The sequence below is a fragment of the Pseudoliparis swirei genome, chromosome 18 (assembly GCF_029220125.1).
Source record: "Pseudoliparis swirei isolate HS2019 ecotype Mariana Trench chromosome 18, NWPU_hadal_v1, whole genome shotgun sequence".
In the NCBI taxonomy this organism is placed as follows: Eukaryota; Metazoa; Chordata; class Actinopteri; order Perciformes; family Liparidae; genus Pseudoliparis; species Pseudoliparis swirei.
The window spans coordinates 9,795,123-9,850,160 of NC_079405.1; the positions used below are offsets into that span (position 1 = coordinate 9,795,123).

The following is a 55,038-nucleotide window of genomic DNA, read 5'->3' on the forward strand; positions in this document are numbered from 1 at the left end:
TCTTCCTGAAGAGTAATACAATGGAACATTCCCCGATACAAAAAATCATTAAAAAAAAGTTATATTTAAATTTTTACTTAAAATATTTATTCCTGCCGATACTATAAAAGAAATACCAGGCAAGTTGAATTACAATGTTTGAATAACAATTCAATACAATAATTAAGTGTAAATAGATAAAAGATTAGCACTTTACTGTCAACATTACAATGCTCACAAATCTTCATTATAATAAAACTCATACGACTCAGGTTTTGTGAGTTGCTTTCTCCTCAGTAGCACTGTATGCATTTGGTAATAGAGCTGTAGTGTAAGATACAAAATAATATTATTGGATTTTTTTCTTCGTCTTTGTCACTTTTAATGTAACGTAGATCAATCAATAACATTTGTACTTCAATGCAAAAATGAATGAAAATTCACAAACAATCAAAATAACGTTACTCTTACCATTTCTCAAGGCAAAGGAAAAGGTGTGCTTTTAGTTTGAAGTTAAGATGAAAGTACTTCCTGTTTCGTCCTTACTGCCACTTGACGCATCTGGAACGAAGCAGGGTCGGATCACATGATTGCCTGCAGCGTCATGAAGCAGAGGTACAGAAGGGGAGAGGCGCCCTCTTTGAAGCAATGTGGTAATCAACCTATACACCAAAAAGACATGCAGTGTGTTTACATGATGGTATAATTCGAATCTTGCTTTAGTCGGACTATGCTGTCTTTTGGGGGATCTGCTATTATCCCAATATACATGGCAGTGAGTAATTCGAATCATTGGGCGAAAGCATGTCATATCCGATACGATAGGTGGCGCTGTTTTCATTACAACTCGTGATACAGCCATTTCCGCTTGACCTCTTCACCACTACCAACAACAACATCAACATTTCGAGAAAGATGGCGAACAGAGAGCAAGGCGAAGCTACATCCCTCTACTATTCTTGCATGATGTTAATAGGAGTACAGCGAATGCAAATGGCGCTATTGGCTGATTTGATAACGGAGAGAAGACGCCGTCGCCGAAGGTACATGGAGAATTTAATTCTGACAACCAATATGTTGTTGCACTTTGCCATTGTACCGCAAAGGTCTCGGCGAGCAGTCTGGATGAAAAGCAGAAATAAAGTCTTCTGGGAGAGAAATGTGTTGACCTTATTTGATGACGAGGACTGGAAAGCGAACTTTCGTATGACTCGAAGATCTTTCCACAAGTTGTGTGGAATTATGGAAGAAGTCATGAAGCCCGCGGAGGTGACTGTTCGTGCACCGATACCGCTCGAAATGAGGGTCGCCATTGTGCTCTACAAGTTGGCCAGTTGTGCCGAATACAGAGTTGTTGCCAACCATTTCGGCGTCCACAGATCGACGGTGAAGAAGATGGTGCACCAGTTCTGTAATGGAATGGTTACGTCGGCCTTGGGACACTTAATCAAGGTGCCCACGACAGAAGAAGCCATCGGAATAGCCCAAAGATTCGAACAGAAGTTCAACATCCCCCAAATCATCGGGTGCATCGATGGAACCCACATTCCTGTTTTACCTCCAAGTGATGGCTCCAAAGACTTCGTGAATCGCAAAGGATGGCCCTCGTATGTCCTCCAAGGCGTAGTGGACGACATGTATCGGTAAGTTTGGGCCAAATACATTTAGTTGTTGCACTGTGCAACGTGAATGCTTACTAACTGATATGTTCAATTCACCGCGACCTCAGGCCTGCGTGTGCGTGTTTGTGTGTGTGTCCTGTGTCGCCTACATATATTCACGTGTGTGTTCCAGTGTGTTGTGTGTGCCATTAAAACCTGACAAATTGTTCTCTTTAAGCTTCTGGAGCATCAGCTGTAAGATGCCTGGGTGTGCTCATGACGCTAACGTGCTGAAGCAATCGACGTTGTTCAGCCAGGCACACCTGTTACCAAAAGTAAGTCCAACTGTACTCTCAAGACATATTAATGTATGGATAAAAATGACTTAAGCTACTGAAAGTTATTCATGCAGGAACTAGTGGAGCTATTGAGATTTCTAGGTATGTTACAAGCTTAAAGTAGTATGTTTTATAGAGGCTTTATTATGTTTATTATGTTTTCTTTATGATGGGCCATTTAGTAAACAAGTCCAACACTGGTAACCATTTTGTTTCTCCTCCCAGGAACCAAGAGAAATCAATGGCGTCTCAATCGGCCACTTCCTGTTGGGAGATCCAGCGTATCCTCTCATGGACTGGATCATGAAAGGCTACACCCATTCCCCTAACATCACCCCTGAGCAAGAGTCCTTCAATGTCTACTTAAGCTCTGCAAGGACCACGGTGGAGATTGCGTTTGGGAGACTGAAGTCACGCTGGAGAGTTTTGATGAAGCGCAGCGACTTCCACTTTTCATTCACCCCTAAAGTGATTGCTACCTGTTGTGCGTTGCACAATTTCTGTGAGAATGAGAAGGAAGTTGTGAATCCCAACTGGTCAGTGGAAGCGGCTCCACTTGCATCGAACCTGCCACAGCCAGGTGGCCGTGCCAACAATCACGCAGACGATACAAATGGACAGAGGATCAGAGCCGCCCTCACAGATTACCTGAGTGCAAACTTCCCCCTGCGCAGACCATACCTTTAGATGTCTTGGTATTCATTACATAATTGCCAGTTTTTTTATATGTTTGTAAATACAATTCTTGTACAGTTCATGTGTGTTTCATTCCACAAATAAAGAAACTCACAGAAGTTTTAGTTTAGTGTTTTATTTATAAGAAATATTAAGAGAAGTAAAGAAAGTATGTGTTTGGTTGAGGTTCAGGTGGTGGTGGTGAGAATGTGTTTGGTTGAGGTTGAATGTTATCCATTCTCTGCATCAGCTTCTCAACCATACTGTCAGTGCGGAGGATGCTGGCGATCAACCGCTCCTCCCGGGCCTCACTTCTTGCCATGTCCTCCTTCCATTCTCGAGTCATGATTTGCATCTGGTTCACGAGCACATCGAAGTCTCTCATTCGCCTTGATTGCTGGGTCCTTGTTCCTTTAAGAAATGGCAGGTATAAAGTCAGTTGTATCCCTACCGATTAGGCATGTGGTAGTAACCATCTTGACATCTGCTGTTTGTTAGACTACACAGGATGAGTGGATGCATCGCATGAAGATTCTTTGTGATGCCCATATGTTGATGCAGTTATAATATTGCAGAACTTACTAGGTAGATCATCTGTAATTGTAGGCCGCAGTGGAGTACTTGAAGGTGGAGGAGTTGACCGAGGCGAGGAGGATAAAGGTGAGCCTCCGAGCAGCGTCTCTTCCGGGTCCATTGTAGTATCTATAAGATGGTACAGCACAAATAATAATAAAACGTTATTTATATAGCACCTTTCATGCAAAAGAATGCAGCTCAAAGTGCTTTACAGCAAGTACGTGCGTAATTGCGTGCGTAATTACGTGCACAAAGAAATTACATGCACATAAAAATAGACATCAAAGAAACATAAAAACTCAGATATAGTGCAAAAACAAATGTAGAAAGTACACTTTATGTAATGTACACTTACGTTTGTAACTAGCCTTCATCCTAAATTGAATTCCTTGCAAGTTAGTGGGAAGGTCTACACGTTTCTCAAAGACAAAGGGCTAGCTTGCAAGTGGCACCCATGTTAGCTTCGAAAGTTACGGTTATCAAGTGGGACCCAGGTTAGCTTTACGTTTTATGATTGTACATTGTTTTCATCGTCGATTTAATTCCTCGCAAGTTATGGGAAGGTACACATGTTTCAACACATATTTAGCACTGCCAACACATCTCACAAACAGCATCAGCTAGCATCTGGTATCTACCACTTGTTTTAGTGTGATAGAACTGAAATTAACTTACCCATGGTAGTTGGCAACCGAACACCCGAATCTACGCCGTTGTGCTCTCCTAGGGGCAGAGGCCGGCTCCCAAGAAGGTCATCTAGGACATCATAGAGCGGGCACGTAGTGCGACCACGGCCACTTGCTCCACTGTCCCGTTTGGCCTGGAAGAACGCCTTCTTCACGTTCTTCCATCGAATCCTGATCTGTTCAGGGGTCCTGGGAAAGCCAGCCTCTACCATCTTCAGTGCCACCTTTTTAAACAGTTCACCATTTCGGGTCTTCCTCCCATCCATGAACTTTAGTATGTTCAACTCCTTCAATACATGAAGCATAAATTCTGTCTGCTCTTCGGTCCAGAAATGTGTGGTGGCTCTTGTGTTCTCCATCGCGTTGTTTGTTTGTTTTCTGCCGGCCAGGCTCCCGGCAGTGATAACTTATCGTCTCTTTCGACTTCCGGGTCACGACATGGGAGGGAGGGAGGGAGGAGGGCGGCGGGATCTCAAGCATGCGCAAAGACGCAAAGTCCAGTTCCTAATCCAATTCACCGTTACATGCCGCGATAGTCGAATTATCAACCGGATCGGATCGAGTTGTCCAGGGGTGTTAAACGGATCGTAGTCGGACCGCACATAGTCGAACAAAGGTGTTTACATGAAACGGATAATTCGATTTCAGTCCGACTAAGCCAGTTATTCGAATGCATGTAAACAGTAGTAAATGCCATCATATACTTTCAGGAGCACTACTAGAATTTAAATACATATGATTGGTGAAAAAGTTAAGGATAAGCTAAACAAACGGCATTTCAATTGTCATATTTATTATTTCAAGTAATTTAAAAGCGAAATTAAGCTATCTCTGTGACTAGTGTTATGATTAAAAAACACTTGTATTTTACTCTGGTTTTAAATTCTTTACAATATATTTTGTTTCCAACTTTCAACATTTAACACAAGTTGGTATTAGCTCAAACTCATTGAAGCTCACTGTATCATCTCACTTGCAAACACTGCATATAAAAACTCCCACACACAGACCATGCAGCACACACACGCACACAAAACATCACCTTCCACAATTACGTCAAAAGGAAAGGGAGAGAAGCTCAGGGCAAAACACACAAAGGTCATCAATGAATATAATGCTGTGGCTTCCTAAATGGTCAAATGACTTGTATACTGCGTTTCTACCTGTTGCTTTAACACATATTCCATTCACCCATACTGATGGGGCTGCATGCGATGTGCATCCCTGCATTTATAACCATTAACATAACATTAATCCCAACCGACAACTGAAGGAGTACAATAAGTAATTACTAAAATATTATTATAGCAGCAAGTTAATAAAGGCAATCTTGTCCTGTGTAGTTTCTACCATTCAACTCTATAAACTCGGAGCACATTTTTTTCTTTCTTAAGCCCCACTATCTGGTAAACATCCAAATAGTATCATGGTATACCTGTGATAACACTGAACCTTTGTGCACACGCTTCCTATAACGTTTGGTATCGTGTAAATAAACGTCTTCAACAAATGACAGGCATTTATTAATTATGTGACCTTTCTGTGTGAATCAGAAACACGTTTTTGCCAAGTAGGTCTTTGTAAATAATTTGCTTTGGTGTTTAAGTGCATAATTACCATTAAAAAACAAGTACTGACAAAGTCAAGAATCATAAATGAACATTAGACATTTTAAATTAATATAATATGAAAAATATATATTTCTTTCTTTTAGTTTTTTATTAAGAGCCATACAGCAATTCAAACTCAATAAACAATTCTGACTAAAATTATAATATTGAGAGTTGTCAGGGTCCTATTAAACAATAAATATCTATTTATTCAGTTTGTGGAATCAAATCCATGCAAACGTTAGCAGGATAATGTAAAATGTCAAAAATATATTTTTTGAGGAACGCTCATCTGTAATTATAAAAGACAACATTGCCGTTTAAAAATTGGGCTTAATTGTCTTATTTGTGGCTCATTTATATTCCTATATTTGATTTAATTAAAATATAACAATTTAAGAGCACATGCTGAAGCATTACATTGACAATCAGCTGCTTTATTCCCATGTAAGATCTAAAAGATTAAAAAGTGAAAAAGTGTGATCGAGTCTGAAGAAAACGCTTACATTTACAAATTAAATCAATTTGCCAATCTAAAAAACGATAGCTGCTCCTATCATGCTGTGACGGTAATCGTCCACTAGATGGTAGCATCTCACATCTCCCAACTGCTGCCCACTTTTACAAAAATATTTTACTCCGCAGATTTAGTGAATATGGAAAACTTTGTTTAATTAACATCTGGAAGGAGAATAGGTGTGCAATATCAAAGTTATGCTGTGAAAAGGCAGCACAGTGTCATACTACAATCTTCATGTATCAAATGCATGACCATTTCCTCCTTTCAGACATAAGAGCCGAATTGTTGTGTTTTTGCTTGTGCATGTGTTTGTGTGCGTGTGTGTGTGGGCATGCGTGTGTGCGTGTACACGTTATGATCATTAATGTAGTTAATCATAATGGTTTTATCTGACATTGGCCAGAGAAACAAACTATACTTCCATTCACTGAACTCTCTTCACTTCCTTCCTGCTCTTGTTCGCTGGTTAAGCTCACAGATTTAGTTCAATATCACAAAAATAAAAAGGTTTTCGGTTATTGTGCATCACTGCACCAACTGTTTTCCTCTGCAAAGGTTGATACTCCATTCATTTATGATGTATCAACAACAGAAATGTTAAAAAGTTATCTCACCATGTTTGCACAGCTTTAATCTAGGAATTATTACCAGATGCCTTTTCCATTATTTATAATTTCTTATCAATGCAATTAAAAAACTTAATTGTCAGTCATTTATTTTGTAATTTACATACAATAATTCAGTATACAATCAAACTGACACATATACAAATATACAACAAAACATAAGGTGGCATGTTGGAACACAGGGCTTTCATAAACTTCTTATATTGAGTATAAAAGTATGGCAAACCCTCCCACATGAAGAAATAATCTTTGTTTATTATCATTCTGCTAAGAGTGTTCATCGTGTATTAGGGGCCTCTCGTATACTATTGAGAGGGGTGACTCCCTGACATCACTGATGACATCATTTCGGGTGGCATATAAAAGACTGATTGGAGAGCTGAAGCCTATCTGACACCTCAGCTGCTCTGTGTACTGAAGCCCGATCATCATGCGTGAAATTGTACATTTGCAAATTGGACAATGTGGCAACCAGATCGGCTCAAAGGTAATATAATAACATTCCACTGTTAAAGTTATTATGAAGATGATAGAAGTCACCGTTTGTAAGAAAATTGTATTTCCTTTCTCACAAAACAAATTGTAAATGTTTAAATGTGAGCGATTACATTTAATAAATATATTTTAAAATATATTTAAATTCTTTTATGATGTTGCTCTGACCAGATTAAGAATACAAGGTAACATGTAAACGGTAACAATATTTTTTTCAATTATGAAGCTCATTTGGACAAGCCCTGTTTCTTTGCATGGTGCCATCAACAGTTGTGGGTGTGTGTACCCTGGTGCATTCAGGGAAAAGATAAGGCCAAAAAGCGAGGCTGAATGGGTGGGACCTTTTTGAAAAAAAGTATCATCGTCACAGCTAAAGGGACAGACACATTGTGCCGTTTGACACTGGAGAATGTGTCTGAGAATCCAGCAGTTTATATTTTCTTCATAATTTTAGCGTGTGTAGCAGAGATTCTTAATCTGATTAGAACAAGATCATGCCACAGACTAATAACAAGATGCATTTACAACAATATAAAGTCCATGCGATGAAAGGTGTAAACTAACGTGTCTCTCACTAAACACTTCAAATCGGTTGACATGATTATCTCCCTCTTTGGCGTTCTCTTGCTAGTTTTGGGAAGTGATCAGTGAAGAACATGGGATCAATGCAACAGGCCTCTATGAGGGAGACAGCAACCTCCAACTGGAGAGGGTCAACGTCTACTTCAACGAGGCACAAGGTGATTACTCTATACAGGCTATAATGTCTATTTAATACCAATATTCAGTTTATTCCACAAACACAGTTGTTTACCAATCACCTACAAATTGTGCTTTTCAATAAAACTGTTCTCCAACTTTGACACAATGTGAGGACATATGAATGCTCAGGATGCCCATTCTGACTACATTAGTCAAAAACTTCCATTCTGTTTGCAGGTGGTAAATATGTCCCCAGGGCCCTGCTGGTGGACCTGGAGCCCGGTACGATGGACAGTGTGAGAGGAAGCCGCATCGGAGCCCTTTTTAGGCCAGACAACTTCATCCATGGTGAGACAAATATTGGAAACAGTTATAGGGAATACTTGTACGACTGTCTTGCTGTTATTTGGATATAAAAAGGCAATTTTTACTATTATGTGGAGAAGGAAAGATTTCATTCAGCCATATCTGGTGCTTTGGATAGAAATGTCTCCCAACTGGCATTTTCAACCATCTAGTTCATTATTCAATGGTATTGAGAATGTTTCATACATCAGAGAGAGGGGAGGATCATTTCAACCCATAAAAGAACATGGCAACTGAATATAAAAACCTCATACTCCTAAATTGGAGTATGTATCCCCAAAAAAGTAAAAACATATATTTGTCAACATCTACATGCAATGCAGTATTCAATCTAAAGAGAAGTGGCGCAATTTGTACTTTGTCTTTTTATTACCTTCGCATTCTGAGAATGCGGAAGGTTATGTTTTGATCGCTGTGTATGTATTTATTTGTGTGCGTGTTATTCGCATAACTCAAAAAGTATTAAACCGAATCGCATGAAATTTAGTGGGATGATTGGTTATTATCCGTGGACCATTTCATTAGATTTTGGGATCGATCGGATCAAAGGTCAAGGTCAAGGTCATGAAAAGGTAACAAAAAAGTGGCTGCGGCGAAGGTATGCGCTCTACCGAGTGCCCGTTCTAGTTTGTTTACATCTTCATAACTGCAAAGTATGTTGTATGTTTTCCCTCCACTAATTCAATTGGCAAGAGAGATTATTGTATTCATTTTGGTGTTACAGGGAACTCAGGAGCTGGGAATAACTGGGCGAAGGGCCACTACACGGAGGGAGCGGAGCTGGTGGAGCAGGTGATTGACAGAGTGAGGAGAGAGAGTGAAAGCTGTGATTGCCTGCAGGGCTTTCAGCTGGTTCACTCACTGGGAGGTGGCACCGGCTCCGGCATGGGAACCCTCATCATCAACAAGATCCGAGAGGAGTACCCTGACCGCATCATGAACAGCTTCAGCATCATGCCCTCCCCTAAAGTCTCCGACACGGTGGTGGAGCCCTACAACGCCACACTGTCGATCCACCAACTCCTGGAGAACACGGACGAGACCTTCTGCATCGACAACGAGGCCCTCTACGACATCTGCTTCCGCACGCTGAAACTGAGCACGCCGACATACGGGGACCTCAACCACTTGGTCTGCATGACCATGAGCGGGGTCACGACCTCTCTGAGATTCCCTGGACAGCTCAACGCGGACCTGAGGAAGCTGGCTGTCAACATGGTGCCTTTCCCTCGTCTCCACTTCTTCATATCAGGCTTTGCCCCTCTGACGGCTCGCGGCAGCCAGCAGTACAGAGCCCTCACGGTGCCCGAGCTCACCCAGCAGATGTTCGATGCCCGAAACATGATGACGGCGTGCGACCCGAGGAGGGGGCGCTACCTCACCGTGGCCGGCATCTTCCGTGGACGGATGTCCACCAAAGAGGTGGATGAGCAGATGCTTGCAATCCATCAGAAAAACAGCCTCTACTTTGTGGACTGGATCCCCCATAACTTCAAGGTCGCCGTGTGTGACATCCCACCTCGAGGCCTCAAAATGGCCTCCACCTTCATCGGCAACAACACGGCCATTCAGGAGATATTCCGCCGTGTGGGCGAGCAGTTCTCCCTGATGTTCAGACGGAAGGCTTTCCTCCACTGGTATACAGGAGAAGGGATGGATGAAATGGAGTTCTCTGAGGCGGAGAGCAACCTCCACGACCTGGTGTCGGAGTACCAGCAGTACCAGGACGCCACCGCTGGTCTCGATTCGGAAGCAGAGGATGAAGAAGAGGAGGGTCCCTCATCAGCGGCGACAACAAATGTTCAGCCTCGAGTTGAAGTTAAACTGGAAACAGTTACTGAAACCAGCAAAGAGGCTGTGGCTGAGTAGGTCATGCAGTGTGGGGTGTAAGTTTGACACTTTGTTGGAAAGATGTATAAAACATATGGCTGGTCTGAAAAGGAACTTTTATTTTGTAGTTTAAACTTATGTTTAAGGTTAATTTAGATGGCCTCGCCTTGAGAACAAATTTGACATTTTTAAATGAAAAGTGCTTATTGTCTTTCATATATATATATATATAGATGTTTTTTTGAAAAGTTCTATCTTTTATAGTAACATTTGAAAATCATGAAAGTGTTTGTATGTACAGTATGGACAAATGTTTGTTATGCGAGCTCTATATAATCCACAGTCATAAGAATGGAGAAATTAATGAAAAAATGTTTGGCCAATATTTTTTATCTGATAAGTAAATGTTGAGTGTTTATAGGTTATCATGGTAATAAAAACAGCAACACAAAATATTGAAGATTTCTTATTAAGGGTACATTCATTACATGACTAAAAAAACACAGAAATACTTTTCCTTTTCATTTAGTTTTATCATTTTAACTGAAATTGGAGAACCAAACTTGGCTGCAGTGATGGACACGACTCTGACCGCACAGTGACAGCGTCAGCAGTCAAGGCCGTCACACAGTTTCCGCCAACTGTTACGAGTCTGGGACATAGAGATTACACATAACTTGGCCAGCGTGTCTGCACTTTGAGATAAGCACACATGACGTGGAGATGTCCGCACTACATGCACTAAAGTCCCCTCGCCTCATGTGGATAGAAGAAGATAACACTGCATGTAACCCACAAGTCAATATGGGTTAAAATGACTAAAGCAGGATTACTTTATATAGGCCAATCTGTTTAAAGTCACAAGGAGGCAATGAGAAGCTCATTATTTCAAAGAAGCCTTTATTTATTTATGCATAGATCGAATTAATGTGACCAACATATTTGATCCTGAGAAGCAGCATAATAATGGTATATCAAATATAATGGATACCCATAATTTATTAGATTAAATAAACTACTTGTTGGTGCCCTAGTTAACAGCATAATTGGGAACAAGCAATCACTCAACAGACCGCCCTCTATACCTTTATGACCAAGTCATCCCATAAAATGAATCATTTGCAGCCACTTTTCACAGATCCCAAGTCTTTTAAATGTCCTGAAGAAGTACACAAATAAATTAAGTACCTCACAAAAACACACATGCATCAATTTGTTTTTCTGCTTTTGCTATGCAGCCAATAATCTCAAGATTCACGTCCTGACCCGTCCTGGAGTTTGAAAGTCATCGGGGTGTATTTCCGAAATGTATGTTATAGAAACAACACTCTCTTTGTGCAGGTGTTAAGAGCTGAAAAGAGTCCAACCAAATAACCTGTTAAACAGTGGCAAACTAAAGCATTGCCTAGAATATGTCCTTAATCGAGCGTCACGGTTTGACCTTATGTGTTGATCTTGTCTTTCATTCATTGAAGGTTGCAGAGCATGTTGTACCTTCCCTGAGCTGAATTGTGTAACATCCAAGGTTAAATGGCCGATATGCCCATAATACTGCAGCCAAGCCAGCATCCACTTAAAAAGACACAAGCAAGACAGCCATAATTTTTTGTTTTTGCTCCGTGTTTGTGCGGTTATTCAAAATTTGTCAAATCTTCAATGCCAAACAGCTTATGCTGTTGCTATTGGTTCTTGACTGGTATTGTTTAGTTGTTTAGTTGATTGGATGATTACAGTTTATCAGTATTAAGGAAGAAATAAGACATATTGGCAATTTATTAATTTAACAAACAGTTTGGAGCCTGAGCGTATAGAAGAACCATGAACAGCCACAACAGCCTGGCACCTCCTCCTCATGCTGGTTACCAACCTGGTCATACCTCATGCAAGTCAGCCAACGTGGTTGTGTTGGTCACTCAGGCACGAACAGCACTTCCAAGCTGATCCCACACATGTTATGTTTAGTTGATGAGAGGACACCGTTTATGAGAAATAAACAGCCTTTCTAACGGTACAAAATGTATTGCCAAGAAGCATTGTTACAACAGAAGAAATCTATTAAACAAGGATTTCTAAAAAACTTTTTGTTCAATGTTTATATGATATCAGACACTGATGGCACGGTGTTGTGTATTACATCTTCTTTTCAACAGGTTAGGGAGTGCTAGACATAAATTGGTTCATGAATTGATTCAAACTCAGTGCATGAAGGAGATTTTGATGGGCTTTTATTAAACAAATTATACATCAGAATATCTTAATTGTCTCTGAGGGACATCTTGAGGTGGTCTCCTATAAATCAGAAGTGAAATTACTTTCTAACTATAGACCATTTCTGTTTTAAATATAATCTGAAATTAGACATACACTGTCTCATGGAGTGATCTGTAAACTCATGAAGCAGATTTTGAAGGTATTATATTTTGTAATTCAACATCAGAATGTCTTTATTGTATCTGATTGACATATTGAGGTAGTGTACCATTATTGTGAAGTGAAATATTCACCATTTCCTTTTAAATCTAATCCCAAATTAGAGCCATATTTGCTCATGAATGTTATTTTCGAGAGCTTTTATTTTGAAATTCATCATGAGGTTGCTTCCTATTTTGTTGGCATTCATCGTTCACAAAATTCATGACTCGTTCATTTAGTTTAATGCATTACTGGTTCTGTATTTAAAGGCGTATTACCAGACTATCACGTGCACCGGAAGTTTGCTCTTATTTTGAAGTCAGTTCTTAAACGCTTTTGCCCATAGGCGTACCGAAAACAACCCTTGAGGGCTGGTTTAACTGTCTTTCAATACTGCAGGTTACACCGGTTACTCTTAAATATCGTGCATGCTGGAGGTGAAGGGGAGCCATAACCACGTGGTTTGCTGTGCTGTCGCCATTGTTGTACACATAACACATAATTTGCATTCAGCTGTCCCCCGTGTGACTGGACTCATGCGGCATGTTGAATGGGGCAAGTGCATAGCTACAGACCACGTGACAGTACAGTGGGCGGAGACTTGCAGATGCTTTCGAAAGTGTTGCACTGATTTCAGTCAGTCCAACCGGTTTACCCACGCCACGACCCCGGCATCCCCTGCATCTGTCAGACGGTTAACGTGAAACAATGAAGATCTGGACATCAGAGCACATTTTCAAGTAAGTAGCTCAATAGCTTCTTTAAAAAGTGTATTCTGGCGATGTGTTTCAGAGATGGTCAAAGGTTTATGGTCAGGCAGTTCACGTCAACTGGCTTCGTGTTTAATCCGGTTAACGCACATAACACTCTAATTAAAAAAGCTGATTATTATAAAGTGAGTGTTATTGGCTTGAATGCTTTTTGTCGAAGATAGGAATGGGGACGTAATTTACATTACGACATGCTCCCCCCATGTAATTGCAGTTTTCTATAAACGAAACATTGTTTTAAACAGGAATGCACACACACACTCGCCAATTGTACGTAACATTTACAAAATGAACGTAGAACCGCATCTATGGTGAATAAATTACATGAGGGGTGGGGAAGCTGTCAAATTGCGTCATCTGACGGTCAGGACCCCGGCCCCTAAGCGCGCGACCTTTCCCCTACATTTATATATTTTTTGCCTGATTGCGTCACTGGGTTACGTCGTTGCGTGATGCTTCTCAGGGGTAACCATCCACCCCCACGTTAGATCGTGAGAGTCATCTTTTCTTGACAGTGCTATTTATTTAAAAAACAATTAAAAAAAAGTTTCAGCTCGTTCACTTTCATTGAACATAATTAGGCGTGGGAAGTAATTGCGGAATTAAAGTGAAAAAAAAGATATTGATACATTGACATCGTTTCAACACATCAAGTTGAGCCTTCTGCAGGTGATTCATTTGAGAATAATGTTGCATAAGCAGTGAGTAAAGTCTTCAGATCCCTGAAAGATATTGAACTTTGCATTAAAAATGACACCTAAATAAATGTATAGCCTATCTAGGTATTATTAGCTGAATGTACAAGTATCCAAGAAAGAACTAATAAGTGCATGCAAATGGCCCCTGTAAGTGCTATGCTTTTATTAATGGATTATTATCACTGACACTTTATTGTGTAATTATCATTTTACTGCAGTAGTTGGTCAAATTTGAACTGTCACATATAGTTTAATCTGTACCAATGCATGATTTTAAAAATAATTTAATTGTGTATGTTAAATGTAAAGGAGCAAAAACTAGCCTATAATATTTCCCTCTGAAATGTAGTGGAAAAGATACCTCAATGTACTGTAAATTTGTAAAATAACGAGACCGAAGTGAAATGTACTTCATTATTGTACTTGTGTAGTGACCATAGTTAAATAGTTACCTTCCACGACTGCACATAAGCAATTGTTCTTTAAACTGAGAATGTAAGATATTGAGTTTTATCATGAAAATATCAAAAGTAAATTCAGTTGAAAAGCAATTTTAGTTTTCCCTTTTTAATCCTAAAGACATGTTGATGAGAATATAACTCACTATCAGATCATCATTTAGTCGGTGTGTGTGCGTTTGCAGTTTGTTATTGCAAGGCTTCAATAGTATTTGTTGGCTTTTCCTTTAACAGCCATCCTTGGGAGACAGTGACCAAGGCTGCTATGCAGAAATATCCCAACCCGATGAACCCCAGTGTGATCGGAGTGGATGTTTTGGACAGAAGCATCGACAAACAGGGACGCCTCCACAGCCACAGACTGCTCGGCACAGAGTGGGGTCTTCCATCCATCGTGAAAACTGTGAGTTTTCAAAACCGGCCTGCGGTCGAGCGTCGTTGTCAAATGTGTTGCTGCTGCAGCCTCGTAAGGGAGCTGCTTTGCTTACAGGGAAAATTTACACACGGGACTCTGAATGGAAAAAACACATGACCTGACTTGCAAGTATGTGCTCGGGTGTAATAGCCCAAGTGTGTTACGTAACAGAGATTGTGCAGGTTAATGCTTTCCACCCTGTGAGCATGACATTAACCCGCCAGGCTATTTCTGTCCAGGGTCAGCAGCAGACCTGCTTTGCTGAATGGAGGCAAGCGGCGAGTTTGTGGCTAAGTGCCAAACTTGTGTTGTACAGGACACGGTAGTGTCACTTCTTTCATAGCTAAGGTGAAACCCTTGACGCCATGTGATGTAACTTTCCATCTCGGTCTCACTGGCTAAAACTAGAGGTCACTACTAGAATCAAAGGCAGTGACGGATGCCTCTGGATTTCTGCAACATTCCGTTTGAACTTCCCACAGTGTCCGTAGACATTTTGAATTCTCTAATGATGAAGCTGGAGAAGATCACATAAAGTTGTAGCCTCTGTAAACACTGGATGATCAGCTGCTGTTGTTTAGCCTTGACCTTTTTCTAGGATGGGGTTGTTGTCTCAGACAACATCTATGAATAGCTCCTTTTAATTCCAAGGGCAGTCTATGACACCGCCTGTCCCAGTGATGGATTGCATATTAACGCAACCCATAATCAGATTGTCTCAAAACAAATCTCCCCTGAGCCACAGTGTGTGTGTGGATACCGGATGCATCACAAAGACGTCTTCCTTTGACATCGGTTTACCTTTGTACTGTCGACCAACATATAGGTGATGAAAAGTTTGAATTAACTTGACAAATATGACCATAAATGTTCAAATACACTACGAAAATAATCTGTCTTTTGATCAAAAACTCCACATTTCATTGCGGCTCAAGCCAGTTGAATAGATCCTCTTATAGAAGTAGAGTGGCACATCAGATTCATAGCAAAGTGAGTCTTTATTTTTAAATATTTTTAGGGGAAACTGCACCTAAAAGATGCCGCTTGTAGCCAGAGGTCTGCCTGCAGTTTCTGAATGTGAATTACACACACAAAATGAAACGGATATAATAATAATGACATTTTAGATTAAAGTCACAGGAGAATTAATTAATTAATTTGTTCAATTCAAGGGGTGGTTAAGCGTGAGCAGGACCATTTCAGACTGCTGGCACTCATGTGTTTCCACTGATGAAGTCACTATTAGTGAATTTTGAATTTTCTTTTAAAGGGCATTGTCATTAAGATTAAGCTGAAAAGACGACGGGTGATTTGTGGATGAATACAGTGCCGGATGCTCAGTGGGAAAATAAATTAATACGTAACTAGAGGCACCATTTTCAAAAAGTCGACACGTTGATCAAGTAACATCTGCAAGAAAACAGCCTGAACTTTTATTTTCTTTAAGTGTGTTTCTATCTTTTCCCTCAGATCATTGGCAACGCACGAACATACACGTACGTTCAGGAGCACTCGGTTGTGGATCCCAAAGAGAAGATTTTCGAACTTCAGTCTTCAAATGTGAGTACTTATGACGCAACGTCCTCCTCTGCTGGCACCCTCGGGTGAGCGTTGAGATTACACCATCAGTGTGTTAAGTGCTGCTTAATCAAATGGTTGTGGTCTTTTTAAGATGTCTGAACCAAAAACACCAATCTAGATCCGCCTTTGGTGCCTCCCGTTAGTCTGAACACGTGTAGCGAATTGCGTCTCTTGGTTGTTCCACAGGTTGACGGCTTGATTGACGGTCTGTCCATTTTTCAACAATTTAAGTTTATGCTGTTGTGAAACTCTCGCTGTCATAGTGCACAAGACAATTATCTTCACACGCATTTGACTGTTGTGATATTATTCCTCTGCAGATCACTTTCACAAACCTGGTGTCTGTGGATGAAAAGTTAACATACAAACCACACCCTGAGGACCAAGAGAAGTAGGTTTTTTTTTTTTTTTTTTACATAGCAAGGATTTTGATGAATCGTGAATTTCTGAAGCATTCATGACTTTCTTTTAACCTCTCCGACCTGTAGAACAATATTGACCCAGGAGGCGATCATCTCTGTGAAAGGAGTCAGCCTGAGCAGTTACTTGGAGGGAGTATTGGCCAGCTCCATGTCTGCTAACGCTGGAAAGGTAACCTGAGAACCCGAAACACACGTAGTTACCAAATTGACTAATGTTAAAGTACACATCTAAATGGAATATTGTTTGGGTCCTGCACTTTATGATGTGGACTATTTGTTTAACTACTAATAGAATAACAAAACTGTCCTTTTTATTTGAAGTATTTCCCAACCTTTTTTCAGTTGGGTTAAACCATGTCTACACATTTCCCTTTAATGTGGACATAAATTAAGTAAACTGTTAAGGCAAAGAGTAATTTATAATCCCTTTCAGATTTATCCAAGCCCGAAACATATAAAACAATCAATCTTTCAAAAGAACACAAAACTTGGAGAACAGTCAGGCAAAAAGCCATTTTAATAACTAATATAATTATTGAGTATTTAAATACAAATGAAGGGAATAAGGAGCATGCTTTCAGATAATCTTTCCTCAAATGTATTTTCATGGCAACAGGTCATTCTTGTCTTTCCAACTCTTCAGCTTGATGTAATCGTCTTCATTTCCCCGTCCTCGTCGTGGACTAACTTTTCATTGATTTGTTGGTTCTTCATCAGGGCCGTGAAGCCATGGAGTGGGTAATCGGGCGACTGAATGCAGAGATCGAGGAGCTGGCAGCCACAGCACGCGCGACCATGCGAGTCCCTATGGCTGCTGCGGTCACTGAGAAATGACACGGGCACATAGCCTCCCTTTATGATGCTCTGGTGCTACGTCGGTGCTCTGGAGTTTTTAGGGTACAATCCATCCATTTCATATACTTTTACTATCTACATTAGATAAATATATTTTTTAACAGCAGACGACAACATGAAAGGATCCGGTGGAGCGTCTTTAGGGGATGCTGCCTGGCAGGACCGCAGTGATAAGACACTCTGGGACAAGTTTAAACACCACTGTTATCTGTGGGTTTAAAAACATAAAGCTAAGAGGTATCCGAGGCACTTGGATGAGCTGAAAACACGGGAGGTGCCAAAGCAGACGCGTACCTCTTTGTGAGGTACCCCTTTTACCTCAGAAGTTTCCTGTCGAGACACACGGGCAGAAAACAATGCCTTGTGAGCCAGGAGTCACGTGCAATACTTGTCAAGGGTACATGAAAGAGGTTTTGAGTGTATGTGAGTAAACGGTTTGGTTGACAGTGATATGTCAATGAAATGTTTCACCGTCACCGGTTTATGTGTGCAACAGAGCCATCTCCAACAAGGTTTTCATGTGGAACCTCAGTAATGAAAAGACAAACTGCACAAGGCAACATAGACTGTATAATGTAATCATGTTAGTTAACTGAAATGAAGGGATCATAATGTCTGCCATATTTATGTTTTTGAAGTAACGTAGAAGACCTTCTCAAATGCTGTGTTTGTATAACTTATATTTAACTAAGAAAGATGTGCGGGGACTAAACACAACGGTACAAATGTTTTGTGACATTTTCAGTTTCACTACTTGGATATGTTGCTCAAGTCAAACAGTTGTATTAATACTAATGTTCCTCTGTTATAACAGCGTGAGAACTGAGACCTTTGCATAGACTTTTATTTGCTCTTATAAAACAATATATGCTAACAATGAAAAGCTGCTACACATGTGACGATCTGTAAATGTTTGTTTGATAGATGCATTGTTTTTGAGGTCTTTCTTTATATAAAAGATAGCAGTGTGATGATGCTGAAAGATTTAGTGTCTCCATTATAAACATTGATTTTTTCTTCTTCCTGTAACAGGAATATGTATTTACAGAAGTAGTGAGTTGCAACTCGGGTTGAACATTGAGAAATGTGATATCACATGCTTATTTTGAAATTGCAATGTGTGCATTTTATCTGGCTGCCTGTTAAAAGAAACGGTTTCACCAACTGCAGAATGTTATAATAAAATATGTTTAACAAATATATATATTTCCACAATCTTTTTTGTTAGACTTCTGTATAAGTTATCATATATCTCATATAGAGTAAATATGTATCTAATTTAAGTGTTTTCAAGTCACAAAAGGGTCTGTGTGAAAGCTTACTCGAGTCTAGTCAGTGCATTCTGCTGTTGGGAGGTTGAATGACTGCATTCCAAGAGGAATTGGTACCTTCAGGGTGGGAAGCTATATGTGCTGTGCGTCTTTATATTGTCAGAGGCTACACACTGAAACACAGTGGCGGACCGTGCATTTTCTACCTAGGCCTTCAATGTCGTCTTACTACAGCTGAACAACCTAATGTAAGATTAGTTCACCATGTATTTATGTATGTACATGTGTCTATATCAGAGAACCTATCTATCTCCCCCCCCCCCCCTCATCCTGGTTACCATATTCTGGTGTTGGATCTAATTGGCTGCTGCTGCTCTCGTGACGCTGAATGCGGAAGTCATTCACACCGGGGCGCTAGATGTTACGACGTGTGTGGCATTTCCACAAGAAGTATAAGGTCGAAAATTGGTTAATTATTCCGTGGCGGAAAATATTTTTCCACGGAGCAAAGTAACGGAAGAATGCGGTTTACTGGTGAATATCTGCTGATGGTGTCAGTTCCAGTGAAACACCATCAGCAGATATTCACCAGTAAACCACATTCTTCTATCTAACTTTAATTCAAGAGTTATGCTGCCACACGCTGGCCAAATGGTAGGCTACCAAATTCATCTTGAGAAGTTATACTTGCACATGAAAATATGATATGATATTCCTTTATTCGTCCCACAGTGGGTACATTTCAAAAATCACATCAGAGCATCAATGAAAATAAATATAAAACACAAAACTAAAGACTAAAAACTAATAGTAAACTACAGGGGGAAATAAAGTAAAGTGCTGAGTAAAGTGCAGAGTTTCACCTGTAGATAAGATGAGTATTACTATAGAGCGTATTCACGTGACGTCAGAATCTCAATCGCGCCATCTTGGGGTCCCACTTATTAAATGTCAGAAGAAGTTGACCTGGCTATCGTGTCCGCTGTTTGATTATGCGAGAGCCCAGCAACCTCATGTCCTTCTGCATTACCAAAGAAAGATTTCAGCGGTTGGAATTGAATATTCGCAACACTTTTTTACCTGATTTTACTCGCTCAACACTTTGTGGTTAATTCGCTAGTTACCAGCACATAGCCCGGTCACATTCCTGTAAAACAGTTTTCATTTCAGCTGTCGACCATGGGACATTAACAACTATTTCTGCGTTATACTTGTTGTGGAAATACCACAAATGTCGGAACATAAAGCGCCCCGTGTCTGGGTTCATATGATCCGTAGTCGCACAGCTCCGCCTCCAGGACGAGTGTCTGATGAAGCCGCTTCCAGCTCCTTCAGGACCAGCAGTGACTGTTTGGCTGGCCGTGCTGATGCTGTTCCCATGGAGCCAGTGTTTTATTTTACCTTGAAATGAATCACAGAGTAAAGGCAGACATCGCCCGACGGAGTTGCCATGTTCATGGCTTCCTCCCAAGTTTCCATCCACAGTTCCTTTTGCGCAAGTGAAAGACATTGATTTTCGCTCGGCGAAAAAGCAAAAAGAGATTATTGACGAGTGTGTCAATGGAAACGTGCCCACAACCCGATGTGTCAACAGAAACACATGAGAACAGTCCTAACGCTCATACGCCGAGTGAAGCCGAAGTAGATGCATGACAAGTTGAAGTAATAGCCTGTCTTGTTGAGCTGATAAACCCATATTCTGAATCATTAGTCCCACATCCAACAGTGAGGCACAGTACCATAATCACAAGGCACACCGTTTTGAACTGAAATCGTGTCTCCTTCAGGATATAATGGTCATTTCTAAAGAAGAGCGGCATACAAACAAGCAAAACAATGCCGTGGTGGGACCCCAACATGGCCGCCAAAGGTTGTTGTGGTCACGTGAGTGAATACGCTCTTTAAAGAGTGTAGTTGGTTTGACTTGCCCGCTGCTGCCCTCTGCTGTTTGGGAGGACTCCCACTGACGTCACGCGACATCCTTTAAAATCAGCCTATGGTGAGCGAGCACCGGGCATTCTCTCAGCCAATCGGTGGCTGTGCTGCATTTAAAGGTTTTGAACGGAGGGACGTTTGAAATTGAAGTCAAACAAGCAAAGCACCGTGTGGTAGAAGCGTGCAAGCGAGCCACGTTTTGAAGTTGAATCCGGGAATGGTTATAGTTTAGTTTGATCTGTAAGAATCAGCATTTACTTTCTTACGACACCGAGCTGGCTTTTAAGAGGAGTACTGCGGTAGCGTAAGGCTAAATATTGATGTGGTCGACTCGACGTCCCTGCTAGCTAGCGGTGGCGTCCCTGCTCGAGAGCTAACGTTACTCAGGGTGTAACTACATTCTGGATTAAGTATCGCTCAGTTTCTCCCGGTCATTGTGCAATACGACATTTAAGGTAAGTAACGTTTTCAGTAGAGTTGTGTTGGGTGCTGTGGTTACCAAAAAGCTGCCGGTTAGCTTGAGCCTAACGTTCTCGTTTATATCGCGATGTTACGTTCGTCTCGCGACGGCTGAAACTGAGCCGTTTATACTGTTGTTGTGTTTTCAATTATTTCACGTTTTCGTTAATAAATGGTGTATCGGTAGAGGCGGCAGCATCTGTGATACGTTACACGCAACGCGTGTGGTATAACGCCAATGTCCATGTTCACGTTGAGACAATGACGCCAACGTTTAATTGCATTTGGTTTCTATTGTCCAACATTACATATCCCCCTCAGAGGGCTTTTCAATCTGTACACATACGACATCCTCTGTCCCGGGACCTCACATCGGTACAGAAAACCTCCTTGACGGGAAGAAAGGGGGGAAGAAACCTCAGGGAGAGCAACAGAGGAGGATCCCTCTGCCCGGATGGACAGAAGTGCAATAGATGTCATGTGTACATAATGAACATACAGGTAAAATGTGCCGACAACGTTTAAATTATACTCTTACATTGACCCTTTCTCAGATTATGGACCCTTCTGCCAGACTAAAGCTGTCGAAGGACATGAAACTTCAAACTCATGATGTGAAGGTAATGCACAATATCACCATAACACTAATTAATATAAAATTGTTGTCACAGATTGTGTGCTCACCTTTCAGACCTTTGTCATTGTATATTGATGTGTTTTGACTTTGCTTTGAAGTGGCCTCGGTCTGTGCACAGTCGAGATGTAAACACCTGACACACAGCTATGAGTCGATATGCACACACAGGCAGAATCCCAAACATGGCTGAAAGTGTTGCTATAACATAATTTTAGTTAAGGTGTTCCAGTTAATATAAGACCACATGCAGAAAAGATCCTTTAATTCAGTGTTTAGGGATTTTCTTTGCTTGCAGTCAACCGGCTATGGCCCAAAGCGGATTCCTGTGTCTCAGCCGCCACAGATGTCTGTGGTTACACCAACTCCCCACCAGCGAGTTCTAGGTGTGTCGAATGGACCTCAGCGCGTTCAGCGGCCTGTGACTCACCAGAAGCCAGCATCTCATGTCTCGGTGGCGGTCAAGTCTGCTGCGCGCCCCTCTGATCAGAATGTGAACCCTGCCACTCAGCATGGAAACTGCGTGCCGCAGCCCAAACGTGTTCCTCAACAAATCCAACCAAAGACGAATGTCCCCAAGGTAAACCTGGAGCCGGCGAAACCACCATCGGAACCGGCAAACCCGGAGAAGCCACAAAGTAAGCATAATGCAAAGTCGGACAAACGAATCAATTGGGGGAAATTTGTTTTTGGGATGCTAACATATTTTTTGTTGACAGTCAAACCTGCCAAGAGTGTGCCACTTGCCTCTGCTTCAAAGTAAGTCTGATTAATTGTACTTTTGAGTTATTGTCACATAGATGACAAAGTGTTGCTCAGTAACTCTGCATGTTTCTGCTCGCACAGCAGGCATTGGTGCCTGGAGAATTTTGACATCGGCCGTCCCTTGGGAAAGGGTAAATTTGGCAACGTCTACCTGGCCAGAGAGCGGCAAAGCAAGTTCATCTTGGCCCTGAAGGTGCTCTTCAAGAAGCAGTTGGAGAAGGCTGGGGTGGAGCACCAGCTGAGGAGGGAAGTGGAGATCCAGTCTCACCTCAGGTAATCTGTCATTCAAATTATGCTATATTGCACCAAATATGAATTCTGACTAGTGGTGCTAATAAAAGACAATTTGACACTGGTCATAATTGTTCAAACTCAAAAGGTGTCATGACTGTTTTTATCGACCTGACTTCTGAGTCACCGGCAAGACAAACTTTGGATCTGTAGTTCTTCTCTCTCGTCTTTTACTTTGCTCTTTTGACAACACGTCTCTGTCGCTCTGTCCTGCAGGCACCCGAATATCCTGCGTCTCTACGGTTACTTCCATGACTCATCGCGTGTCTATCTCATCCTGGAGTTTGCACCCAAGGGTGAGCTGTACAGTGAGCTGCAGCGCTGTGTGTGTTTTCCTGAGGCCAGAAGTGCCACAGTAAGTGCCCACTTTAAGACCCTTTTGTAAAATGTGTACTTTGACATCACCTGCTCCAACGCATGTCGAATTGTATTCAATGCAAGTCATTATTAAAGTCCATATAAGGTTTATACACATTTCATAAACCTGTTTATGTCTAGTGTCTTTTCAAGAGTTTAACGTTTAAGAATTACGAGGATGTTGTCGTAAACCAAATGTGACTCATGTACTACTCACCATGTTTTCTGTGCTGTACTAGTACATCATGGAGCTGGCAGATGCACTCAACTACTGCCACACCAAGAACGTGATCCACAGGGACATAAAACCAGAGAACCTGTTGCTGGGGGGCAACGGGGAGCTAAAGATTGCAGACTTTGGCTGGTCTGTTCACACGCTCTCCTCCAGGTCAGCACACACATGTTTGTCATCTTTTGTTTTCCACCTTTGATGGAGAGCTTTTATGTGACCGTTAAATTATGAATAAGAATGTTTTGAGTTACATTTGTGATTCAATTGTTTGGCTGCACCGTCTGTCAGGAATGACTTTTTTCGGTTTCTTTTAACGAATCGTTTTGCCCCTCTACATCACTGTTCTCTGTTCAGGAGATCCACACTCTGTGGCACGCTGGACTACTTGCCTCCAGAGATGATTGAGGGGAAAACTCACGATGAAAAGGTGGATCTGTGGAGTCTCGGCGTCCTTTGCTTCGAGTTCCTGGTTGGGAAACCCCCCTTTGAAACCAAAAGTCACGAGGAGACCTACCGCAAGATATCGAGGGTACGGCATGGACGGCATGATACTAACAATTGGCATTTATTAGCGCCGTGGTTTCAGAACCCTTTCCATCCCACTTTAGTTTGCACTCCTTGCTATCCAGTTTATCTGTTTTTAATCTGTGTGCTGGTTGCCTGTCTTTGTCATTCAGGTGGAGTACACTTACCCCGCACAGTCCAACATCGGAGCCGGTGCCAAAGACTTGGTTGCTAGGCTGCTGAAGCACAACCCAAATCACAGACTGCCCATTCAGGGAGTCCTGTCCCACCCCTGGGTGGTCGAGAACTCCACCAAGAAACCCACAACCCTCACCAACGAAGAAGTCAGCCAGTGAGCCGCTTTGTCCCTCCGCCCAGCGCCTGCATGTGAGGGCGCAGCAGTGCAGAACACAGCGGCTGCACAAAGGTGTGGCCCCTGAGCACCTGGGTGCAGCTGGTTCATCAGAATCTGCTTGTGATGCGATATTGACTATAAAATCACTTTATGTGGATGTTTGTCTGCAGGCATCTTGTGCCACTTGTTTTTTTCCTCTTTCTTATCCTTTTCCTTGTTTTACAAATGGTATTCTCTTGCCTGTATATATTATATATTTTACCGTTTCTATGTAATTATGAATATTTTATTGTGCTGTCCTAAAATGCCATTACTTGAAATAAAATATGTCACTTTAGAATTAAACTGTCTTTTAGTGAAACTAAGTGTTCATTTTCTGTTCAGTTGTCTACTTTGCCCTGATGTCCAGTCGTTTCCCCCCCCCCCCCCTTTTTATTTGATGACGCTCCTCCACCGGCACGTGGCCAGCAGGGGTCGCCAGCATACCACTGGAGTTGGATTGTTACAGATTTTAGGACACTGTTGATAAACCTGTTCCGCATTCGAGTTCTTTAATAAAATATTTTACTGTAGTGATTGATCTGTTTTCTATCACTAGGTGGCTCCCGAGGAACAATAATAGGCAAAACGGACTGTTATAAAATGAAATTTGAATTTCGTTTAGTTCAGTTTTCCTTCTGTGGTTATTTATTTTTGTTCATTGGTTAAAAAAAAATTCTGGCTGGTTATAGAAAAAATAAATGTTGATGCATGTCCTCAGGAAAATGCCTGATATATTTCATAGGCTTTTTTGTTTGTCTTTATACGCAAATTATGGACAACTTGTCTAGCTGTGTTGAGGCTTGTGCTTCATGCTGTTAATCTGATCATTAGACACATTTCATCACGCCTCCCTGCAGCTCCGTTGCATGCGCACAGTCCCTTTTTAAGCCATGTGTGTATGCGCGTGCACCATCCTGCGCATCCGTGTGCACCAGGTAGCTTCTTGATGCTTCAACAGCTGGACATCAGCTCACTCGGTTAATAAGCGGTTGGTCCAGATGTTATTTGTGCAGAAGAATCCAGTGGAGAGTTGAACAGGTCGACCACAAGGCCTGATGCTGCTTGCAGCGGAAAGTATGTCCAGATTATTTTCACTTGAGCACGCGGGTCGCGGGGGTGTAAAAAATAAAAAAATAAAGCATGCTTTTTGGTAGGATTCGTAAGAGTATGATTTTCTGTCAACGAAATAGGCGTCTATCTCCCCCCCCCCTCGCACAAATAGACACGTGATTATTTTTCCTTTCCGCAGCAGGCCTCCCTCCGCACGGTGTCTTCAATAGCTTCAATTTCGATTAAAAACATGAATGCGACTATTTGCTCAATTTTCTGTCTTTTATTATAGAGAAAAAAAATACATGTTCTGACCGTTTTTTCGTTTGACATAAAACCACACACATTTTTACAATATAATTTCACTTATTTCTTTATTTAATATTAATTTCACGATATATGATAACGACTTTGAGATATACATTCCATCATTTTGAAACCACAATAACACACTACACATACTGTTTTATAACATTTCAACAGGACCCATTGGATTGCACAGAATGAAAAATGTCTGTATGCACATTTTCTTCTTTATTGGTCTCTTTTTCTCTTCTTTTCTTTTTTGGGATTTTTAGACATCGAATTTTCGAGACCGGACTCTTCCAATTAATTTCAGAACAGGCCAACATGTGTTTTCAAATGCAATGACACAAACATTATGGTAAATTTAGTGTGCATGTTTTTCATTTTAGGTCCCCATCTTGCTAAGATTTGGGCCACGGTGTGGGGTTTGAATGTGTATCCCAGGTCTGGTGAATTGTATTATTCACGATTTGAAAAACTCACAAATTAATTTCAAACATTGGATAAATAAAATATCAAAGCAAAACTGTTAACAGTTTCGCGCAAAAGAATCCAAATATTGATTTTTGTTTTCATTTACACTTCCCAGTTTTTTTTTTTTTTGTATGTCTAAAATGTCATACATTCAATGCATATCGTAATTGTTTTGCTTCTGCGTACTTTGATATTTTGCATTTCCAGTATTTTTAAACTGCTCGGTGAAGGTCCAATATCCTCATTTCTAACACATTTCAAAACGCATCCGAGTGTTTCACTGCTGGTTATCACCCTTGTCTTATTCTTGCGTGTGTCCAGGCTTTTCCTTGATTTAACACCACATTCACAGCCCATAATCATATTGCAGATTTACCTGTATAAGTAAGTGGCATTTATTAATGTTGTTTGTTCTGTTTTGTTTCTCCTTTTAAATAAACTTAAGTCACACTATGCTGTCCAACCGTCCATCGCAAACTCTAGCGTTACATGAAGTGAAGTCTAGTGGGGAAGCACCACGAGAGCGACGAACAGACACACTGCCCTTTTTGCAATGTTGATTAAGGTCAATGTTGTAAACGTTCACTCCACTGGAAAATATGTATATGTACGTTTGTTCTCATATCTATACAACATATACTTGTCCATATAGTGTGTTGTGGATGCATTGGATTCCCTTACGGCCATGGATTCTATTTCTCTGTGTGTGTGCGCGCGCCTTTTCTGAATTGATGCAAGACTGTATGAACGCGGAAATGTCCGCGTGTGTCGTGAGCGCGCTTTTTACGCATGAATTAAGCAAAGGGGGGGGGGGGGCTGCGCTTACCGAGAAGTCGAGTTTCTTCTTTTTTTGTCTTCTTTTTTTTATCACTAAATGGCGATTACCAGTTTACATCGTGCATCTACTCTTCTATGTTATATTGGTAAGCCTCTATCAGACCTTCCGTTGAGTGGATAAAACCAGATATGCTGCAAATACCTCCTATTACAAATATGGCGACGTCAAAGAAAACATGGTGCCATAGCAGCTTTCTCCATAGAAGCCTGAGGTGGAAGAGACTGGGAAGCAGAAAGCACAGGCCTGCACCTGTCAGGCTGCCGGTGAGACCCATGAGGAGGGCGAAATGTGGCACATAGATCGCCATGAGCAAGGTGAACACAACGAGGAGGCATCGGAGACTGAGTCCCCAGGACTTTAGGCGTCTATTAATCCCATAGCAATTTGGAAACATCGTATGTTCTCCTTCGTTGAAAAACGATTTCTCGAATACCTCGACAGCAGCGAAAAACGGCAGCGGATACGACAGCAAGGCTTTGGCCACAAGAAAGAGGTTCACGACAGCTCTGATGGTTGACGGCAGGTTGTCTGTGATGACCTCCTTGGTTGTGTCAGCCCAGGTCAGGTAGGCCACGAGGGCGAACAGGCCCTTGAGGATGCAGGCAGCGATGTGAGTCCAGTTCATCATGCAGTGGAACTCGCTCGGTTTGGACATGTTCCCCTCCAGAGACGGCAGGAAGATCTGGGAGGTGTAGCTGAACACGATAATCCCAATGGAGATCGGGAACTTCTTGACATCGATGTAAAACTTGACCTTGTCCCACGCCCAGTGCCTCGCCCTTGAGAGGCAGTAGGCTATCACCAGGACGTTGATCACAAAGTGGGCCATCGTGCACAGCAAACTGAACTTGGAGACGGCTTTCAGGTTCTTTAGGAAGGCGCAGGGGAGGAGGGCGACGGTGGCGATGATGGCCCACGACTTCTGGGAAATTGGCATGTTGGGGAAGCTGTTATACATGAGGTTACCACTGACCACCACATACAGGATGCAAGTCATCACTAACTCTATGATTTGGGCTACATTCACGATATGGCCACCTATGTTGGGGAATCTGGGCGCGCAGCAGGCGTTGGCAATGTCCACATAGGATTCCCGCACACGGACCAGCTGTCCGTCTTCGTTCTCCTCGTACAGACAGGCAATGAGGATTTTCCCCGTGTAGCAGCACACCACGGCTGCGAAAATAATGAGAAAAAGTCCGAGGTATCCTCCGTGCAGGATGGCGTACGGCAACCCAAGAACGAACATCCCCTATGAACATCAAAAAGAAAGACATTGTGATAATTGGTGGTTATTAATATTAATCAGTCATGCTTTTCTGAACACAACATATTTAAGTTCAGCTAAACACATCATGACTCGGGCCTCGTCTGCCTGACTCTTCAATGATGTCCCTGTCCCGTTTAGATGTCGAGGGTTTTCCACTTTGCTTTAAGCGCATCCGCTTCCGACGTCACCACGAACTGGAGGAGACACGCTCTGACGTCAGGGTGACCGCCGTGACCACAGCCGCGATAAGACATGAAAAGGATGGTGTCCACAGATTTTTGTCGCAGAGCCCACGTGCTCCACTCTCGAGTAAATCATCGCACTTTAAATGACAGTTCCGCAAAAAATAAACATCTCAAATCTGCTTTTGTGCGCAAACGCAATTGCCAAAGGCACCTTTGGAATAAATGTAGCTCATTACTTTTTACTGCTTAAAATTAGGCCTATGTGTCCAGACATTGGAACCCATTCCCATACATTTATATTGTAGTTGCAATTAATAAGGCCCCAAAACAAAACACAAATATGGAGACGAAATAGGTTTCAGATATCTCTCTCGAAGTCTAACACGATTGTGTTTTTCTTTATTTTAATGTATTCATTGGCACGCGGAGTATAGTTGAGCAGCTATTAGGGGCGTGCATCGGTGTCACTGCATCACGATACAGACAAAGAATGTGTGTGTTGAGGGGAGGAGGAGGAGGAGGAAGAGGAGGAGGATGATGAAGAAGAAGAAGAGAGAGGGGGGGGGGGGGGGCACAGGGCATCAACTACCTCCCTTTTTCAGCGCATTGTTACAGTTTAGCTGTTCTAAAATATCTGCTCTGCTCCAATGAAAAATGTATCACAAAAAAGCAGTCTGTCATTGTTAAGAGTATTTCTTTTTTCACGACATTATAAAAAAAACAGCTACTTGCGAAGTTGCTTTAAATGGATATAACCTGGTGATATGAACATTAATATTGTAATCAACATTTCTTATGCGGTCGCATGCGTGCGTTTATCTCAAATTTCACAGCAGCTCCAAAGGCGACTCGGCCAATTAGACCCGAGCACCGGGACTGCACGTAGATAATCCGCGAAGTATACGGCTTTACCTGAATTGCATTCGTGACGTTCCAGCCCGCCTCCCACGTGGTGATTTTTGGTTTGACTTCAGTCAACTCGTTCGCCAGACCTCCGTCTTTCGAGTCGGAGTTCGCCGGATCGGTGCCGCCCCTCTGGTAGTGGCTGTCCCCGTCCAGTCCGCCTGCGCCTCCGCTCCCCTCACCTCCCATCTCATCCGTAGTCAAAATGTCCATCTGCATGCCTTGCCGGTGGTCGTAGTCCAGGTCATCGCAGGCAACGAAGCCCACCGCCTCCTCGTTGGTGGCGGCCTGGAACCCCATCCTGGCGAACATGCCGCTCACCTTCGCCTGGGATTTGTTGGAGACGGTGGTGGCTGCATTTGACAGTTTATTAGAAAGCTTGCTTCTGATTAACGTCGCCATTTTTCGTTCCTCTCCCGAATCGCAACTTTCTGCAGCTTAATTGGTGTGTTTTTCTCTCCTCCAGTTGATAGAAATGTGAGACTACTTTGGATGACAGCTCTGGATTCTCTGCATAAATCCACGAGGAAAAGCGCAAGTTGAGTTTTAAGACACCGACGGGTTTCAATTGTTATCTCCACTTCTTGTTCAATGCACGTCTGCTGGTCTTAATTATCCCCAGTTTCATGTCACCTTCAGACGTCGCTGCTCCGTTTCTGCATCTTTGCACTGCGCTCTGATGCTCGACGAGAAGCGCACCTTTCGAGTCTCTGAGGCAGTTCGGCGTTGTGCGCAAAAGCTTTACGCACGAAGAAAGGCGACCCACAGGTTTCTGCGGGGCCTATGATATCGTTTTCTTTTAGGTTATAATGCGGCAGGCAGCGTTTCCAAGAGATGGTTGTCGGTTTTCAGGTGCCTATGCCAATGCGGTACCGTGGAGCCCGGGGGGGAGGCAGAGAGGAGACACGTGTCCTCATCAGCCTGCCAATGCAAAGCACGTCTCCAGCCCTCCCAGTGCCCCACCAGGAGAAAACGGGAGAGATTTGCTGCATTTCTAGGGGAGGTGCTTGCAGGACCCCCACCACCCTTTCCCCAACCCATAATACCTCATCCTGACATCCAATGACATTCCGGGGGCCTGAAATCCCGCATAACTTTACGCATATAAAAGGAAGCTGCAACTTGACGAAAACCCAAACTCTTTGGACATTATAAAAATGAACTGAAAAAACCCGTAGATATATAAAGATATTTTTTTGTATTTCAAAAGAAATCTTTTGTATTAAATATTCTTTTTCACGAGAAGAGGACGTGGGGCGTCAACATAGTAACCCATGTGGTTTCTTGGATTTCATGGATCGGGTTAAAAAACGGTGTTGCGTTTGTTGATGAGGAAAATATATATATTTTTTGTGCATTTTGTGTTTGCTAAATGATGGTAAGATATGAAACCCAAGACTGCACATGTTTAAATACAGCATTTAAACGTTGTTACTATTTATTTTTGCTTAACAAATTGGAACGTATAAAGATAGACTGTAATTCCGTGGATTATTTGTTCAGGCTGAAGTATTAAGACGCTCTTTTATTCATTCACTCACTTATGTCTGATGATGTGATCTGAGCCATGCCATTGAGAAAAAGAAGTGTGTGTAAACACTCCATTTTGTTAATTAAAATTATATTGAGAATATATTGTAAAAACTACATTTAACCTGTATCTATTGTTTGGAAGTCGAGGGTGCATCACGGATCTGAACGCTTTTATAAATTGAGCCTTTTTGAGGAATAATCTCAATGATTTAAGAAACACTCGTCATACCCTCCTAATCTTTCTGGTTGTGCTGTCTCATTGTAACTGTCTTGTGGACACGTTCTACTTTCAAGTATAATAACACCTTTTAATGACTTCCCATTAATGTAGCCTATACGTGATTTAAAGGCCAGGGCCCAAAGTGCTGCAAACAGTTTGTTGACACAGACTTGTCACTAGTACTTTGTATCTCACATGTTCAGTGTTTCCTGAGGCTGCAGGATCAGAGTTCATCACAAAGCAGCGGACTGTGCAGTCAGACTGGAGCTAATATATATAACACGGTCTGTTGCTATATGTATATTCAGGATATTTTGCTTTGCTTTGAAACAATAATATGATCTATTAAAAGCTCTGAATCTGGTGTCCTTGGCTGTAACCTGCAGACCGTGATGCAGCGGAATAATAGGAGAGTAAAAATATATTCTCTGGCTGACAAACAGGAACACAAGTATGCTATTATTTTTATCCTAAAAAATCAGTATGCGAGCCCTAATATGAATGTATGGAACATATTTTAATTATTGCACATTTCCTCTTGAAAATAGATTAATTAACCCTTTTGGTAAACTAAGATGTGGTCAGTGCAAGCCCAGAAAAAGGGCGATCATGGTTTGCTTTATTGTTCGTTCTCCTTTTCAACAATGTGAAGACCGTAAGCTAAATCTAGAGCTTGGCTGCATCGCGATGATTTCACTCGCAGCTTCAGGGAGAGCAGGCCGAGCTGTATCAGGCCTGAGCATCTCGACACATGCACCTCGAGCCTGATTTAAGCCGCAGGGTCTGAATCATGATAAAAACACACACACACACACACACACACACATCGCTCACACCTGCGTGCGTTTTGTGTGCGTGGGTTTTTTGTTGTTGTCTTTTTCCGTTGTGGGAACGAAAATGGCTGCTTTCCTTCAGCCCTGAATGAAAGAGTTAATGACAGAGGCTGTTATCAGCGGGCTGCAGCCCTCCTCTGATCCGCGCTGTCTGATGGAGTGTGCTGCGAGATGAAAAGAGCAGCCCGGACACCAGCAGCAGGTTACGGCCGCCATCTCTCGCGACCTGCTGCATAGATAATACTATAATTAGAATTAAGTATTCATTAATTATAAGAATAAATGTGGTGGATTCAGTTTCAAATGTGGTTCAGACTTTATTATGATACGAGGAATCCCACACGTGCGCGCGCACTCTTGCAGGAGGACAACGTGTTCCTGTGCTTTATTTTTAGGCCTCTGTTCCATTGTGTAAAATGCAACTTTCACCCTTTTTATTATGCGGAAAGTGTCTCGTGGATTTAACAGTTTTATAACACCTCACACACACATGTGACAATGAATGAGCCGTATACTTTCAGACTCCTCAGGTCCAAAGGATCTCGCTCGTTTGATCGCGGTCACTTCCTCTGAGCAGCTCTTCATTGTGTGTCTCTGATCTCCGAGCCGCACGCGCTTATCCGTCTGCAAAGAGGAGGGAAAGTGATTCTCTCAGTTTATCACCCATCCCGAGAGTCATCAGAGGGTCAGGGTGCCACGTCCCAGGAGGGTCCTCGCCTCTGTCGATACGGATAGGACTAATCAAAGCTTTATCTGTGCTGTCCGAGTTGGTGCTGCTTTGTGTCGGACCGCGTATATGTTCAATATACCCCCCCCCCCCCTCTCTCTTCTTTCTTGGTGATAGAAAGTCAAATCCAAAATGTCATTGTCACTGTGTCCTCCAGTGTAACCACCCCCCACACGCATTTTTCCCCCTCCACCCCTCCCTCCTCAGTATTTCACCCCCCCGGCTCTCCTTTTTCACATTACACACATGGGTGAGCTGGCACAAGGTTCCCCGCCTCCATGTAGCCCCTCCCTCCAGCCCCCTCCACAGACACCAACCCAACCCCCCATCCCCTTTTCCTCGAAACAGACAAATAAAAGCCTAATTTTTGCTATTGGGGGAGAATTTCTCATTGCATGAAGACCAGCAGAGGCTACCACCTGCATGGTTTAGGGTTTATCACAGAGTACAATAATAAACATGAACATATTCCAATAAATACCTGATCCATGTTGAACTTTATATGTTTTAAGCTGCTGCAACACATTACATTGAGGATATTTCACAAGGGTAAACTGACTGCATGGGTTTTATGTTTCCATAGTGTTGAACGCAATTACGTAGGGCTATCATTACCCCATCCATTAAATGTTTTCAGTGAGACAAGGTAATGACGAGAGAGAGAGAGAGAGAGTATGTACGTGCTTGCGTGCGTGCGTGTGTGTATGTGTGTTACATGAATGTTTGACGCACGACCCAGATTGCGCCAAGATAAGAGAGAGAGAGAGAGAGAAAGAGAAAGAGGTGCGAATGCTGTGATGTTGCAAAATGATTTTTGTCCTCCAAAAATAAATGGATGTGAAAGATAAAGATTTCTGGAAACCATATAGTGCGACATCACCTGTCATTTAACCCATGAATGCCTGGCGGCTGCGTCTGTCTGCCAAATCAGCGAGGCAGAAAAATACCACCCAACACTCCACAATTAATAAGGGACAGAAAAAGGCACTCTGGCTCTCTGGGGACCGCAGAGGAGGGACATTAGCCCACATCAGGCTAATCAGAGGACCTCAGAGTCCATTAACATTTGCATCACAATCGCAGGTCGTCCGCCGTCTGTGTTATCGACTAGAGGATGTGTCACCAGTCGGAACAGTTCTGTGCAAATCGTTTTGAAAGCAGTGAGAAAGAGTAAAACATGTGAGAGCCTGTTCATCAGTCCAGATTTCAGCACCACGGACAGCGTTTAAAGGAGAAATCCACCTGCACAACAATTGCGTTTTGAGGTTCATTCTTGACCTTGGGAACAGCAGACTTGAGTTTGTAATGACATTAGATTACCCATATGTATATATATATTTTTAGGAGAGGATAGTGACTTAATATGTCTTAAAAATGTTGAGAAATTAATCATGATTTACTAAACTCAAAGTTAGTTTAATGTGAGTGTGTTTAGAGCTTCTAGTTGTGATTCTGAACAGTACACCCCACCTATAGTCTCACTTGTATTGTGTCCTGTAAATATGTTCCATTGTCCATATTCATGGTGCTGCATAAAGCTCAATGTATCTCTCTGCCGCTCATCTTCAAAATGGCACGTTCAAATTTAGCTGCGATGTCATAAAAACACATTAAATCCAACTTCAGGGGGCATTCCCCTTTAAATCCTGAGATGTGCTTACACCCCGGCCACGTTTGCAGATAAAAAGAAGAAGCATGTAACCTTTATTTAATCAGGTAATCTCACTGAGGTCAGGATCTCTTTTGAAAGAGAGATCTGACAAGACAAACACCAGAACAGTAGTCACACATGCACATATCATAAACTGCCCACAATGAAACGTTTCAATGTCATAACACCAACAATGGAATCAGTTTTCCAATGTTTTCATCATATACCTCCATCATATGGGTTTATAAAGCCATATATCGCTTAATTTAGATAGTACATCTGCATGAACAGTTCTAAACAAGCTGTTTCAGATGATGACAGAATGCATCGAGTGTATAACTGAAAACATCCTAATACATGCAAACATCATCATATCTACAATGTTTTACCTCTCCTCCCTAAACATATAGCGGCAGCCGAACCATCAGGCACACAGCCCACTTCCACATGGAGAAGCATCCAGGTATACAGCCCGCAGTGGTAAACCACTAAGAGCCTTTTCATTACTCCTAATGCGCCTGTTTAATGGCTTATTATTGGCTCCCGAGAGACTTCCCCAGAGAGGGGTTTGTATCAGTCCTGCATGACGGCAGCTGTCTGGGAACAATAGTGACAAATGGCATGAGAAATTCTTCTACATCTATCTATCTATCCATCTATCCATCTATTCATCTATCCATCTATCTATCTATCTATCTATCTATCTATCTATCTATATCTATATATGTATATCTATCTATCTATCCATCTATCAATCTATCAATCTATCTATATCCATCTATCTATCTATCTATCTATATATATATATATATGTATATATCTATCCATCTTTCTATCTACCTACCTACCTACCAATCTATCTATCTATCTATATCTACCTATCTAATTATCTATCTATATCTATCTATCTACCTATCTATCTATCTATCTATATCTATCTATTTATATATGTATCTATCTATCTATATCTATCTATCCATCTATCTGTCTATTCAATTCAATATTACAATAATAACAATACTTAAGTGATTTGTATTAACCCAAAAACGAGAGTAAAGTGTATCTATAGGTGAGTCTTTTCCTCTGTTTTTGATATCAAACGCTCCCCAGACACCGTTTTTCTGGTAACCCACGGTGACTTTGCGCTCTCCATCATCCTTTTGACGTCCGTGCCTCCCGAGTTCACTCTCCTGCTGCGACACATTAACATTGTAATTGCCTTTTTTTGAGTACAATAAACTGAGCTAGTCCGTGGGGACCCGCGTTGCCTCGGGCTGGCACAAAGCTATGCCATCGATTTTTCACACACTGCCTGTAAAAAAAAAAAATCTCAAGCCATCAGCAAACATGGACCTCGACATACATGTTTAAAAATAAATAAATTAGTATTCATGTTTAAATTCTGCAGATGATGTAGGTTATCATGCTGTGCACATCTGATATTCGCCTCAAGGCAAATAAAATGAATTGAGGAATAATGGAGCTAATTATTGTTTTAAATGACCTATTTAAATTACTTAAAATGCCCATATTCTCAGTTGTTATTACAAGTACTATTGTATTGTTATTGTTATAAGTGAGTAGTAGAGCAAGGAAGACATCTTCAGTATTGATCAGGACTTAAAGCTTTGGAAAAGCTGTCTATATCTATCACACATAATCTACTACAGGACTATAGTATCCTGTAGTATTGATGTGTGTGTGTGTGTGTGTGTGTGTGTTTCTGGTTATCGCACTCCAAGTACAATAGTGTGTGTCTGCATATGCGCACATCTGTTAAGTGTGTGGCAATGTTGTGACTGTGTGTGTGTGTGGTCCTGTCGCCCAGAGCGAAGTCAATAAAGGAGCTCAGACCTCAGTGGCTGTAGTTAAGTGTCATAGTTTTGTTCTCATTAAAGTTTCATGTCGTGAGAGCAGCAACATCTCGTCAGCGCTCACAGGGATTCCCCAACGTTTACAACCAGACCGCGAGAGCCGAGAGGGTCACAGTGCTTCATCCTGCAGGGACGGGGACAGCCGGCTGAGCAACCTGTGTGGAAGCAGCAGGTTATCGGCTTTTAAATCCACATACTGTATAGTTTACTCTACGTCTTCATGCATCAACCAACTAGTTTGACCTTTTAGTAATCTCTGTTTTAAGGACAATAATGAACTTTAAATGTCAATTAGTTGAAATCTGTAGGTTCCCAGCCCACATACACAACTACCTGGTTCCTCCTGTTTCCAGTCTTGATGCTTAGCTAGACAAACATGAGGGAGTGGTATCCATGAGGTCTTGCCAATAAAGTGAATTTGCATATTTACAAATGTCAAACTGTTTCCTTGAACAAAATATAGCTAAATTAAACCGCATTTAGCCACTGAAGTCTACATTCATCTGTCATGTCATACAGGAACAGTTTAACTCAAAGATCATTATAAAATGTATTTCAGTCTCAACCTCATTTAAATCACACATACAAGACTTTATATTAGGCCACATCTCACCGCTTGTACTCATGTTTAGAAATATACAGAATCAGCCAAAACAAAATGACAGAAATATAGGCCAAAACAAATTGAGGATATCTTATCACTGCTTAAAAAGTCAACATGTCATCTCCTTGAGTTGCTTGCATTCATGTTTCTAAAAAACATTTCGCTTGCCAAACAAGTGTTTCTCTCTCGGAGCATAAATTGTTTTATTTCTTTGAACTAGATCCTAGATCAAAAGCTGAAGACAGGGAATCCCTTTTTCAAATTAGCACTGATGCTTTTTTTTTATTCGTACAACCCGTCTATTTCCTCTTCCCTTCCAGCCTAAATGATTCATTGAAATGCACATCTTGTTTGCAATTGGCTACATTCACAACCTGCTGAAAGCTTTTTGTTCAGTCCCTGTGATGTCGGCAGGCCTTCAAAACAGCTTTGATTTAATTGAAACTCGCAGCGCTCATGGTGAGTGCTCGGAGCTTAATAAAGGCAACCGTTGGCCATGTCGCGTCCAGGTTTATGAATAAAAAACACGTGTTCGTTTGAAAATGGGCTTCTCCTTCCGCGTCCTCCCATCCCCCCCACAGCGGCACAGTGCAGCCACTCTGGGCTGCATGTCATTAACTGCTATTGTCAGCAGCACAATCAAGAGCAGCAAAAAAAATAAAAAATACCCCAGCACTTATCATGAGCTCAGCCACAGGACCCACACACACACACAGGAACACGGACATGTACAACACACACACACACACACACACACACACACACACACACACACACACACACACACACCAGGAGAATAGATGTTACTATTGATTTCTGGGCTGATGTGCCAGACGTTGCACAAATACAGAAGCCCGGCTACAAAAGGTGTTTTTGTCTTTCGAGAGCTATAATCGTTCTGCAACACCAGGCCGGTGATCGGCTCTATATTTAGACGGTCAATGCAGTCGGGGACCAGACAATAAAGCTCTGTTGCTCCGGACTAGTTTGACCTGAACCACTTGTACCTGCAGACTTCTTATAGAGCCAACTCCCGTCTGGCTTTGAACATATGGAGGAAGCCAGTAAATTAACATAAACGCTTGTGCTCTCAATCAATCTTTCATAGTTTTTGTTCTTCTTATTTTCAACAAATCCCTAAAGACCAAAATCAAAATCAATTGAGTCTGATATCACTTGTTACTCTGTGAGATAGACCGCCATTGTTGTCCAAAAAAACTACAAATGACCCTCAATGTTGCACTGGGTGATATTTGACCTTCACTGCAAACAACATGGGCAACATGTAGTTTATTTTAAGTCCATCCCACACACCTCGTGGTGCAATAAATATCATTACACCAAATGTGTATTCATCAGTAATTGGAAATAGATCCCCTATTTACTCCTGTTTTAGTATTACAGTTGATAAAAACTGTCGTGCCCATCTGTTTTAAGAAAATCTTGTTAAACTCTTGAAGCTGTATGATTAGATCCAGTGAAACATGAATGCTGCACAATTTACACCAAATGTAATTATTGTTCTGCTCTTATGTCCCCCAAATTAAGCCTGACAAATCTTTGGAAACTTGATACCAACTAAATAACTTTGTTTCTATATCGCATTCTTCAATTTTCAGCTGTTTATTTTATGGCTTTTGCCTGCTTTCCCGAAATGTATCTAAATATTTAGAAAACATCTATACATCCAATAATTTTTAGCACAAACAATATTTTTGTTCTTCTGATGGAATCAAGTCTATATTCTTTTACACCATTATAATCATTAAATATCAAATAAATGTATTGATGTTTTAAAAATATGGTCTAAAATCGAGTTATACATTGCGAATAAAGAACTGAAGCATAGAGGCAACATTTAAATGACATATATTGCTCAGTGAAATCAACCAACTGTCTTTTTTTAGATTTAAATGTCGCTTCATCCTGAGGGGACGAAGGCAATCTGTTACGTGCAACAGTCCAAAACATTCACACTTTAGAAAAATTAATAGTGTTCTCAAAGGAAATAACACTTATTTATAAGAAGATTCAGAAAATACGTTTTCAGGGCCTTTATTAATATCATCAAAACATTACAGAATAATGTCCAATGCATCACTCAGATGCTTCTGTTATTCTCTCAAATGCAACTTTCCTTCACTTCCATTGACAGACTGCAGGTCATCTGGCCCGTCGTGTTAGTGAGCCGCGTCCCCGAGGGCAACTCCAGTAACACATCTCATACCGACCGGTCAATAAACTCAACTTCTCTCACTCCTCTCAACACCGGCCCTCCGGCTGTCTCCCTCGGTGTCTACAACCAACACTGATTGCTTTCTGATCTCCCTCTCGTCCTGTTTAACAAGTACATCGAGGAACACATGCACGACTGCAGCAGAGGGCACGCAGGCAGACATCACACACACACACACACACACACACACACACACACACACACACACACACACACACACACACACACACACACACACATGTTCAGTTTAGTTTACATCTCAGAAGAGTCCTTTAAATGTATAATGTCTATCCACATGCTCAGCATTAATAGGGAGAATCTATTTGCCTCTTTACTGTGTCCATTAAATTAAGATTTACAGTCAAGAGTTTTGCTTATATATAATAAAAAGCTAACCAACACAAGGGCATGGATCCTCAAAGTTTGACCAAACTGCTATCTCATAATCTTCATCTGTGGCGTCGGTCTTTATTATATTTACTGCATAAATAACTGTTATAGTTCGTATACTTGTTTGTTTATTGGGTTTAATCCAAAGTGGCAGAAATGAGAACACTTTCGTCTCTTCTAGTTTGTTTCAGTAGAATTCTGCGCGATACAATATATAGACGTCAGAGACACAACTGTCTGAGACATAACCTGTACATCCTTCAGCAATTATTGGTAATGTTAGTTATCAAAAACATTTGTTTTAATACAAATGTTGGTCACATCCTACACATTGCCCCCTTGTTAGCTAATTAGACAAAAAATAATGGCAGCTCAATGTTTCTATATTTTTAGAGTTGTGGTGTATTTTTGTATCAAGAGGAAATAGACAATAACTGATAATAATCTTTCATTCGCTGTTTCATAGTGACTTAAAATGTCTTGATTTACTGGCTTTACAGGCCTTATGTTCCCCAGATTATGACAGCAACATGTTCCATACTTACCATTGACTGTAAACATGTTATACTGTTAAGAAATGACCGTGGGTAAATGATAGATATGAGGAGAAAGAGGCTCAAATGAGCTGCAACCTCAGATATGCAGAGCAGGACAAGCTCTCTTTCCACGCTCATCTCTCTTCCCTCCCTGCATCTTTGGGCGTTTGACAGAAACACAAATCAGCAGCATCTCCGCTGTCGGACCTCCGCCTCTCGCTTTGACACCGACGCTGAGCAGGTAAAGAACGGCCCACATTTCCACTTGAATGGGTTATTGCCGAAAAAACAGGATTAGGTTTAATTATCACAAGAGTGTTGAGGGCTGAATTCAACAAAACCTGAAGGACAATATGAGAAGGTTTACATATATAAGCCCATTTTGTTTTGTGTTTTATATTTATTTTCATTGTTGCTCTGATGTGCACTGCTGCTGTGATTTTTGAAATGTCCCCAGTGTGGGACGAATAAAGGAATATCATATCATATCATATCATTAACTAAAATGTGCAAACATTACTACATTACCACCACCTACGTTCAACAAGCAAACTGCCTTTTTCTTAATGATTTCCTAACTTCCAAGAAGCCTTTTGTTTTAGTTAATACCAGCATGGTATGAAAACCAATTTGCAGAGAAGGAAGTAATCTCTGTATTTTGAAAATAGATATTTAATCACTGTCAATATTTTATCACTTACCACATTATATCCATGTGGCATTGCTGGAATACCAGATGACACATTATGAACACACTTGAATACGTAAAAAAATAATGCACCACCACGGTTTTGCAAAACTATTGTAACTCAATTCAATGATGAAATGTGTCGGTTTAACAATCTCACTCACATGTTACTTATCTAAAATAATGTCATGCAGAATTGAACTAAAACCAGTGGCTACCTGTAATGAAGGACCACCAACATTATTCTTTAAATCTCCTACAACTCCTTCAAATAACATGTTTTGTACCAATGAGAGAGACTGAACACGGATATTTCCCTTTGATCTCAACATTACAAACAACCTAAACATGTGACTTCTTGCCTGAGTTAGTGTGCGACTGAAATGATGCACTTCTGAAGTTGTGAATACCACAAGAGGCGGACGTTCACGTGAACTCCTTACATCTACGGCAGCTATTGTTTAAAGAAACCAAAGGTTTTTGATCCTGTGTTGAAGGTCAATGCTTTGTTCTTCCATCCGCTAGAGGCCTTTATCACGTGAACATATGCATGTATGAGATTTTGGGGGATTTGCTGAAGCGCCGGATGTTATTTTATTTTGGAAGGACAGTCTGAGATAATAGTTACTTTTAATACAAAATTAATAAATTTCTGATGTTTTTTATGATTTTATGATTAGGGCTTTTATTTAATCGTAACCTGTATGTTTATTGATTTTTATGATGTTTTTGTGATAACCTTTTTCTCTTTTAGTGATGACTTGTAATATCTGGCCACAGGGACTACGGTTGAAATGTAGCCTTAGCTAAGACCGACACATTTACCCCTGGGTTGATTAATGTGTACGGTCCCTTTTCAAATAAATAAATAAATGAAATAAAAATGAAAAAATATACACACATTATATCGATACTCTGGTACCCCGCAAACAGCAGTCCTCTTTATAGTCCTCTTCATTCACTCTTCAGGATATTCCTCTCACATCCAGTCAGTTCAGCCTATAAGTAAATATCCTTCTCTTCATATCTGCTGCAACAGAAGTCAAGCTATTAGATCACACCTCTCCCTAATTCAATCTTGAATGTAGCTTATCACTTTCCACTGTGATCTGAAATGTTTCTCCCCCTTTAGGTGGGCGAGATAACATCTCTATTGTGCGCTTGTGTTTGGTTGAGATAAACAGCAAACAATATTAAACACCTCCATATCTGCACCTCGTCTCTCTTCGCACAATCCAGCTCTCGCTCTCACTGCTGCCTTATTTGCATTTCGATCTCACAGCTCTCTGTCTTCTCCTGTAATGTGCTCACCCCCCCCCCCCTTCCCTGAGTGTAGTGGTATCTCCCTGCATCATTGTAGTTTGTATTACTTCCAGTCAATGTTTTTCTTGCTCCTTGTTTTTAGCCATGCTAAGAATATCATCTACATGTTTTTGATGCAGCCTAAAATATCTTTATAGTATCATACCCAGTCCCCAGAGGATGAAATTACTTTCATGACCCTCTGACTTTCCATCTCGCGCCACCATGAGGTTGATATTTGTGTCTTTAGAAAAATGTGATAAGATAAGATAAGATATACTTCAATGTCCCGCGTGGGAAATGTGTCTTGTGCTCCTGCCGTGACATGTTGTTCAGGATGAATTGTAGTGACTTGGTGGATCCTTTCACTTTTTTCATTTCTCATCTTGTCATCTTTTATCAGGTCAACATGTTACTTTGTCCAATACTTTAGTTTATGAGCAACAATATACAAAACCATTGCCACATTCCCATCAGCATCAGCTGACTTTGAGTTTAGTGCTCACTATGAGTTGGCATGGTAACACGCTAAACTAAGACGGCGACCACGAGACAACAGAGACCTGCTACATATCAGAATAATGATGTTTGAGCCTTCACTCTCTTAGTTTTATCACGTCATAACTGAAAAGGACTTTTCTCAATGGTTTAAGTCCATTGTCTTGTTGAACATCGTGGAGCATTTAATATCTCTGGTCTTCACCCTCTTGGCTCGTGGGAATTGGGAAAAGCATTGTTGCTGTTTTATAATGTGTCACAGACCAAACAATGAATTGTTGAATCCATAAAAAAAAACCTGCGAATGAATAAGAATTCAAATAATGTCGCTTGCGGTTCTAATTAGTTTCGTGACCTTTCCCGTCATTTCAATAGTTTCATTTTTCTCTTTCAGGGATCTTCGCGACAATCTAAAGTCATCAACCACTCTGCCTTTTGTGTCGGTCACTTCTAACTCTGTATCCTTCACCGCTCCTCTGTCCTCTCCTCCAACCTTTCTTCTTCCATCATTCTCTTGTTTAAACTTCATCCTTTCTTTCATCCCCGCTTGCCCTCTCCTCTTCTTCTTCTTCTTCTTCTTCTTCTTCTTCTTCTTCTTCTTCTTCTTCTTCTTCTTCTTCTTCTTCTTCTTCTCCTTCCCCCCCCACCCTCCCTGGCTGTGTCCTCTCTCCCTCTGCTCTGTTGTGATCATACCTCCACCCGCGCACCTGACTGCAGATAATCACGCGAGGAGAAAGAAGGGGGAAAATGCTAAGTTGTTATCTGCAGCCACAGCTGCAATTCATTGTAGAGTGGTGAATGAAGGGGAGAGATTAATAGCCCCCCCCCCCCCCCCGCGCCCTCTTCACTCTCTCCTTCTCCTCTTTTTCCCCTTTCCTCCACTCTCTGTCAATGCTGCCTCCTACAGCTGGTGCTTTCTGAACGGTGAAAAGGCCCAGCTCCATTGTAATACCCTATTTTGAATGTGCTGAACAGCAGCTGTAAATAAAAGGCTGTTTTCGGAGGAGAAGATGATCGCGTCACAGATGAAGTTGCACACTGCCTCAAAACGTGTCCCCCTTTTGATTGTTTTTTTCTTTTCTTCACACATTTAATTCCTCTTAAAATGAGCTTCTGAGTTCTACGACTGGAACATATACATCCAAAAACTATTTAGAGAGAGTTTTCCACGGCTGTGTTTAGAGGCAGTTTGGTGGATGCTGAGAGAAGCGTGGCGCTATTAAGAACAACTGTTTGCTCTTGCAATTACAAAAAGGACCATTTTAACCCCGAGGCAGCGCAGCTTGATGTAGATGTCGCAGGGGAGCAGTGGTTTGTGTAAAATGGCACACTGGCAGGATGAACAAAAACACTTTGGCCCAGACAAGAAAGGGGGAGAACACTGGTCCAGGCTTTAATCTATACCGACTACCTGTCCTTTTCTGCAAAGATCAAGGAAAAAACACGGATTCAAATCAAATTACTTTAAATTTCATTCAAGGTTTAAGATTTTGCTCTGGCTTGAATTTGTGAAAAATGCTTTAAAATAACACAGGACCACACACACTTAGCATGTACAGCCTCGTCTTTCTATATACAGCATTATAATTATTTCAATTCAAGTGTTTTGTCATATTTAGCTTCGCTGTCCTCGGAAACCAAGTACTGTACTTCCAACATGTTACATCAGCGAAGATGAACAGCTTTGTTTCAGTTATTATTTCTTTAGATCTTCTAACGTTTTTTTTTTTAGATGGTTTATTTATTTTAAGAAATAGGTCTCAATACTTAATCCTCATTTTCTCAAATTCGGAGATGTATTGTTTTTACTTGACTTAGTCCATATGATGGGAAAGTTTACTCTGTTATTACTGCTTGAAGAATGTGTTCATGTATGAGTGGCTACTCTACTGATTGTACCTCGTGTAGAGCATCTCACAGAATCACAGTTATCCTTCAGGGTCATTTTGGTTGCTGCCCATCCAGCAGCAGCAGCAGCGTTCAACGTGCTCAGATGACAGTGTGACTGCTCATGTCCCCCCATCACTCACCTGCAGCATAAACACGGAGAAGAATACATAGTGGTCTGTTACCATCGTTATTTTCTCCGTGGATGTGGTTGATTAGTTTAAATGTCGTTACATTCATGATATTCTTGAACATATTATCCATAATTTGGTCTGAGCTTGTTGTTATTTACAGTGACAAAAAAGAAGACTTTTTAGGGTTTTCACTGACACCTGGAAATGATTAAACAAATGCATATAAACTTAAAACATTTCAGAAAACTAAAACATTAAACAACGTATGAGAAACGTGTCAGAAATGTTAATTGTGCAAAATCATTTTGGATTGTATCTTCAAGGGAAATTAGATATTGCTTAAAAACTGTTTTACCAATAAACTAAAGGGATAAGAATAAATTAACAATTAAAAGAAAATCACTGATCTTTTTTACTTCTTCAAACAAATATACATATATTTCAGGTAAAACAAATTTTTTTTAAACACCCTATATATGGCAAGCTATCTGAGATTATCTATCTCTGTTCCTTATCTCCATTAAACGGTTGTCGGAGATCCACTCTGACATTATTTCTGCCCCGTGGAGTCGCATGGCTCTCCTCTCCACTGTGTGAAGGGGTGTCTGGGGACGCGGACGCGGGTCACAGGGAGCGCCGCCTCAGGCCATCGAGCTCCAGCCGAGTGGGAATTCATGTTGATTTTCATGGTTGGCTAAGCCTGTTTTGCCAGCTGCCATTTATGCTCAGACATTCATTCTGTGTGAGTGACTGTGTGTCCTATTTTGGCCAGCATAATGTGGCATCCGGCTTAAAATAGAAACATCTTCATAGAAACTAAATAAAAACTCACTTTTTGCTGTGAATTTAAACACAGAATGCATCATCTTCTTATTCCTGTCCCTTCAGAAGCAGAGCTGAGAGCTTTTTCTTCCCTGACCAACAAACACACTGTAATTCAGCCAGACGTCTAATTCATATAATTACTGAAATTGCCTCAAATTTGTTGCCATGGTTATCTTTCTTCTCTCCTTTTTGAGCTTTGTGCCTCCTCGGCGGCTGATGATTAGAGTCGACAGCGGCTAGAAAGAGTCTGGGTGTGGGGAGACAGTGTGTGTGTGTGTATATATATGTGTGTGTGTGTGTGTGTGTGTGTCAAGAGGGGGAAAGATAAGCTGCAAGGCAGTGACCTGGTAATAGCGAATTTATCCACAGGCCATATTCAAAGGTAGTTGTTAGGGTCTCAATAATTGGGAGGCAGAGCGGTGAGACAGAGAAGTGTGTGTGTGCATGTGTGTGTCTGTGTGTGTGTATAAGTGTGTATGTGTGTGTGTGTGTGTGTGTGTGTGAAGTGTCTCATGTCTCCAGGCAGACAGACAGACAGAGAGACAAAGAAAGAGAGCGAGAGACAATGATTGACTTTGAGAACAGGAAACAGTGCTGACTAGCAGCAGGAAGCTGAACTACATCACCAGGTGCTGATGAGTGTTCCCTGTTCATGAAGATATATTGTGCACAAGATGGACAAAATAATGCGAACACGTTGCTGTGTTCTGACGCAATGCAACAACAGCAAAACGATCCACGACATCAAAATGAACACTGATGTGTGATAATTCATAAATAATACTCTTGGAAAAATTTGGATAATTGGATATTGCCCTCCAAGATGACACTCCATTCAATAAAAAAATAATAATAATAATAAACAAATATATATATATATGCATGTATATATATATATTCTTCTTTTTTTCTTCTTTTTAAATATTTACATATATATATATATACAGTATATATATACTATATATATATATAAATATATATATATATACAGTATATATATATATATATATAGTATATATGTTTCTCACTGGATGCATTTGTTAAAAAAGAAGTCTCCACATGCTTTTTCTTTTTTAGCCCACATATCTAATTTACAGCATTCATGTTAGAGACTTCCTCTGGCCGAACCGGCTGACTTCCTGTTTGCTCCTCTGACACATAAATGCCATAAAAATTACAACATAGAATTTTAACACCAGGCTGAAATGTTTTTTAAAATGCCTTTTACTTCCGATTTACCTTCATAAATGTGCTCTGTTGTTATCACACGAAAATCCATCCTTAGATCACTGCTGCCTGCAGGTGAGAAATTAAACTTAAGGTCAACAAAGACACGCTTTTAAGAGGGTATTACTCTTTAATGATGCTCTTCAAGACATTCATCATTTGACAAAGGGTCATTTTGGGGTGTTTGTAACAATGTGTTCCCTGTTGTTGGGACTATTTTCACACACCATTTATAAAATAGACAAAGAAAGAGACGCTGTGGCAGAGTTGTGTTTTCTCGCTGCATCTTTAGCACGTTGTGTAAGTCTGAGGCTGAGAGCAGCGCTCTGACTTGTCTCTCTCTGTCACGGCACAGCATCATCATCGTCATCGTCATCCTCTGCTGACACACTGAGATCACTAGGGGTGTCCCACGCCCTGACTGAGCCACACACACACACACACACACACACACACACACACACACCTACACACACACACACACACACACACACACACACACACACACACACACACACACACACACACACACACACACACATTTGTGACTGTCTTGCTAACCCACTGTCATCATTACGACTGTCCACCCACGTCTCTCTCCTCCTTCCTCATGCCGTGGTCAGGAAAAGCCCCCTTGGAGGGAGTGATGCATCCTGGGTGATTCTTCCGATACTACGCATGCCGTATAGCCCACAGCGAGGCAGCCGGGACAATGCGGTGATGACGTGGGGAGTTGTGGGCGTGTGCTGAGTTTGAGGCTCTGCATTGGACGTTGGGACAATTACGACTGTGGTGCAAAGGAGCTGTGAGACATCTGAGGGCACATCTGAAGGACAAAGCGGCCCGTGAAGCTATTCGTCTCTTGTCTTTTCCTCTCCCTTCTTTCCTTCTCTTCATCTTTTTCTTTCCTTTCATTCTCTCTCCCTCTTCTCCTTTCTATATAGTTTCATTTTGCCTTTCTCTCTTCTCCTTTCTTCATTCTCTTCCTTTCTTTTGTCTCCTTTCCGCCTTTCATTTCCTTTCCTTTCTTCCTCATCTTTATCTCTTTCTCTCATTTCTTCTTTCCTTTATCCTCCCCGTCACGTTTCCTCTCTCTTCTCCTGACCTTCTCTTCCTGTTTCCTCTCCTCTCCTGTCGTCCTCTCTTCCTTTCTTCCTCTCTTCTCATTTCTTAATTTGGTTATAATTCCCTTTCTCAGCTCTTGCTTCATTTATCTCCTTCCCTCATATATCCTCATCCTTCCTCATTTCCTATTGTCTCCTTACCTATCTTTTACTGTTCTTCTCCTCCGCACATTCACTTTCCTCCTTGGTTTTTCTTACTTTTTTTTCTTCCTGTCTTCATGATTCCTGTCCTCTCTTCACTTCCTCTCCGCTATTCCTTCTCTCCTCACAAAGGACACATACGGTTGGGGTTGCGATGACAGATGAAGACATCCCAGTGACAAACAATTACAATAAAAACAAATGCTATGTTATGTAAGGATGTACAGTATTTGAGTCACAGAGGTGTGTTTGACATGTGCTATATATGTGTGTGTGTTTGTAAAGGTGTTGTGTTTGTGTGTGTGTGTGTGAGGGGGGGAGGGGGTATCTTGATGGGGGAGGGGGAGCATGACTCATGTAGATGAAGGGAAGCACGGCCCCCCTCCTTCATTCAATGGGTTTTTTTTTACGCTCCAGGCGTTAAGCTCTCCATCGTCACTGTGTTGTAGTGATAAGGTGGCTTCTGTGTACGCAGGCAAGCACACACACACACACACACACACACACACACACACACACACACACACACACACACACACACACACACACACACACACACACACACACACACACACACACACACAGAGAGAGAGAGAAACTCCCCTTTTCTTCTCAGGAGTATGAAAGCATCAGTTAGTGTGACATACATTCAGATTTGTTCGGTGTGAGACGGGCTGTCAGTCACTGTTCATCTCTGTGTGTGTGTGGGGAGTGACCCAGGGGAGCGCCTGTCGTTGTCAGCACTCTGTGTGTGTGTGTGTGTGAGTGTGTGTATGCGCGTGTGTCACAAACATCATCAGCTGCCACCAACACAAAAGCTGCTGCAGCCGCAAACACACGACAACATATTCAACCACAACACGTTGAGCTCCCTGAAAGTGACAAAAGAAGTAAAACGTTATCAGACGAGTCAAAAGTCAAACCGAATACATCAATAAATAATGCACTTAGGTAAATAATTAAAACGTAGTGTAAGAGGAAATATACGTATCATATAGCATGAAAATATACGTTTCCATTAACCTTCAATCACACAGCAACTTTGTCATTTTTGCTCGTCAATTTATTCTAAATTTAGTTTTGGCCCCAAATATAGTAATTTATTTTCCTCCTCCACATTTCCAATTCTCCACATTCATATATTATGACAAAGAGATGATGTGTTTGTGTTTAGAGCAGTAGTTGGTTCCAGGTTGTCAGTGCATAACATCGTGGTGACACAGACCGGTGCAATCGACAGGATTCTGGGGCTCCTTGAAAACACCAAGTGAGTCTCCACCCACCTCTTTGCAAACCCATTTTACAGTTTCACAAAAGAAGACCCTCAAAATATTGAATTATGATTATACTTAAACTTATAATCTATTATAGCGTAAATAAATCTGTACTTGGCTGAGATCCAGAAGTTGCTTTTCAATAAAATTGACGAACAAATAAATGTAAATGAGACTTAACGAATAAATCATGACTTCCATAAAGCTTGTGACTTCACGGTGAGACACTGAAATAATGTGAGAAAACACACTCAGAACATCACATTCATACTATTTATTGATGTATTATTTGTTTATTTTACTGTGTATAGCTTCATACTGGTCTCCCCAGCCTCTCTTCTAACCACAATAGTGATGTTATTGTAAAAATAACATGTAGTCTCTTCTAAATCTAGAAATACATCCTGAATGGCTGAAATGAACTCTTATTCCCATCCGTCTGAGTAAATCCGTTTTGGGTTATCTGCACCGGAAGCAGCCTCCTTTAAGCATATTGCACTGATGGATATTGAAAGATAAAAACGGCCTTTTCCATGCAATCATTTTATCTTTAATTATGTGCTTTATTAATGGCACTTTTTATATGGAAATTTGATTATATTAACACCACACACATATTGTACGTTTATTTAAAACAGCACTGCTTTTAATTTGGCACTTATTCTTCTTCAAAAAAAAAAAAAGCGAAGTGGCTATTTGAATATCTTTGATGTTCCTTTCAGCGTGTCTTCCTCATGTAGATTCACAATCAGCTCTCCGCCTGTCTGTCGGCTTTCTGCTGGAGAGATAGCGCTCTCTTCATTACGCGCTTCATTAATTTAAATGCTAATTGATTCTGCGAGGGCCTTTCAGACTGAGGGCCAAGTCCTGTCTTCCCCCATTGATTGTGTGTGTGTGTGTGTGTGTGTGTGTGAGTGTGCTAGTGTGTGTTGTGTGCACCTGCTGGCTCCTGGAGTGAAACGTCCTGACAGAACAGCCTTTCCCGCCTGTCTGTCTGCCTCAAGTGTGGAACTGATATGGTTTGAGTGCCACAAGCCGATGAGACAAGTACACACACACACACACACACACACACACACACACACAAACACCAACAACTGAATCGGTGGATTGTTTCAGGGCTTCAAAGCACAGACAATGTGAATCAAGGCAGTTGGCATATTGTATCTAACTGGGTGGAAAAACAGAGGATGCAGGGGGCAGTTAAATGATCCGTGTGCCGTTGCTAGGAGACACCGGGGCTGGATGGGAGAGATAAACGGTGGGATCCACCCCTGGCGGCGACGCGAGGGTGTGGGAAAGAGTGAGGGGGAGGCAGAGGGTAAAAAAGAGAGAATCTAGATAAGCGTGGAGAGGGGGAGAGAGGGGGGGGGGGGGAGGGGTGATGAGTCATGTGACAAAGACAGAGGCCTCCTCGTTCATGGCAGATAAGCTCTCCCTCCATCCCCCCATTGTCCTTCTCATCTGTTATTCGCAAAAGTTAGTCATTTTTTTTATTCCTCCGTCCTCCAGTCGAACACATTTTAGTCATTTAGCCGCTTCAAGAGACTCTCGTGGTATAAAAACAAAAACAAGATGGCGACAGCCAAAAAAACAAGATGCCGAAAGCAAAAATGCCAAATTGTAGGCTTCAAGATTCAAGATTCAAGATTCAAGATGTTTTATTTGTCACATACACACACAGGGTGTGCAGTGAAATGAAAGTGGCAATGCTCAGCAGGAATGTGCAAGGGCAACAAGTACACACTATTTACAATAAAAAACAACACAATATTTACAGTACAATATTTACACTAAGTGTGTGTGTGTGTGTGTGTGTGTGTGCCTAAGAGGGGCAGTTGTGTGGGTCTATGTGGGGGTCCTGGTGAGGTCGGAGTTCACAGTCCTGATGGCCTGAGGAAAGAAACTCTGTCTCAGTCTCTCTGTTCTTGCAGCGTGACTACGGAGGCGCCTGCCTGACCGCAGCAGCTGAAACAGTCTGTTGTTGGGGTGGTGAGGATCCTTCATGATCCTGCCAGCTCTGGTTCTGCACCTCCTGGTGTACAAGTCCTGCAGGGTGGGGAGTGTAGTTCCAATAGTGCGTTCAGCCGAACGCACTACTCTCTGCAGAGCCTTCCTGTCCTGAGCGGAGCAGTTGCCAAACCAGGCTGTGATGCTTCCTGTCAGGACGCACTCTACAGCTCCAGAGTAGAAGGACTGAAGGATCCTCTGGGAAACTTTAAATTTCCTCAGCTGCCTGAGGTGGTAGAGGCGCTGCCTTGCCTTTCTCACCAGAGTGTCTGTGTTCGTTGACCATGTCAGATCCTCGGTGATGTGGACTCCCAGGTATTTATACCCGCTCACCCTCTCCACAGTAGTCCCGTTAATCCCCAGTGGTGAGTACGTCCTCTGTTGTTGTACCCTCCTAAAGTCCACAATCAGCTCCTTAGTTTTGGTGACATTCATGATGAGGCTGTTGTCCTGGCACCAGAGTGACAGATCAGCAACTTCCTCCAGGTAGGCCTTCTCGTCGTTGTCAGAGATCAGGCCCACCACCACTGTGTCATCCGCAAACTTGATGATGGTGTTGGAGCTGAACCTGGCCACACAGTCATGTGTGTACAGGGAGTACAGTAGGGGGCTGAGGACGCAACCCTGGGGGGATCCTGTGTTCAGGGTGAGGGTGCTGGAGGTGTGTCTGCCCACCCTGACCACCTGTGGCCTGGCGGTCAGGAAGTCCAGGATCCAAGCACACAGGGGGGTGTTCAGTCCCAGCTCAATCAGCTTGCCGGCAGTCTGGAGGGGACTATGGTGTTGAAAGCTGAACTATAATCAATGAACAGCAGTCTCACATAGCCCCCCCTCTGGCTGTCCAGATGAGAGAGTGTGGTGTGCAGTACCTGGGAGACAGCATCATCCGTGGATCTGTTTGGGCGATAAGCAAACTGCAGCGGGTCCATGGAGGAAGGGAGGAAGGCGCAGATGTAGTCCTTTATCAGCCTCTCAGCATTTCATGACCACCGAGGTGAGGGCCACCGGTCGGTAGTCATTCATACATGCTGGAGAAGCATTCTTGGGCACAGGGACAATAGTGGATCTCTTGAAGCAGGCGGGGACCACGGACTCAGCCAGGAGAGGTTGAATATTGTGGTGAACACTGGAGCTAGCTGGTTAGCACAGGTCTTCAGTACTCGCCCAGATATGCCATCTGGACCTGCAGCTTTCCTGGTGTTCACCCTCAACAGAGCCCTCCTCACACTGTGCTCGGTCACAGAGAGTGTGTGTTCATCCCCAGCGGTAGAACTCACCTCGGCTACGCTTAACGGTGTTGTTGTTAGCGGCGAGCTAGCGCTGTTGTTGCTAGCCTCAAACCGTGCATAAAATGAGTTCAGGTCGTCCGCTAGGGATGCGCGGCACTCACCATTGCGCGGGTCTGCTCTGGTAGTCTGTGATAGTCCGTAGCCCCTGCCATAGGCGCCTGGTGTCGCGCTGCTCCATCTGTGATTCCACTCTGTCTCGGTACCTCCTCTTGGCCTCCTTCACCGCCTCCTCAGTCCATAGACCGCTGCCTTGTACTGCCCATGTTGCCGGATACAAGACCGGAGTTATAGGCAGCAGTACGGGCGTTCACAGCTTCACGGATGGATCTATCAACCCACGGCTTTTGGTTAGGAAAGACCCTAACTTTTACCGTGGGGACGATGGTGTCCGCTAAGCGTTGCTATGAGGCTCATTGCTACGTCCGCAAACTCGCTGACGTCACTGGAACTGGATTGGATCATGTCCCAGTCGACGACACGCAGAGCGTCCTGTAGCTCAGCCTCTGATTGGTCAGACCACCGCTTTACGTCCCTCGTCACTACCGCTTCCCGTGCTATCCTTTGTTGGTACTCCGGTAGCAGGAAAATGGCGGCATGGTCCGATTTGCCGAACGGAGGGAGAGAGACAGCCTTGTAGCCTCTCTTGAATGGCGTATAGCAGTGGTCCAACGTTCTTTCCCCTCTGGTAGCACACGTAATGTGCTGGTGAAAGTTCGGCATGACTTTTTTTAGGTTTGCCCTATTAAAGTCCCCAGCCACCACCACAGCCGCGTCGGGATACTTGTTCTGATGCCGACATAACACATCATGTAGGTCCGATAGTGCTACGTCGGTGTCCGCTTGTGGTGGTATGTAGACGGCTGTGGTGATGACCGAGCTGAACTCCCGGGGAAGGTAGAATGGACGGCATGAGATCGTCAGATGTTCCAGGTTCGGCGAGCAGGAACGAGAAAGAGTCTTAATGTCCTTGGGGTTGCACCACTTGTTGTTAGTCATGAAGCAAACCCCTCCACCCTTAGATTTACCAGACTCTTCCGTTCTGTCTGCACGGAAAACAGAGAAGGACTCGGTTGGGCATATGACTCGATCCGCACCAGCGGGTCAGCCATGTTTCCGTCAGACAAAAGATGTTACAGTCCCTCATGTCCCGTTGGAATCTGATCCTTGCCCTAACATCATCCAGCTTATTTTCCAGAGACTGGACGTTAGCAAGAAGGATGCTGGGCAGAGGTGGACGGTGGGCTTGAACTCTCAGTCTGTTCCGAATTCCGCCCGCTTTCCTCGATGTTTTCGTCGTCCCCCGTAGTAGCGGCTCCACTGTTGTTGTTGTGGTTCGCCGCACGATCTCTGCCGCCACGCTGGATCGATGGAAAAGTGGACAAAACCCTTGTTTTGCGCAAAAGTTTATGTCCAAAAGTGTGCTGCGTTCGTATGCTGTTAGTGCCGATGTGTTTGTGGCAAAGAAAATATTAAAAATAAACACAAAAACTAAAAGAGCGCACAATCTCCGCGGAGCTACCACGACGGCGTCTGGACACAGCCGCGCCATCTTTTAAAAGTGTCAGTTGACCACAAACTAACGAGTGATGTCACTGTGACGATGTCGACTTGTTAAATACTTCTGTGGCACATCTTAGTCCTCCTCCGCTCCCTGACGCCCCCACATTACCAGAAACAATACTCACAGCAAATTACTAATCACACAACTGCTTTAAACAGCTTCTGGCAGAAACCCTCCAATCACAAGCTTGTTTCAATTAGTGACGTCTCCGTTACGACAGTCCTGTCAATCTCTTCCCGAAACCAGAACATGTCCCCCCACCCCCTGTTCTTGTATCCGTTTCCTGCTTCACTTGAACACATCATTGGCAGCAGAGAGTCTAAATTTGAAAGCAAAACTTTTTACTTTTGTGCAAACCGTCTCATCAGATGGTGGAGCATCTGTAGCTGGTGCCAGGAGGGGAAACCATGGCGGCCGCCGCGTGACTACCGGAACAAGCTTGAGCCGGTATACCGTCTCATCAATCCGGTTGACTCCGGTCAGCCCGACACAAAAAAGACAAAAGTGGGAGAAGAGTGCTTCCTCCATCAAATGTGAGGGAGGCGGAGAGCTCCGAGTGCGCATCGTGATTAGCCGTGAATGGGACGCAGCGTTGTGATTGGTGGAGAGAGCCGGGGGTCAGGCGTTCTGCCAGCGGCTCATACAAGGCTGCTGATTGCTTTTCATCCGCTGATTACAGTAATTTAGATCTGCAGCAGTCCAAAGGGGCCATGCGTCTGGCAGGCTGGCTGCTTCTGCGGCTGTCTGGGGGGGGGGGGGCAGTTTGCTTTGCTTGGGGACTTTTTATTTATTTTTTGCTTTTTGTCAGCAATGAGTGAATGAGGCTGGAAAAATACAAACATTAACTCACAACAACCCTGTTGAAAAAAACGTGTGATCCATGTTTTTTGCTCTAAAAGAAAGTCTTCTAAATAATTATCTGTCAATATTTGCAAAAAATGCAATAATGATCTATTTTCCCAATAGTATCCTCTTTTTTTGGATTTTA

The 55,038-nt window shown here is 42.2% G+C and overlaps 6 protein-coding genes across 8 annotated transcripts; 4 read left to right on the plus strand and 2 right to left on the minus strand.

The window, feature by feature from the left end:
* The first annotated feature begins 623 nt into the window (after positions 1-623).
* LOC130207772 (uncharacterized) lies at positions 624-2,712 on the plus strand. The gene is made up of 3 exons (XM_056436461.1): positions 624-1,622; positions 1,819-1,915; positions 2,144-2,712. The coding sequence occupies exons 1-3, from the start codon at positions 895-897 to the stop codon at positions 2,603-2,605; spliced, it is 1,287 nt and encodes a 428-aa protein (XP_056292436.1). The 5' UTR covers positions 624-894; the 3' UTR covers positions 2,606-2,712.
* On the minus strand, positions 2,710-4,231 carry LOC130207776 (uncharacterized). The gene is made up of 3 exons (XM_056436470.1): positions 3,845-4,231; positions 3,176-3,295; positions 2,710-3,004 (listed from the first exon to the last, which is right to left on the minus strand). The coding sequence occupies exons 1-3, from the start codon at positions 4,212-4,214 to the stop codon at positions 2,745-2,747; spliced, it is 750 nt and encodes a 249-aa protein (XP_056292445.1). The 5' UTR covers positions 4,215-4,231; the 3' UTR covers positions 2,710-2,744.
* A 2,759-nt stretch (positions 4,232-6,990) lies between these two features.
* Positions 6,991-10,459, plus strand: LOC130207771 (tubulin beta chain-like). The gene is made up of 4 exons (XM_056436460.1): positions 6,991-7,098; positions 7,738-7,846; positions 8,046-8,156; positions 8,899-10,459. Exons 1-4 carry the CDS (start codon positions 7,042-7,044, stop codon positions 10,041-10,043), a joined length of 1,422 nt encoding a protein of 473 aa, XP_056292435.1. The 5' UTR covers positions 6,991-7,041; the 3' UTR covers positions 10,044-10,459.
* A 2,427-nt stretch (positions 10,460-12,886) lies between these two features.
* Positions 12,887-18,817, plus strand: LOC130207779 (PRELI domain containing protein 3B-like). Its single transcript, XM_056436472.1, has 6 exons — positions 12,887-13,156; positions 14,577-14,745; positions 16,228-16,317; positions 16,659-16,729; positions 16,827-16,929; positions 17,478-18,817. The coding sequence occupies exons 1-6, from the start codon at positions 13,125-13,127 to the stop codon at positions 17,592-17,594; spliced, it is 582 nt and encodes a 193-aa protein (XP_056292447.1). The 5' UTR covers positions 12,887-13,124; the 3' UTR covers positions 17,595-18,817.
* Positions 18,818-20,994: 2,177 nt separating this feature from the next.
* aurka (aurora kinase A) lies at positions 20,995-24,990 on the plus strand. Of its 3 annotated transcripts, none has more exons than XM_056436463.1 (9): positions 20,995-21,276; positions 21,835-21,900; positions 22,213-22,552; positions 22,634-22,673; positions 22,761-22,952; positions 23,187-23,325; positions 23,567-23,715; positions 23,914-24,088; positions 24,237-24,990. In XM_056436463.1, the coding sequence occupies exons 2-9, from the start codon at positions 21,838-21,840 to the stop codon at positions 24,417-24,419; spliced, it is 1,281 nt and encodes a 426-aa protein (XP_056292438.1). In that variant the 5' UTR covers positions 20,995-21,276; positions 21,835-21,837; the 3' UTR covers positions 24,420-24,990. The 3 variants fall into 3 exon arrangements, with proteins under 3 accessions (XP_056292438.1, XP_056292439.1, XP_056292440.1); XM_056436464.1 differs by having other exon boundaries at positions 22,764-22,952; XM_056436465.1 differs by having other exon boundaries at positions 22,381-22,552.
* A 781-nt stretch (positions 24,991-25,771) lies between these two features.
* slc32a1 (solute carrier family 32 member 1) lies at positions 25,772-30,376 on the minus strand. Its single transcript, XM_056436459.1, has 2 exons — positions 29,496-30,376; positions 25,772-28,380 (listed from the first exon to the last, which is right to left on the minus strand). The coding sequence occupies exons 1-2, from the start codon at positions 29,886-29,888 to the stop codon at positions 27,193-27,195; spliced, it is 1,581 nt and encodes a 526-aa protein (XP_056292434.1). The 5' UTR covers positions 29,889-30,376; the 3' UTR covers positions 25,772-27,192.
* Between the last annotated feature and the right edge of the window lie 24,662 nt (positions 30,377-55,038).

Excerpts from the sequence above, each read along its gene's own strand:
- slc32a1 (XM_056436459.1), bottom strand. The coding sequence starts at position 29,888 with ATGGCGACGTTAATCAGAAGCAAGCTTTCTAATAAACTGTCAAATGCA. Across the intron at positions 28,381-29,495 it reads ACGTCACGAATGCAATTCAG|GGGATGTTCGTTCTTGGGTT; the intron begins GTAAAGCCGTAT and ends TGATGTTCATAG.
- LOC130207779 (XM_056436472.1), top strand. The coding sequence starts at position 13,125 with ATGAAGATCTGGACATCAGAGCACATTTTCAA. Across the intron at positions 16,318-16,658 it reads TCGAACTTCAGTCTTCAAAT|ATCACTTTCACAAACCTGGT; the intron begins GTGAGTACTTAT and ends ATTCCTCTGCAG. Across the intron at positions 16,930-17,477 it reads TGTCTGCTAACGCTGGAAAG|GGCCGTGAAGCCATGGAGTG; the intron begins GTAACCTGAGAA and ends GTTCTTCATCAG.
- LOC130207771 (XM_056436460.1), top strand. The coding sequence starts at position 7,042 with ATGCGTGAAATTGTACATTTGCAAATTGGACAATGTGGCAACCAGATC. Across the intron at positions 7,099-7,737 it reads GCAACCAGATCGGCTCAAAG|TTTTGGGAAGTGATCAGTGA; the intron begins GTAATATAATAA and ends TTCTCTTGCTAG. Across the intron at positions 8,157-8,898 it reads GCCAGACAACTTCATCCATG|GGAACTCAGGAGCTGGGAAT; the intron begins GTGAGACAAATA and ends TTGGTGTTACAG.
- LOC130207772 (XM_056436461.1), top strand. The coding sequence starts at position 895 with ATGGCGAACAGAGAGCAAGGCGAAGCTACATCCCTCTACTATTCTTGC. Across the intron at positions 1,623-1,818 it reads GTAGTGGACGACATGTATCG|CTTCTGGAGCATCAGCTGTA; the intron begins GTAAGTTTGGGC and ends GTTCTCTTTAAG. Across the intron at positions 1,916-2,143 it reads AGGCACACCTGTTACCAAAA|GAACCAAGAGAAATCAATGG; the intron begins GTAAGTCCAACT and ends TTCTCCTCCCAG.
- LOC130207776 (XM_056436470.1), bottom strand. The coding sequence starts at position 4,214 with ATGGAGAACACAAGAGCCACCACACATTTCTGGACCGAAGAGCAGACA. Across the intron at positions 3,296-3,844 it reads TCGGTTGCCAACTACCATGG|ATACTACAATGGACCCGGAA; the intron begins GTAAGTTAATTT and ends ACCATCTTATAG. Across the intron at positions 3,005-3,175 it reads AATTACAGATGATCTACCTA|GAACAAGGACCCAGCAATCA; the intron begins GTAAGTTCTGCA and ends CATTTCTTAAAG.
- aurka (XM_056436463.1), top strand. The coding sequence starts at position 21,838 with ATGGACCCTTCTGCCAGACTAAAGCTGTCGAAGGACATGAAACTTCAA. Across the intron at positions 21,901-22,212 it reads TTCAAACTCATGATGTGAAG|TCAACCGGCTATGGCCCAAA; the intron begins GTAATGCACAAT and ends CTTTGCTTGCAG. Across the intron at positions 23,326-23,566 it reads CTGAGGCCAGAAGTGCCACA|TACATCATGGAGCTGGCAGA; the intron begins GTAAGTGCCCAC and ends GTGCTGTACTAG.